The following is a 64,389-nucleotide window of genomic DNA, read 5'->3' as shown; positions in this document are numbered from 1 at the left end:
GGCATCTGTAGCCATACTTTTCTGGTTTCATTTTACTTCTGTTTAAAATCTAGAATACTACAAAAAGCATACCTACAGACAGTAGATCCAGGATTCTCCAGGTTAAAAATAGACATTGAAGGTGTTCTGGTTAAACTTCTTCGTTTAAACAATCACTGGGACTGGGAGAAGGGGAATGACCTTCCAGCAGCACCATTTTCCTGTTGCACACTGAAAATGTTTCAAAATATTTTCCAATATGGACTGTGTTACTGTCTTGTGGGGACACTGAGAGCAGAAGGAATCTGTAAGTGAAGTGAGGAGCTCAGAATTTCAAAGTGAAAAAGGGTGAAAACTAAAAGATAAAGGAAGTGAAACTAATTTTAAGCCCATTCCCTAATTTGTAATGCTCTAGTTACTGCGAGCAGATATGGAAATACAAAGCCTCTGATTCCCTCCAGCCCTGCCCAGGATGCAGGAGGCCAGGGGAGGAACACAGGGAGGTAGAACACGTGCCTTCTGATGAAAAGTCCAGATTTAGGGCACTCCAAGTGAATTAGACACAAGGAACTGTCCCAGGTAACTGCACCACCTCCATGCAACTGAAACATGGCACAGTTACTAATTAAACTTACACATTTATGGAATGCTTATGGCTTCCAGGACATGAGAAATCACAGCTGACATCATGCAAGCAAGAGGCAGGGCACTTCTGCTCAGCAGCTTCCCACATGTGGAGTCACAAGTCCCAGGAACACATTTTAGGAGAAGCAGACATTTTTATCTCTTCTCAGGTCCCATAGAGGACAGGGTGGGTGGTCTTTTCCTTGTGTCTCCTTGTGTCCCAGGACCACTGGCAGGGCTCATCCACACACCAGCTTCTCCCCAAGGAGCCCTCAGCCAGATATTTTCCATGGCAGGGTTTAAAAAAAATCCTATCCATCATGCTTAGCAGTGTCAGCCTGCTGCCAAAGTTTGTCAGCTATAGCCTGGAAGCATCCAACTTTTTTAGGTTGGAATCCAAGCCCTCCGCTCCATATGTAAAAGCTTTAGGGCAAACACAGTGTTTGCACTCGAAGTGCAAAATTTCTTGTGGGTGGTTTTCTCCCCGATGTAAAAAACTCTTAACAGGGTTTGAATTAGAATGCTTTCAACATGTTAATTTCATCATCTAGTGGTTTTGTTGTCACCGCTGACACTGCTGATGTTTCCCATCCTGGGCTGAGGCAGGAGCTGCCTTGCCAGTGACAAACCAGCCCTCCTGGGCTCCTACAAAACCTGGCAGATCCAGAACACAATCCCAGTCTGGGTCAATAACCAGAAGACCAACCAGCACTGAAATTCAGGGAAGAATTTGCCCTTCTGTTGCTCTGAAAGCCTTTGTCCTTGCTGTTAACCCTCACTGAGCTCACAGTAAACTGTGTGATGTTCTCCTGCCTCCAGCAGAGTCCTTGCCTGTTATATCTGGGGAAAGCAGCTGCTGGAGACAGCTGGAAAGAGAGTTTTATGATTATTACAGTAGCTACAACGTCGTCATCTGTGCTGTGGTAGCACCCGCAGTTCCTGTCACCAGCACAAGTTTTAATGTAGAAATGGGTCTGCAGGCAGCCAGGAGAACCCACCGCAGCCCAGCCCAGCCACGTTTCAAGAGAGAGGCAGCTGCAAGGGGCTGGCAATTCCCTGGAAGAGGAAGGAGACATTGCTGGGAGCTCATGGTTTGGTCACTGCCAGGATGCCACAGATGTGACAAAATGGAAAATTGAACTGTAAACTGCAAGCACCGAGATCCTTTTAGTGTCATGAGATGGATTTCTAATGGTGGCATTTAAAGAGTTTGTGTCTCGTAAGATGATGTTTCTAATTTCAGCGAACAAAAACGACTGCTCATCTGAGCCCTTCAGATGCACATCAGCCAGCAAGTAATTGAAGACAAAGTGTTCTTCTGTAATAAACCTTCATAATGAAGCACCAGAGAAAAATCCTAAAGTTCAACTCAATACATCACGCTAATCTGCAGAATGGGATTTTTCCTGCCACTAATCTTGTTAGAGCTGGGGCGCTGTGCAAATATATCTAAACACATAATTACTGAAGAGATATTAAACGGATCGATTTATTTCAATAAAAAATGCAAACTTTGAGGAGAATTCATTAATACTCAAAATCCAGCCAGGCAATAAATAACACTAATGAACTGAGAAAAAGGAATAGATGAACAAGTACTGACATGATGTCTTATGCTTATTGCTGTTAAAGAGGAGCTGACAATTACTCCATTTGAAATATAAATCCTGCAAGGGAAATGCTAGAAAGTGAGTGAAAGACTTGTCAAAAATATGCATGTACATATATACACACACATTTTAGGAAGGCATTAGGATGAAAACTAATTTAATTTCATCCTAAGGAGGCCATATTACCATTTTCATCACCCTTAAGCTGTGTTTACATTAGCAGACAGTGCTGTGCAACAGGAGCGTGAAGCAGCTGTTGCAGAGATGCTGCCAGCACAGCATCTCTAAACGCGTTGGGGGTTTGCTGCCAGCCAGCTCCAGGGTGGTCCTGCAGCCCGAGTGCCTCACAGAGAGCAGGGTACCCTGCCCACAGGGCTGCAGGATCTCCCTGGTCCATTTTGTCCCAAGGGAACTCCAGGGTGAACGCTCTGTAACGTGACTCAGATCACAGGGACCGTGGGTGTGGCAGCAAACAGCATTTTCCTCAAAAGCAACCTCCTGGCTGGCTCTAAAATGTTTCCTGCAGCAGAAGCACTCAGGGCACTCTAAAGGGCTCACCCTGGGACAAAAGAGCCAGAAACCTCAGTGCATCACCCACCCGCACAACCCAAACCACCCAGTGACAACCAGGGGTATCCAAAACAGCCCTTTCAGTCAGGGCTATGAGACCTTGTCGAGACAGAACCCAAAAACACGTTTTTCCTCGTGCTCGGGAGGTTCTGCGACTTGCCAGGAGGAAAAATCAAAACATTTGGTTTGGTATTTTGGAATTATAACAGGATATTCAAACAGCACACTTGGAGTCTTGGGGAGTCCCCACACTTGTGTCAGGGGCACAAGTCTGATGTGGACCAGCTGAGGGATCTGAGGTTGTTTGGCCAGAAGGCTCAGGGGGACATCATCACTCTCTACAGCTACCTTAAGGGAGGGTGTAGTGAGGTCAGGGATCGTGCTCTTTTCCAGGGGAAAAAGACAGGAAGAGAGGAAATGGTCTCAAGTTTGGCCAGGGGAGGCTTAGATCAGATAATATGAGGAATTTCCTCACTGCAAGGCTGGTCAGGCATTGGAAGAGGCTGCGTAGGGAACTGATGGAACAGCCAGCCTTGGAAGTGTCCAACAAGGTGTGGATGTGGTACCTGCAAGTTTTACTCAGTCCCACAATTGTTATTGGAAAGGAGGTGCTGCCACCTCTCCTGGTGGAAAATCCCCAGTATATTCACTCATTCCTGATCTCAAAGCTGCTCCTGTCCATTATTTGGGACAACAGACTTCAGCAGCCGAGGAGGAAGAAGGCTCAGATATCAAAGATGAGCCTGTTTTGTTAAATCACAGTCAAGTTATTAAAAATCACCATTTCCTTTCAGTAGTCTTATGTAGGAAAATGCTGGCAACGCACCCAAACCTCATCTAGATGAGCAACTCAGGCTTTTACTGGTTATAAAATAAGTGATTTATGGCAGCATGTACAACATTATGTTATTTCCCTTGCAATTTATGCTCTCAGAGGGCAGCAAAGAGGAATTACACACCCCTTGCCCGTTCCAGCAGATGCCTCTCTGCACAAACACCACTTTCACAAAAATCTCTGTTTTGTTCTAGCCCACATCTCTACAGAGTTTCTGTGAGGGCAATTACTACTGGCAACAAGCCAAATGAATGTTGTATTTTTGGCATTTCTTGAAAGATCTCCTGGAAAGATAGGAGGTTTCTTAGTTCTCTTTCTGCTGAGGGATCATCCCCTTCAAGCTTTCCTTTAGATCAAGGCAAGGGAGAACCCGGCAAATCCAGGGCTTTGCTGCCAGCAAGGAGCGGGATCAAGCAGCCTGCTGTGCACTGTCTCCTCGAGACTGCAGCTCCGGGCAAGTGATGAATCTGCCACCAGATGTCACCCAGAGGCCACTCCTGTCACCTGCTGAGACTCCAGCAAGCCCCTGGATTTCCTGCAGGCAGCAGGGATGGTCACAGCACCGTCATCACTTCCTGCAGTTACACCCACCTTTAACTCCACATTTCCACTTTGTACTCTGAAAAAGAAAAGAAACTTTCAAAGCCGCAGAAGTTTTCAGAACGCTTTGAAAACGGAAGTATTTTTCACGAGCTAAAAGTAAAATTCTATGGCTGCTGAGTTCTTTACTGGAGGCCTGCATTTCTCCTTTTACAGAATTTTATCACCTGGCAGAGTTTACCCATATCTAACTCTAAGGGGAAAAAGAACAAACTACTGAGACAGATAATTTCTTGCAAGAAAACAGCAAGCAATGCAGAAAGAAGCAGAAGCACCGTGTGACATGGGAACATCAAAGATTTCCTGTCATAATAAAGACAATTATAACAGGAAAAAACCCATCAGAATAAAAAATTATAAAGTCTAAACAGATGAAGACTATTGGACACCTTTTACAAATTCCTGAATACAATTAAAACCTTCATTTCATGGGGAGCATTCAAAGAAAGGACAGAGGGACGTCATTTCCACTGTTTAACATCCAGAAAGTTCCACATGCTTTGCTACAAATCAGAATTTGGGTTTTTATCAAAATATTTACCAGAGAGAGATCTCGAAGGCACAAATTTAGCATTGCAGCTTCAGTGGTAGTGACAGACATAAGTAACTGTTATTGAAAATATTTGTTGTGATAGGAAACGGGGAAATGGATGATAACAGTTTTGAAAAAATTTTACTTGATTTTTCATTTTAATTTTAATTTTTTCAATCTCCTAAATCCAACTAAAATGTCCAGTGCTTCCAAGGGTAAATCAACAATTAAATTACTTCAACTCTGAACAGCAGCATCTAAAAAGAGGGATGAAATCACTCCTGTAAATATTTCAGCTTTTTGAAAACTTGTCCAGCTCCATTTAAACAAGTCCAGAAACAATTTCAGCTCCATTTAAACAAGTCCTAACTTTTCCCTTAAAGTCAAAGTTAAGCTAAAAATTGCCCCACAGTTAATGTTTTTCTACTCTTCAACGACTCCGCCTGTGACAATGAATTGAAAATCGAATTTGGAACTCTCAGCAAGGATATTTTTTATAAACAACAGAAAAATGAGAAGCCACAACTCAGCTGTTTATTGAGAAAGAACATCCCAATACAGTGTCTGAACTTTTGCTTAGAAATCACTTGGAGGAGAAAGCAAGACTCAGACTGTTCCTAAAAATCAGTTCTGTGCATACCCGAAGCTTCTTGTTTCCTCTCACCCAGCCACACTTTACCATGACAAACGTGGGAACAGTTCCTTCAGTCCTGCGAAGTTATGGGGAATGTTTATGTTTCCAGAACTTTAAATAATGAAGCCAGAAAATTAAAACAAAACTCCAAAACAATCCAAACAGGATGCAGAAAAAGAAGACTTCACCTCTAATCCCCTATAAATAAATAGAGTAAAAAAAAAAATCAAGTTTTACACTGGCAATAATTTCAGTTGCTAAATAGTAATTTTCTTAGCATGACCTATCGTGGTACCACCCAGTGGTAACAAATGGACTTTCAGTGCCTGTAATAAAGCAGCTCAGAGTAAACAAAATACTTCTTCTGAGAAAACATACAAAAATCACAACTATTGTACTAAGAACTCTGTTGTAATTATACACAAAATAACTACCAGAGAATTTGGTTCATACAGTGTTGCTGCAAGTTTTTGAAATCGAGTTCTTGATCCAAGACAGCCAGGGCTAGAAATGGGAAACCACCTCAATCCTGTCTGCCTGGGGACACAGACAGAACAATCCGTGTGCATTCAGGACAAAGCTGGAACCATCAGAAAAAAGGACAGGAAGCAAAAAAAAAAAAAAAAAAAAAAAAGACTTCAGCCATGCCAAGTTCCCTGCACTGTCCCACTTTACCACGTTTACAACACCCACAGCAGCTGCCTCCATTCACAGCGCTTTGGTTTGGGTTTTCTATTGGTTTGCTTGGGACTCAGATGTCCATTTAGACACTTGGCTCTCCCAAATTTCAAAAGCCAGATGCAATGACTTCCTGCTACAGCTCAGGGAAGAGTTTCAGCTGGTGTCCTGAAGAGAATTTGCAGTCTGTGAACCCTTCATTACACACTGCTGCCAATCCATATTTAAATGCAACCATGAGTAACCCAACTCCACTCTAATGACAGTGCAAAACTTGAAGGAATACCCACGAAATATTTGTTAGCTCTTGGAAAGTGCCCACAAGCATCACCTGTGTTAACACCCTGCACCTCAGCTTGCCACCCAGCAAATCTTACTGAGAGAGGAGAAACTGCATGGCAGCAACAACCCAGCCCTCACCCAGCTGTGACAAAACGTTCAGAACTTCTGAGGTTCAAACACAGTCAGTTCATTCCCATCGTAGAACTCTCTCAGCTGGTTTGACTCGTATTTTATGGAAGGTTGTTCCATTTGCATCCCAGGCTCCAGAGCGTTCTGTCCCACTATTTTAAGGTTGACCAGCTTTATTTTCCAGGTGTTATTCCTCACAGGGCAGCTGATGAGCCCAAAGATTTGCTCAAAGACACCCAAACAAGCGTTGTCCCTGTGCACCGTGCCAGCCACTGCCACCAGCACCAATCCATGAGCGGAGATGGCACATTTCAGGCCACTGGAATGCAGATTGGGGTTGAAGAGGAGACATTCTTCTTTAACCAAGGACAGCAGGCGCAGGCTCACCATGTCTGCGCCCACGTACTGTTCCACGTTTTTTTCCACAGTGTTGTAACAGAACTTCAGCTTGGCATCCTCCCAAAAATGCTGTGGTCCCCACGTCTCTTCAGATTTTGCTCCCAAAGGGTGCTGAGAGTTCAGGAGTTCAAAGTACCACTGGCAGAATTCTCCCCCTAGACCACCAACATCATCTTGTGGTGGCCTCTGTCCGTTTCCAAGACTCTGCAGTCAAGCAAATTTTTTTTTCTTAGAACCGTTTAGCAAGATTATCACTTAGAAAAACACCAAATCATGCACATAATTATATTAAACCTTTTAAGTGCTCCGAGCCAGAGGGCCTGAAGAGAAGCACCAAAGTAAAATCTCGTTTATTTTTACAAACATGATTATCTAATGTAGAGAGCCAGGAAAGGATCCTTGAACTATACCTAGAAAGTGCTTCAGTGTCTTGGGCTTGGGCACTTTACAAACAAAGAGGAAAACCCCAGTTCTACTGAAAAAGGGCAGGGGAAGGATGTAAAGTACATTTTTTGGAACTAAATGTACGCTTACTTATTAGGATTTCTCAGTATTTATGACTTGACAGCAAGACTTTTTTAGAAGTAAATTAAATGCCAAGTTTCCTAACACCAAAGTCTAGTAAGTATTAAATTGTGTAATAAGCATTAAGTAATTAAGCGTGAAAAGTTTGGAGAATTCTGTACAGAAATGCTGTATTTGTTTCATCACAAGTTGAAATTAATTTCCAATTCTGCTACACAGGTTCAGGTTTCCCCATTTCTTCAATGAGAATTAAGAGAAAACAAATGCAAAGAAAGATGTAAGTAATAAAGAAACCAACTGACTTTCTTTTAAATTTACGTGTTTTAAGCACTTCGTTTATGTACCGTCAACCACAGAACTTTGCTAAGAGAAACCGTTTTTCTTTTCTGGAATTACGCACATGGAAAATCGTTTTGAAAACTATTCTCAGCCAAATCTGAAGTGACATCAGCTAATCCCTGAGTGAAAGCTCAGTGCAATAGGTTCTCAAGAGAGACACAGCTCTCACAGCCCAGGAGGTGGGGCTGCTGCCCATGCCGGTTTGAACTACAGCAATTAGAACCACAAATAAACCCCTTAAAGTTCATCACACCGCGAGGATTTGCTAAATGGCAAAGATTTTAACTTCAAAGTAACTTATTATTGCCAAAACACATTTCCTTACACTGTAGTAAGTGTTACAAATACCAAGGGAAAACAAATGGCACCGACCTGCCCACTGCTGGAAACTGCACATTTTATCAATATATAAACTCACTAAACTCACAAGGGCCTCTGCAGGATTTCTGTGCCACTCATACTGTTTTCAGCTGCCCCTGAACCCACAAAACTATCCGTGAATACCTTCTGTTTTAGCTTACAGGCCAATTTAAAAATTCAAAGCGTGGAGAAGACCCCCGACACATCAGAGGTTCAAATACTGCGGGGGAAAACAGAGCAGACACCTTCAGATGCTGCAATTTAAAAACCAACCGAACAAACCCAACTAAAACCAAGCAAGAGTTAAAAAGATTCGGGAGTTTCCTAGAGGTGCAGAGGCACTTTTGCCCCGGTGGAAGCAGCGCTGAGCTCCCAGAGGCTTTGCAGCAGCAGCACTGACCTGCGCAGGAGGTTTCCCGTGGCCCGGCTCCGCGGCCCGAGCCGGGGGCTGCCCGCTCCAGAGCTGCCTGGCCCGCTCGATGAGGACGTGCTTCTCCGAGGAAGGAGGCAGCGCGACCCCCTGCGCCGCCAGATACTTGAAGATGATTTCTCTGTAGACTTTCCTGCGCCTCAGGAGCTCTTCCACGTTCTGGCTGTACACCAGAATGGCCTGAATGGCCTCTGCAAAGGAAGAAAAGTGAAGAGTTAGCTTCTTTCACGATAAAAACCACGAGGCTAAGCCGTTTCTTAAACTCCTGACCTCCGAACACTGTACAAGACAAGGTGACAGGACACGAAGGGACTGAAAGTTTGTCTGTAAACTGAAATCTCATCGTATCAGACACAGGATACGACCAAAGGCTTGCAAATGTGCTTCCTGGACAAGAATTCTAGTGAAGTGTTTCAGCAACGCACAGCAGTTTGTGAAAGTGAGGTTCCACCTCCTTCCTGAAGCCTGCTGGAAATGGAATTAGATCTGTTTAATTTCTGCACCAATGCGATGACAACTCCCATGTTCACAAGAAAATGCGTCCTAGCACAACAACAGCGCACGGAATGGCAACAACAAACAACATTCAGCTACGAGGCTCCGCGGCAGAATGAGGAAACATGAAAAAATCACTTTCAAAGCAGTCGCAGCAGACAGTTCCCACCTGAACTGAGCCTAGGACTTAACACGGGACCTTAAAAAACCTCAAATCTAACCAGAAAAGCTAAAGTAAAACACAAAAATCCTTTCATGTAACCTACAAGCGCTGCAAAAAAGCAGGGGAAAAAAGGTAAGAAGGGAAAAAAAAACCAAAACACAGGCAAAGGAACTTTTAAAGAAACGTGTTGGGCAAGTCTTACAGATTTTAGTTACATCACAGGAAACATACTCAAGGGTTTAGGGAGTGTAAATATCACGGCAACAATCCCAGCGGCCTCAGGAAACTCACATAAAAAAATACAATCTCATGACACAAATCTAAACAAAGTGACAGGGGATGGTCACAACTGGAAATGTCCTGGAAAAAAAAAAAAAAAAAAAAAAAAAAAAAAAAAAAAAAAAAAAAAAAGGAAGTTCAATGCAGATTCGTATTTCACCCTTTCAAAAGCCGAAAGCAAACGTGACTGACGCCAACAGCGAGACACTCCAGAGCTTCCAATCCTTTTAACCCCTCAGGGCACGGCCGTGCTCGCAGCTCCCTGCAGGGGTCTGCGAGGGAAGGGATGCGCGCACAGCTGAACATCCGCTACCAGCCCGTCGCCACCGCCACTTCCCCGGCCTGAACAACCCCAAGCCCCGAGCGGCCAAGCCGCGGGAGAAGGAGAAGGAGAAGGAGAAGGAGAAGGAGAAGGAGAAGGAGAAGGAGAAGGAGAAGGCTCCCGGCGGCGACCCCCGCCCCGGCCGAGCCCTGCGAGCCCCGGCCCGGCCCTGCCCGCCGCCGGGCCCGGGGAGCGACGGCGGGGCTCGGGGCAGGCCCCGGGCCGCCGCTGCCCGCGCACCTTGGCGGCTCTCCGGGTGCACCAGGCGGTTGGTGACGGTGTCGGTGAGCGCCAGCAGCTCGTCGGTGTGCAGGAGCTCCAGCAGGTCCCGGCAGCCGGCCCGCTCCCGCTCGCTCAGCCCCGAGGCCGCCATGGCCGCCCCGCCGGGCGCGGCCGGTGCAGCGCCGGGCGCCGGCTGGAAAGAGCGGCCGGCACCGAGGTTCCGCACCGGGAAACGGCCGCGGGGCCCCGCGGGGACAGCTCCGGTGTATCCCTCATGGATTATACACTGGCAGAGTTCGTAACTGAGCGTGTCCTGCGCTGCCAGCCCGCCCGGAAATAGCGCTGAGCTCCGGGGAGATGCTGGAGAGCAGCGCCGTGGAAAGGATGCGTGGGTCCACGGCCAGAGGATGTGAGCCAGCAACGCCCGGGAGCCAGGGGTGGCATCCCTGTCCTGGGGGCTTCAGGGACATCATGGCCAGCCAGGGGTGATATCCCTGTCCTGGGGGCTTCAGGGACAGCCAGGGGTGACATCCCTGTCCTGGGGGCTTCAGGGACAGCCAGGGGTGACATCCCTGTCCTGGGGACATCATGGCCAGCCAGGGGTGACATCCCAGAAAGACTCAGATTCTGTAAGGACGCACGTCTGAATTACTGATGATGCTTTTGCACAAACAACTGAACTCATCGTTATGCTGGGCGCTGTTCAGAGCTGCCCTCGAGATGTGGTAAAGCTACAACAGGACGCTGATGGGAACAGAGAACACACCCCTTATCCCAGTATTTTAGATGACTGTTCCTTCCTTGAGATCTAAAAAAGTCCGTGCAGATGTCCCAGGTTGAGCAGAGGGAAAACCAACACACGTGCAGCTGAGTTAAGAGCTGTTCTCTTGAGCTGCAGCAGTGTGTTCCATACAAGCCAGAAACAGCTGGACAAAATTTGCCCATGAAGTTCAACATTCAGATAAAAATTCAGTCTGGAAGCATCTGGAAAGTTTTAACATTAGAATGCTTACTGTCTGCTATGCTAAACTTCCCCTCACGTGTACGCTGATTTAATATTCTTGATTAGTATCAACCATGCAAACTACAAATTAGACAATGCCTCTGAGAAATATAAATTATCTTTGCTCCATTTTGCCTATGTTTCGATAAACCTTTATTTAGATTTGCAGCCTTCAAGGAATAACAGCTATCCAAATCTTCCGGAATTCAGGGGGAAAAAAACCAAAACCAAACCAAAAAACCATCAGGATGCCATTTGGAAAATTAGATTGAGATGTCTGCTGTGCTTTCAACAAGATTATTTATAATTATTTATAATATATTAATATATTATTTTACTTTGCAAGTGCTACCCCTTTGGAGGTGATGGGGGTGGAAAGGGGATAATCTCAGAAGTAGGTTTCATTTTTTTTCTCTCTCTCTTTCTCATAACTCAGAATTCCCTTTAGAGTTTTTATTCAAACTTTTAATTGACTTGAGCATTGAGCAGGAACGGGCATTCCCAAAGGGGAAGAAACAGGGAAATTATTAGCCTATATAAACCAAAAGGTGAACAGCACTCTTGTAACAATAAATTGCTGGCGTAATTCAAGGAGTTACGACAAGAGCTTTAGTTGTATTTTCTCTCTCCTGTCCATCTGAGGAGGGGCAAAGAAGTTTATATTCGGTGTTAATATATTTAACAATGAATTTATTAAATGGCTTGTGTACACATTGCCATTTTGATAAATACTTCTGCTGGCAAAAGGTACCCGAGGCCTCTTACCCTTACACCCACATTTAACTTCCCCAGGCAAGGACCTTGTCAAAATTATTCAAAGTAGGAAATAAAGGTAAGTTTGAAGTTACACACAAAAAAAAAAAAAATCAACATCCAAAGTTTTCCAGAAGACAGTCAAAATGTGCAGTCAAACGACCCTAGGAATTTACAGGGCTATGAATAAGAAATCTAAATTACCCACTAATTTCAGATGGCAGTATCGAACTTTGTGAAGCAAAAGAAAAAATCAGCTGCACTGTCTTTCTGTCTGAACTTGAGAACCAACCAGAAGCAGAGAAACAGCTGGATTTGGATTTGGATTTGGATTTGGAGCCCTAGGAATTAACTGCTGCTCCCATGTTGAAGCTTGGTCTGCTCAAATCCAAATATCCACACACCTGGAACATCACGACCTGGCCTCTTCACACAGGTGCCACACAACCATCACGTACCAAACATTACACAGCAGCTCTGAACATCACAGCAGCATTTCCAGAGTGATTCTCCAAAAGACAAGATCAGTTTCTATCAACAACAAAGACAATGTTTTATTGAACAAATCTATGTACAGTACAAAAGGTTTTTAAAATGAAACACTACTGTAGATTTATTGCAGTTTGATGGCTCAGTTTTAATTTGTACTCTTATATAAAATGCAAAGTAAAATAATTTAACATTCAACAAGGAAGCACAAATTTCCTTTCTTGCTGAACCTGTAACAGCTTTTACAAATTAAGAGTCCCAAAATGCATACATTGCATTTAATCAGAAAGGTGTTATACAGTACCAAATAAATTAAGAAAATAGTAACACTACCACCCCCCTTTGGGTCTTTTGTCCATAGCACTGGTGTTAAACAATAAAAGAAATGAGTACAGCTGAACCTTCCATGTGATATTAAAATCACCAAGTTTAATGTTATAAATTATCCAAACTATACAATTCATATAATTTTAATGAATATGGCTAAATAACCAAAGTACCAGTGACCTTGCCCCACAGATATGACCACTTGCAACCTACTTTCAGTATTCCTTTTTTTTCTTTGTGAAAGGTGCCTACACCGAGCGGCAGATTTTTGAAATTAGAAACGACGTGACCTTCACAGAGAAACATGATAGGGTTAGAGGAGACACTCTTAAAGGAAAGTTCAAATCCAACGGGAGGAATGTTGTTAAATACAATTATGAGCACTGCATTGCACCAACTCGGATCCAACAAGGCTCCTAAGCTCATGTATAACTTCAGGCAGTTTAGGGCAGCTGGAGGCTTTCATTACACATGTGCTTCAGGATTTATTGAATCAAAGTGATGCATCCACCTTCAAGGATTTCCAATTATATCACACAATGCTGAATGTCTGGGGGGAAAAAAATCAGCCAGAAACCCTCCAGCTTTCAAGACTTGTAACCTGTTTTCAGCCTTAAAAGTTGCAGGCTTAGTATGGGGCAATACTCAAGAGAATAAAGAACCCTTAAAAAGCATGGAGAATTATTCCACACATGATCAGAATTATTCCACACATGATCCAACTATCTTTTTGCCTCTGATTAAAGCTGCTTAATTCTGCAACTATCTGAGAATACCAACAGGTATCAGAGAGTAGCTGAAAGAAAATGCAGTTGTCTTCTGAAGTGAAAATAATTATTTTAAAACGTTACCACCCACTTGCTACTTGAAGCCAATTTAACAGATTCCTGATAATTGTTAGGTGATGCTCATCTTCACCTACGTGAGAACTCATATTTCCTGTTCTCCAGAGTGTACACACTGAATACATGAGAGAAACAAATGGTGGTGTCCCAGAAAAGCATCTTTGAACAAAAAAATTACTTTAATGCAGGTACAAAAAATTATGGTCACAGTTTATGCATGTACACAGATGCATTTATCCATACACTTAAACCAAAGATAATACAAGGCTCAATCATGTTTTAAAAGCATCTTCAAACATATGGAGCTCCAGGGAAAAGGCAAAAAAAGCACCAAAGATTAAAAGGTACATTAAAAGGATTTTACACAAACATCTTTGTTGTATCTTTGTTGACTCAGTTTTCAGATACTTTAAAATGAACCTTTTTTGGTTTTTTCCCAAATATATTGAAGCAATGTCAAGCAAAGAAGGGGGAGCCTGGGAACATTCAACACAGTACCTGGGTCCTTAAAAATTAATTGGTATCTTGAAGGTAAAAAATCTGAAAGTGCATTTGTCTGATAAGGACCCAATTAACTTTATTTTTAAAACTTTTAAGGTATTTATACATGTAAATCTATATATAGTGTGTATATATGTATATATAATGAATGATGCAGTTAAATCAGGCTTTTTGCAATTGCAAAAAAAAAAAAAATTCTTTGGTGCCTCAAACATCATACTAATCTCTGGAAGTGGGCCATAACTGGGGTTCATGTAATGCACACATACCTGTGATCATAATTTTATAACCTTTTACATTAGTCCAACTCAAAGTTAAGGCAAAACTCTCCTAGAACTCAAGAGCATGATTTTGAATTTGCATTCTTTTTGCCCTGCAGGAAGGGGAAAGCGAGCGGAATCAATGCAAATACCTGTTCACTTCCACAGAGGGTTATTAGCAGAGACATTGCTGAATATTGAGTTGGTGATCCAGAACTACTTCACAGCCAATCTTACAGAGGAACCCTTGGGTTTGCGAGAGTGAGCCGCTGCTACAGCGAACAGGGGGTTTTATGCACCCCCTGATTTTTTACACATGAATTTTCACCCACCTGTTGATTTAAGCCCTGCACACACTGTGACGATCTCTTCAGTGACAGCTGAGCAGGAACAGTTGCTCTGGGCTGTGCTACATTTCTGGAATGACTCTGAACATCAGTTTTTACCTCTTTGCCTCCCCTGCCTGCAATCCCACTACAATTTTCATAGAACAGGATCCTAATTAAAAAAAAAATATTACGTGGCAAGACAGCGTGAGATAAATCAGAGGATAAATTAGCACAGTAATTGGACAATGTGCATGTTTGCCACACCTCTGCCTTAGGGTAGGAAGACCAACAATTACAGCGGCATCTTTTTGGTTTCAAAATCCTCTGTATTTCAGTTTTCCATATAGAATTGAAGGACTCCTATTTCCTGTCTTCACATCGTGGTTGTTTCTGTGAACAGTGAATTGTGAATAAAGTGCTTAACATTTAATTAACTCCTTCAGCAGCCTCTGGGAAAGGCTCTCCTTTCAAGGGATGCTACTAAATAGGACTGCAACGTGTCTTCAGGATTGAGGATCCCTGTTTTTCTCCTTCCTAGACAGTAAGTCTTGAGCTGGCCCACCATCATTCAGCAACATCACAGATGCGAAACAGGCTCTTCCTGACCTTTTTGTTCCCTCCAACCTGATGTGCTCTGCTTTTGTTTACCTGCTCAAGTTCTTGTCGGTCCTACCAACAGCAATTGTAATTACCTCTGTTATTGCAGAATATTAGTTTAACTCTGCTTTGAAACGCAAGCTTAACCCTCCCACCATTCTGGATTTGCTCCCATCAGCTGCTGCTAATAGCCACACAATCTACCACTTGTGCTGGTCTTCCCACACCTACAGCAGATGTTTCACAGGACACTTTTACCTCAGCCTTGCAAAGGGCTTCTCTTGCATGCATCTGATTTCCACTGTGTGCCAGCCTCACACCGTATCACAGCAACTCACTTTTTCCTGCTTGTTCTGTATTTCAAGTTTTTGGCTATTCCAGCATCCCATCTATCTCAAGATTTCCTTCCACGTTCCTCTTTGGATTCTGAGTAGAAGTTTATGAAACAAACTCCATGTTTTTGAGCAGGTAATGGACTCACACATTCAAACTTTGAGGGGAAAAAAAAAAAAAAAGAATGCATGGATTCTTTATGTATTTATCCACAAGGTAAGAACGTAACACTTCCTTGAATGATTCCTTCTCAGCTGTGTGGACAGACACTCACTAACCACACAAACTAAAGCAGCTTTCAGAACTGGTTGGTTGGATTTCCACAAGGCAATGAACACCTCTGCTTCCTCTGCCTGCTCACCTCGATGCCTCATTGTCCTTCAACTTTCGTGCTAGAAAAGCTGTGCCATTAAGCTTCAATCATACATTTGGAATGAACATGGCTTTTTTGGATAACTGGTACTTTGGGGGTTTTGTAGCAACTTTTCTGGACTCAAGACCTGCAGAGCTCCTATTACTCCTCTCTGTGAGTTTTGTCTAGAAAATGTGCTTTGTCTTTATCAAGGTCATGTTTTTCTATAGGAATTGGAGACTGCTTCATGATTAAGGCCAACTGGGAAACAAACTGATGCTGCTCCACGTAGTGTTTCCTTACACCACTCCTCATCTGATACTTCTCTCTACAACATTGAATCAGGCACCTGTAAAACACAAAAGATCAGAATGTAAATAATTCCTTCATCTAGCATACCCATGCTTACGTTTTCACCATATTCAGTTTCAAACATGCAAGGAAAGGACTGATTGATTGAATTGCCCCATTCTGTTTTGTCAGAAGTCTTTTCCATTAGTTTGCCTACAAATTCTCACCACCTCTTCCTTGTTCTGAACAGCATGCCCAGTTTCAATTTCCAATTTCACAGAGTACCGTGATTTAGTTAGTGTCTGTCTTATCTATTCCTGTTTTCAATACCCACTTTCTGATTGCTATTGACTGCCAAAGAAACCGAGAGGGAAGGACTGCAGGACTTACTTTCATCATCTGAATCGAATCCAAAGAGCGTCTGACACTTCTTTTGTGCAAGGTGAGCCTCAAGTGCTTCTGAATTACAGTAGATGGTCAAGCAGTTGCCACATCTAAATCTTTCTGATTTGCTACAGATTTTGTCTTGTTCAGAGTAAGCATCTACTTCCTCAGCCAAAAGTTTTCTCCGTTTTGGCATGCTAATGTAACGTTCATCAAGGTAGCTGGGAGGCAACGGTCTGACGTAGGGTTTCGTTAGGATGACACCGTATGAAGTAGTCTCTGTTGTCTGATTTGGTTTAGAAGGTACTTGCGAGGCCACGGGAGCATTATTTTGTGGGGCATCGTGACAATTCTGTAAAACTGGTAACACTGACCCGTTTTCTGTCCTTGTTTCATTTGCTACTCTGTCCAAAGGTATCTGGGCTGCCCTGGATGATGTCTGATCTGGGTCACTGTGCCCGTTGACCAGTTGGTCACTAACAACACTACAGTTTTCAGGATTTGGCTGTAACGCAGGTGTCTTTTGGTCTGTCAAACTTAAAACTGGAGCACTACCCTCAGATGAGCTTTCATTTCCATTGTGAATTACATTATTTGCTTTCTTCTCTACACTTTGAATGTATGTCTTTGGTTCTGCAGAATCCTTCCTTGACTTCCAGGTTGGAATTGGTAAATCGACAGTTTCTTTTTCGTTAACGGATTCATCGTTGTCTTGGTAACTACAGAGTTCTGAAGGATCATCTGAAGAATCTTTTTCACCTGCATCTTCTGAACATTCTGGGGTTTTATTTAAATAATGCTGAGCCTCGTGTTCATACAGCAAAGGGAGCTCCTCAAATAGCTCACAGCAGTTTGAGAAATTGCACTGAGCTTTGAACACACTGTGACTTTTTGTATGTTCTGCAAGCTCAGTCGACAGCTTAAACCTCTGATTACAATTAAAGTGTAAACAAAAGTAAACATTTGGATACACGTGCCTCTTCAGGTGGTCTACAAAATGTTGGGAATCAGCGAATTTCCTCTGGCAGAAGCGGCATTTTCCTTTATTCCATTTCATTATATGCTGCTGCACCTTCAGGTCGGTTGGATGAGTTTTTCTGGCGTGTTTGTTGAGGAATCTTATTTTTTTAAACACTCTAGCACAACCATTAGCAGGGCACTTAAAGGTTCCTTCCTCATCCAGAGCATCAACGTCTTTTTGAGGGCAAAACACTCCATTTACCTTATGCAGAACGGGTGACTCTTTAGTGGAGCTCTCATTGTCCTCAGGCAAACTCCCTGTACTTAAAGCATCAGGAACATTATTGAAACAGCTGTCACTACTGTTTTCAGTGGCATCATCCTGGTCACTTAGATGGTTTTTCACTACATCTAAAACCTGTTCTGCATTCTCAACCTCCTCTTGGACCTGATCAGAACTCGGAGCTACTGTAGCCTCTGGTTCGGTATCTTTGGAACCCTCAGAATTCCCATTTTCAAGAGTCACAGAAACACCAGAACATTGCACTTCCTGAAGAGCAGGAGCCTCCTGACCAGCCTCGAGAGCTGCAGCAAGATGCTGCCTTTCTATCTTCCTGACGTGATTCCGTAAGTGCTTCAGCATGAGTCCCTTCTGCCTGAACTTCCTGGTGCAAAGCACACAGGAGAAGCTGCCCTTTTTTTGGTGAGCTTGTGCGTGCTTCACTATGTGATCTCCGAGGAACTCCTTGTTGCAGATCACACAGCGGTGCCTTGGTTCAGTCTGATCCAACGTTTTGGACGCCTCAAGAGCTTGGTGGTTCTTTCTGGCATTCCCTTTGGAGCGGGCTCCGGAGCAGTTCCCAGGCTCAAGCTCCCCATTGCTGACATCCGTTAAACAGCCACGTTCCTCACCCAGAGCCCTGCACTCTGCCGTTTTCTCCGTGTTTGCAGGAGAGTTTTCCAGTGTACTTTCACTCAAGCCATCCAAGGCTTTATCCCCCAGTAGAGCTAAACAATTCTGCTTGATCATCAAGAAATTCCAGAACTCGGGGTCGAAAAACAATCCTTTCTTCAGGATGGGCAGCAGCTCGAACCGCACGCGGTTCTGAACAGAACTAGTGCACTCGTTGTACTCTTCATCTGCACATTTATACAAGTGTTCGACAGTGTAGTAAGACTCCAAGGTGCGCTCCAGGAAAAAGATGGAGAGGGCACAAATTCTGAGGATCTCCAGGTCATTTGGCAGAAAATGAGCGATTGCTTTATAAATAAGACTTTTCATGTTGGGATCTTCACGGAGGTCCAGCTGCAGGGCACATCCACATATCTCAACACAGATCTGAAGGCCATCTTCACCAACCTGCAGGAACGAAAGCACAGCGTGCATAAACAACACCCCAACATCCCACGTGTTTATATTCATCTACTGCAAAACAGGAGCTCGGAAAGCATCCTGCTACTGAACTTCATCCAAGGGCACGAACAGTTTTAAATATTGCTCAAACAAGGCGATAAACGCAGATTTAAAAATGGTTTGCACTGAAAGCTGTACAGCTACAAAGCTTCAGCTCTGCCCCATGCAGTTCTGTAGTTAAAGACAATTATTTGGGCATATAAACCAAAACTGCAAGAGATCATACCTGATCTATCAGTATCTTCTACCTGACCCTCCACTGCCTAGGCTGTTTCACACTGTAACTGGACACTTCCTCTATATTTTGGCCGTTCTAACTTTTTCAGCTTGAACTACATAAAAACCATGGTAATTGTGCTCACAGTTTTGAACAACCAGCAGGAGAACCATAACAACCCACGATCAAGAATTCTAAAAGGCTTCATTTTCCAAAACTGATGACCCATCCTTCCAATGAGCAGAATTCCTATTCCACACCTCAAGCTGGGGGCCCTGTCATGAACACGGAACTCAGAGGAATGATCAGAAATGCACTGCCCAACAGGCAGCAGATTAAAGTCAAAAGAAGTATGGGAAATTTAGAAATAATTAGTACCTCCTATTTTTGGGTTTTAACAAATACAGTCAAATGCTTCATAAGCAGGGGGTTGTTAAAAAACCAAAACTATTCAGATGCAAATAGAATTCTTAATATCACCAGAAGCATTTTAGAATGCTTACACTTGAACAGCAGCAAATTATTGCACTTAGATCTGACAAAATAATTTACAATTCACTTAGGGCGTAAAGTAAGAAGGAGCTCTGTTAAGTCAGGTCAATGATAAATAATATTTGTTGGGGAAGAACTCACAGGCCTGTGTGCAAAGCATTGCAAGTGACATCTTTTGCAGATGAGGCAGAACAAGACTGAGATGCGAAGCCTGAAATACAGCACAATTTTCTGAAGCAAAAGAATGTCTTCCCCTCTATTATTCTGCCTTTTTCTTTACGTTATATTAAGTAATTTTTTCCAGATTTGATTAGAATTGGTAAAAGGATTCAGAATTTAACAAGGATGAAGGGTACATAGAATTACATAGACCCTATTTCCTTAAGAGGTCAGGCTGAGAAAAAAACCCCAACCCAACCAATAAATCATTCACATATATTCCATGGACTTATTCCTCAAACTTGCTGCAGAAACAGAAAAACTCAGAATTCAGTTAAAAAAAAAAATAAATCTTAAAACCACACAAGCAACCATAACACTGAAGCCCATTCTGGAACCTGACAGAATTTTAAAGATAATATTGTGTCCTTCCCTAACCCCTCTTTTTAAAACTTTCCACCAATAGTGGTCATTACACAATATAAACATCACTTCTCTTTAACTGGTTACCAAAAGAATGGTGGATGAGGTAAAAAGAAACGGAACTTACTTCATCCTTAATGACTTTCATGAAAGGGAAAATTACTCTGACATTTGTAGCAATTCTTAGAAGCTGGTAGCACTGGTCCACAAATACTTGTTTTGATGGGTTTGATTTGAGCTGCAGTTTACTCCAAATGAAGATCAGGTCCCTATTAGGTAGAGAATAAAATATTCCAATTACATTGAGTTTTAGAACTCTCTCACTAAGCACAATTCATTACTAAACACAATTATTTGCATATTCTGCGACTAAAATCCTATTTGAGGGTGTAATACTGATCTAATTAACACCACAACCGCACACAACGGAAAATGCAACTTAATTACTTCGTTAAAGCATTCAGGGTCTCTCCTATCACCAGCCAATTAAATATTCAACAAAACATTCATGCATTCAGCTCAGTTTCAGAGAAGTGCTCAGTAAAATCAGATGCAACAGCACCTAGCCCTCGACACCACAGGCAATAAACATCTGCGTGCTCTTGGGATTAAGTCACTTCCAGAACAAGCATGAAGAGTCCTTCAGGAAAAGAAGCTTTTGAATGTGAAAAGTGGAAGCAGCATAGGAAGCTCCTGATGTGTCAGGAAATAGTGATGTCCTCCAGTTATGACAGCACGATTTTCCGCCTAGAGCAGTTACACCAAAGTTTCTGGCTCTACAGCTATCCTACATCTCCACGATCTGCAGCCAAATAACATTCCTGCCTGAGAAAAGGAAATGTAAGAACAGGTCAGTGCTAAACTCTGCACAAGTGATGTGTCAGCCTGTAAAATAGAGCTAACTGAAGTTTACAGCATTAAAGTTCAGTGCACTCTTAGGAAGGCAACTGGGCTAACTTCTAGTCACAAGAAGATTTGCCAGCACAAAGATCTCCCACAGGGGTAGCTCTAGTTAGAAATCCCACCACAACGTCACAATGAAAGCAGGACCCATTGCCTTCCATTTTCTGAAGGAAGATACTTTCCTACTGCAGCAGCCTCCTCCCTCAGAAAACAAACCTGGTGACTGGCAAAATATTTGCCTGATTTCCAGCGTCAGACAAACCTTTTGAGATAAAGCTTCTCTTTAGTGAGCTCAGAGCCTTAATGAAGGGAACTGACAGAACTGCCTATGAAAAAACCAACTCCACTTTTAAGTTCAGGACAGCTCTAGAATTCTGCTTGACGTCGAGACCTTGATTGTTTTCTTTCATTCAGAACCCAAGAGAACTAAAGTTGAAAGAAAGATCAAGCTTATGGGGAAAACTGAAAAGGGAGACCTATAAGCAGCTCTACACACAAAACAATTAGTCTTTCTGGTTTTCTAAAGATACAAACTGCTCACCTCTGCCTTTACCAGGCTGGAAACCTGAATTCTACATATTTGCAAACTTCATATGCATGTTTGAAATTAGTGTCTTCATGCACTAAACCATTCTTAGCAACTCAGCAGAAGTCTCAACCTGAAGTACAGAAGTAAGAACTGAGTATTTTTTGCTGTTATATGTTACAATTCAATAATCCATCTCATTCTCTGCTTTTCCTCACACCATTTCAGAGCGAGTCATTTCTATACTAATCCCAGAGAACGTGAGAAAAAGCAAATTATTCTCCTGAGAGATTAGTGGTTAAAGGGGCTTGCTGTGTGTTCAGACAAGTGCTAGGCTGGCACAAGGAAAGAGCTGAAAAAGGAGAGCAGAAAACTGGAAGCAGGAGGAAGAGCTGCACGGGTGAAGAACAAGGTGTTACCCACCATTTACCTGGACCCTGACATGAAACAGTATTTTAGTCTTTTAGTTTTATTTTTCTATGTCAATACAACGGCTTCTCCTTTTCAAGTCCGTTTCTGACTTTGTTGGGACAGATTAAATTGTTATTGGGAGATCACAGAACCTGGCACCTCTTTACCAGAGGCAACCACCCATTCCAGCCTCTTGGCTATCTCCAAAATACCAAAACCACACTGTGCCTCCACCAGCAACATGAAATGATGGTTAAACCCTCCCTAACTCAGGTGGATCTAAACCCTTTGCTACTCTGATTCAGTGGGGAACATGATTTGCCAAAAGACTGATCAAACCCGTGGTAAAAATTCTTTGACTTACTTAATTTACTGCCTAGGAAGCACCTGAAAACAGCCAAAATAGCATTCAAAAATCATCTGTCAGAGAAGGAAAGCCATCTGTGCCTGCTCCATCAAAATATTGTGTGTCTTCCTAAAGAGACAACACTTGGATAGAAAGTATTATGAATTGATTTCTTACCAGTACTTTGCACAAAAATATTTATAGTATGACCAAGCACAGCTTGCTGGATGATTTCATTTCAGAAAAATAATTTCTTCATCTGAATCTAGAATTTCTTCTTAACATGAGAGAAAATTTAGTTTTGTGACCAAGCTGCTTAAAATTAATCTTCCTCCAAGATGACAGCTAATGGTTTTAGCTTGAAGATTTCGTATAGGCTGTAGCAAATATCTGCTATTTACAGCTTTCTAATCTGTTTTCTTGCTTTATCTTTGCTGGTAATGTAAGCAGCTAGATCTCTGTTAGATCTGCAAGGCCCTCAGTTCCAGACAAGGTGAGATGATTAATACTGTGCTGGAGACATTAAAATCATCCCTGGGGAAAAAACAGACTCTGTAGGTTAATTTAACCTGGCTCCTACTTCTTCAAAAAGCTGGATCACAGTATAGTCATGCCTTCACAAGCTTTGCTGCAGCTTCCATGATCTATTAAGTATCACACAGAGTTCTGGCTGGGAACACAATTGTTAAGGCTCAGCATCTGTGAAGAATGAAACATCTGTTTGAGCCGCACAGACATAACTGCTCTGAATTCTCTTCCAAAGATCCTCAAGTTCTATATTCTGGATAAATTAAAATACTGAGAGATGCCAAGATTATTTCCCCGAAAACCAGGTATTAAACATACTCGAGCCTCTACAGGAATTTCACCTTTGACATCTGCTTTGCCAGAACACGGAGAACATAAAAAGAGATACACCTTGCTTTGAACAGCAATTTCAAAAATGGATGATGCAAAACTCAATGAGCAGCTGGGTAAGAGCAAGGTCAACATGTTACTACAGCAAAAGGAGTTTTAATTACAATATTAAAAATGCATCTCTTCCAAGTGTGAATGCCCCAAACAGAAAGCACTAATCCATAGAGGTTCCACCTGTACTTTCCTAGTAAGAAATTGGGAGGTGCAGCTTTTGGGCAGGAATCAGCAAAGATGGATTTAATTCCCACTGAGCTCACACAAATTCTACCTTTTCGGTTGAACTTCATCTTTCCTACAGGGACAGCCCTGTCCATCTTTTCCTGGACAGACTGGATGAAAAATGTCAGTAGCTATTGCCAACACATAAATGGATCTCATTATTATAATCCCCATGGTTTTGATTGAGCAATTACTCATCCAACAGTCCAGTAGTCAAGGAAAAATATTAATATCCAACCAAACATTATCGTATCTAACTTGCATTGATTTCTCAAGACAACAAAGCTCTGTGTTTTCCTGGAATCTTGGAACACAGAAATCCAAGGTAGCTTCTGAACTCAACACTAAAATTAGTTAGACAGATTGACTAATTTGATCTCTATCAAATCCTTGCTAGGATGTTTTGCTTTAATTACATAAACAAAGCATTTTTTAGCAAGGAATGCAGACGTTCCTTTAGGTACAGAAATTATACAGGCTCAACAGGATTATATTCCTCAGCCATCTTTCAGTCCTCCAAATGATGAAATTCGTTGACAACTCTCTAGAAAACACTTGTTAGCCCCAAAAACAAGTCCAGGTATCAAGATAACTGAATGTGTATGAAGACACCTGCAATGTTTTCTAGAGAACCCCATCTAGGTGACCCCTCTGTCCATGACACCCAAGTTCCCATAATTAACAGCACACTTCCAGCACCATACATTCTCTTTTTAGGCACATTGGTGACACACTGCAGTCACAGAGCAAAATATCTACTTGGCTAAAGCCTACAGACTGCATTTTGCTAACAATAAATGCTACATTTCTAGGTAAGGTATGTAAAGGTTCACTTTTCTGTAACTTTGAAACAGGAAATAAGAGTTATAAACCATTAGGCTACCCTGCATATATAGGATTGTGTGTAAAAGGGCAAACGGGCACAACAGAAGCACCAGGAACATTGAAAAATCATTTTTATCCGGTAGTTTTAAGTTAGGTGAGTTTCATTTTGGCAATAAGCATGTACTTTCTGCTCAGCTGCTTCCCCAGAAATAAAGTATTTACCATATACAATACATGTCCCCATTTTGGAGCTGTGGGACTAGGAAGGATTCACAAAGCTGTAAGGCTAAGGTAGTCTTCCCTTCTTTTTCAGTGTTGCAGATGATCTCAATTCCACTCTTGCAATCAGTCCTCAACAAGTGCTATACAATTAAAATAAAATCGATTTAGATCAATTTGCTGATATGAAATCAAAACCAATCAGACCTTGCACTACTAAAAAAACTTCAGGAATTGCTATTAACACAGGAAGGATGTCTTTGGGATGGCTTTAGTGTACATCTAGAAGTAAAGATTTTGGAGCTATTTCGAGCTCTTTCATATTTCTTAGAGTAACGACCATCAGAATGATAGTCTGAGAAATTAAAACACTACACAAAAGCTTTTTTGCTTGCTCTTGCCACCTTTTGGTGGCTTGTTCTTAGAATAAGGTTAAGAAAAGCACTGTTACATACTAAGTGCCATCAGTGATAAAACAGGGCCACATTCAGCTCAAGTGTCATTTTACATATTGGGGCATCATTAAAAAACTTAACAAAACTATATAACGTATGATTAACATCAATTAGGCTCAAATGCTTTTACTAAAACAGTCAATACATTGAAGTTACAAAATATTTAGGGAATATATCTACAATACTTGACCAAAAAACTGCATTTAGGTCAACAAGATCTGTAGGCGCTCCACATTCAACTTTTCCAAGTTTAAGCCAGCACTAAGTTTAGCAACACCAGCGGGGCTGCCTGATTTCATCACATTTGGTTCCACAAAATCAGGGTTCCACATGCTCCTCTTGACAACTCGTACACAGCAAGTATAAAGCACCACTTCATTTTCAAAAAAAAAAAAAAAAAGAAAGAAATGTATACTGACAAACAGTACCTCCTGGAATAGCTGATCCTCTAATGGTGACATATAAAGACAGGTGAAAAGAGCTTGATGGAAATACAGATCTTTACTGATATCTGGATGATTTATGCAAGATTTGATAAGAGCCATTGCCTCAGGGATGCGTTCACAGGCAATAAGGTATCTGGCACGGAGTTCAAAGAACAGTGGATTTTCAGAGCTTAAATATTTGTTAACTGCACAGAAAAGAAAGATTTAAAGGTAATTAGAATATGAAGTCCAAACAACAAATATATCTAAAAGTTATGTTGCTTTTAATAACAAATAATACTAAGGAAAAATAAAGGCTCTGCTAAAAAAAAAAAAGTCTAACAAATATTACATTAAATACCATAAGAAATCTGTCCTCCTGCTTGGAAACAAATTGTTATTTTTCTTAAACCTGTAATCTATTTCAGTATTTTGTTTCTAACAGGTTAACACAATGTGCTGCAAAGGATTGGTAATATTTGTATTACATAGAAGCAGATGTGAGCATTTTAAAGAAAGAAAATTCCCTCCTTTCTCAGCAGTGGAATCCATGTGACTGTCAGAAGTACAGGATTGTCACCACTTCCTAAGCTGTAATTATAAACATTTATAAAAAGCTCAAGATACTCATTATCCATTAAAATGTGAGACCTCAAAGTGGTGAAAAAAGTTACCTATAATACACATGCTACTGCCTTAAGCAGCTTTGAATGCCTTAGTTTTGCTTTCTAGGAAAACATATCTTCCTCTGAAAGTGCTACTGGGCACAACTCCTATCTAAACACCTTTAAATTCTGGCTCCTAATTTCTGGAAACTTGTTTTTCAGCTCTAAAAGATAATCTTAACACTAATATTTGAATGACATCATTTTGAGTGAGACACTGAAAATACTCAACACTGAAGTAACTGGAAATTCAGAAATACCTAGAAGACACGCTTGGCATCTTTATTATAAAAGATCACACAAATTGTAGTATTTCTTTGGATTAAGAGTTAAAACATCACTCAAGGCTACAACTGTAGTATTTTAGTGTTTCATGTTTTAAAGAAAGAATGAGATCGTCAATTTAAAGACAGTGAAAGCTGAAAGTTCATCTTTTAGAAGGAATCTGTATTAAATACAAGCAACTTAAAGTGATATTTAAGAAATGGTTACTAAAGACCACAATCTGAACAAAGATTTTTTTTTTCCCCAAAAATGAAGAGATTACTTGTACAGTAAGCTTTCAGTTAAAGCATTTATTTTAAGGATTGAAATAATTCCTTACACTCAAACCCAAAATTTCTCTAACATCTTTATTTTTAGGCAAGCTAGCAGTGTTCCATGCTAATGAACATTTAAGCAGCACTATTCAAGGTGTCAGGTTTCAATTTGATTTGTTAACAGATGCACTGTAAGGAAGAAATATCCCATTCCCACTGTCCATTAGCACTTTGGAGAACAAACTCAGAAAACAACAAGACTAAAAAGAAAGCCTAATGTGTCTCATGGTGGTGACGGAATGCAAGAAAAAGTCATTATAGGGATAAGTCCTTAGTGTAAAGGCCTCTCCTTTTCTGAATTACCACCCTTAGGATAATAAACCACACCCTCTGTTTTGTATGCAAGCGTTACCCAACAGATTACTGAAAAATAAGGCTGGAAATACTCACCTTTGTTAAGTGCTAATGGTAAGGAAATGCTGCCCATCTAACAAGTGGCTGTAACATCCTTTTCCCTTAAAGGAGGGAGAACTGCACTCCAAAGCACAGCTCAGCCTGTTCTACCATCCCCACTTGGGGTGGGGAACTCTCAGGTCCCTTCTGCTCCAGAAATGAGACTGACAGCCTCCCATCCCAGGGAAGGGCCTCTCCATACCCTACACCACTGCCAGCAGGAGCTCCCAAGGATGGGGCTTCCCACAGCCTGTTTTCAAATAGCTCCACTGATGCAGCTGGCAGGGCAGTGCTCCCTTCCCTGTCCTGCAATGTCCTATTTTCCCAGGGCAGCACACAGAGCTCTTCTAACCCCCCAGCCAAAGACAACTGCCAGCTGCAGCCGCGTTGGGCCAAGCCTGTGATCCACTGAGAAACAACATTTCCTCTCACTCAGGCAGTGATGCTTTGCTTTAGAGCAACAGACATCCACCACCACCTCAGAAACTCATTAACTGCATCTCTGTCATGCTCTCTTCTAGATGTTCACCTTTTTCTCCCTAGTCCACTACAAGCTGGTTGTTCCTACGTTTCAATCCTACTATTTTTCTTTCAACTCAATGACTGCTTTGTCTTACAGCCATCTCCAAACAGATTGTGGCATCTCAAAGGTGACTACAGCTCATGGAAAGACAGACATAGAGAGGTCTGTCTTGGCCTCAGCTTCTCCATGGAGTTAACGAATCCAGGACAGTATTATGTAGTTCACACAAACTGAGTTTTGCAAGGAACGGTTGGTGATTCAGCAATAACAGGCAGTTTTTCCTGTTTAGAATATCCCCCGAGGGAGCCACAGGGCCAAGTTTCAAAATACACACTAAACACTGCTAGCCTATAAGGCAGCACAGGATGTTTGCTTTGTGTAAGAGTTCACAAGAATCACAGTTTAGAGGAAGCGAGAGGACGAAAGAACTACGTTCAAAATATAGTCGTCTAAAATAAAATGTTTGTCAGCACAGATGAGACGTGGCAAGGGGGTATCAGAAGATAAAAGGAGAGAAAATCTCTCAGCAGAGGGGAAGGAGATGCAGCCTGAAACAAAAGGGACCAAAGTGCTCATCTAGTGACTACAGGTCTCACTCCTGCTCTGCCAGGTTAAAAACAAACATCCTCAAGCTGTTACCCATCATAGAGAGGATTCATGATGATCAAGAGAATCTTACAGCAATGGACTGAACTAATTCTTTGCTGGAGAGATGGAGATTGAGACTTAATTCCACATCATGATCACCAAAATCATGTGATGCAGAACAAAACAATGTTCATCTTGGTTTTCATTTCGTTTCTGTAGGTATTTGACCAGAACTTTATGAGATATCTAATAAAAATCATGGGTAAATCTGTTGCTCAAGCAGTTGCTTCACAAAAGAGAACAGCAAAGGCATAATCACATTAATTTGCTATTAATGTGAGCTGGACCCTGACATGAAACTGAGCTGTCCTGACTTCAGTGCTCTTCCTCTCCCTCAATAAACACACTGTCACAAACACAGTGATGAGTCTGCATCAGGCACTACACCATACTAACTAGAGAAGAACTGGCATTTTCCATCACTATCAAATCAAAATGACATTCAAGAGCTCCCCTGTGAACACTGTTGGTTAACATGTTAGTAAAAACTTTACTGCAGCTTGGGTATTTTTCCTCTCAGGACCTTTCATTAACATTCCAGTGATCCTGTTCCCATGCACTGCACCTTTCCCAGCTCCAGGAATTACATATCCATAAACAGAAAGCAGCTGTCACATGTAGCCATGGGCATCTTTGGAAACAGAACCAAGAAAAGCCACAAGACCGAGTATTTACAACTGAAGAGAATAATTAAATGAGTCAGAGTGCCAGGAGACAAATACACATCAGATCCTCTCCCATCATGTTATTTCAGGAGTCTAACCAAAGTCAAGTTGGCCTCCATGCTTTAAGTGTACACTTAGATTTGGGAAATCCACCCTAGGAATTTTATGAACTGCCCCATAGCTGCCTGTGTCTGACCAATCTGACCTCTACATTATAAAAGCAGACTTAAATTGGAAAAGAAATTCAGATTTCTTTCAAACAAAAAAAAAGGACCAGCACATTTGACTACAGAAAAATAGTTAAAACACTTTGCAATGCCAGCTGATAACACCTGACCTCATATATTTTAAAAAAGCATAACTGAACACATTTTTCAGTACTCTAGCAAATTATTGTGATAAATGAAGTACCTAATTCCTGTGACACGGGCTTTGCTTTAAGAATTGCTTGTAATACTGGATCCTCCCATGGTCCACCATCTCGAATGATTCGAGTCACTAGTTCCAGGTTCAGATTCCTGTATTTATTTAGGAGGTTCTGACATTCCTAAGTGCAAAAAGAGAAACAATTAGAAAGAATAAAAAGATATTGTCTAAAATTAGTTAGGCTATCCCAAAGTTACACAAACCAAGAAACCCATGCATGGCCGAGTAGTTCCTCAGTCAGTAATTTGAGCTGCAAAGTCTTTCCTTGACCATACAGAAAGCCATAAAGCAACAACTGATGTTATCTAAAAACAGCAGTACACAACTGCTGAAGGTCGAATTCGTGGCTTCTCCAGCCCTCAGAAAGAGCCTTCCATTTGTATAACAAGGCAAAACAAACTTGGATTGGAGATATTGCTGGCACACACTGAGACAAGTCCTCACCTCATGGCAGCCTGCACAGATTTAGACATGTTGAGCTGGATTTGTGCTTTCTGAGGGAAAAACTCAATTAAGCCATGAGTCACCAGCCCTCAAGCAATCATTTTTCTCCAGATTTCTACGTAACAGGAATTATGTTTGCCTGTAACATCATGGAATGCTTTGGCCAGCCATGATTTTCACATGTCAAGTTCCCTCTCATCCCCGCACCTTATTTGCTGTAGAATTGTCAACACCATGAATCAACAGTAAATTTTAGTAATGAGAAAGTTATCTAATATTGAAACAAAAGATGCAGCAGAAGGATGGCTTCCATCCACATACAATTACCTGCTTTTCACTGCCAGTTTCATTACACAACTGATGCAGAAACAGTACTGGCACGTTAATTTGTAGACGCAGCCATCAACAGGTATCAACATAAAAATAGCAAAGGAAGAGCTTTTTCTCAAACTGCGGTTCCATAAGCAGCATTAATAGAGACACAAGCCAGGTTTTTATCCTTCTCATCCTTTCTTTCCCTACAAAGTTTCCTCTCGTGGTGGCACAACCCCAAGAATCTGTCCAGGTATTAAAAAAACTCAAACCAAACCCCACACTTACCTGGCAAAACAAGTTTTTAATCCAGGGTCATTTACCTTATGCAGTCGTACATAGACATGTCCCAATCTACCCAAGAATAGAACAATTTAAACTCTCCATGTTTATGCTGACTTGAAGACTTCATTGTGATGAAGCTTCAAGTTGAAATCTACCGCTTAAAACCAGAGGGGAAACATGAGATTTCATATCATGAACTCAATGACATTAAGCTCTAAATAGACATCAACAAGCAGAGTTTCTTTCACTATCACGGCACGTTTCCTTCAGGTCACATATTCACAAAAACTGTCTTTACATCTACTAAAGTAAAATTAACAGTTTATATGAAAGTAGGCAACACTACCTGGATTGAACCTAAAATATCTTTCAAAGGATCTTCATAGAACTCATCCTTCCCGAAGAACAGCAGCAATTCAAAAAAACTCCTAAAAAACAGAAGCAGTGACACGTCAAACTAAAAACATTGACTCACAAAAATGAAACTACTTTAAGTCTCTTACTTTTCCCAGCGCTCAAACCAGAATTAGGAATTCTGTGAATTCTAGACTTGTGCCCATGTGGAATCACTCAGAGGTTTATGGTGGCAAACAATTCATGTTTTCAGGTGCTTTTTACAAACACACTTCATTTCATTTCAGCTGTCTTGCCACGACTGAAGTCTCTCTATGAAGATGTTGGTTTAAAGGTATTAACTATTTTATCTTTTCAAAAAAAACTTTTGAAGATTATTTAGCAAGGGACAGCTTTTGTGCAAATAGGCAAACAAAACTACATTCACCTTCTGTGTGGCATTCAAATTCAGACAACTTGAATTTTACCACCGCCAAGTTTTTAAGCAGATCAGGTCTCTGCCCAGCAAGATGAATTCACAAGTGTTACCCCAAAAAAGAGGTGGCAGAAATGGGTGAAGAAAGGACTAATACTTTCAAAAGCTGCTTAGATTCAAACTGATTTGTGGCCTCCATGGTTCTTATCATCTTAAAACACTGATCTAGCATTTTATTTATGTCCTGTTCCAGAAACAGAGAAGGCTGGTAAAAAGCAGTTTTCCAGATCTCCTTTCAATTCCGGTTTTCCTTTATAAAAACCTCCTTCCAGAAAATGCACTTGGGAGTCAATTCAATCAAAAACTTGGCAGGCAGAGGAGCTCGTGGACCTGCAGTGCAACTGTTACTGTTGTGCCTGAAGATTCTGAGAAATTTCATTTCTACCTGGAAGAAGTACCAGGCAGGCACTGCACTAATGAGCTGAAATTGCTGATTGAGAAAGTCAAGAGCAGCAGGCAAGAACTGAGCAGCTCTCAGAGGGACAGGCAGGACTTCAAAAAACTATTGTGCAAATGAAAGGCTTTTTTTTTTTTTTTTTTGCCTCAGGAACACTTTAAGGATTAGTATGCATTTTAAAATGTCTTAATACTCACAGACAAAATTTAGTTTTCTATAGGAATAATGGAAAAGCACCATAAAATTAGATTTCCAATAGATTATGCTGAAGCGTTGGGGTTTTTTTTCTAACCAATGATTAATTATGCCAAAAACAGGCTTAGAGAAATAGATACAAATTTATTATGTTCAGTGACAGAATTTCTCTCAAGGCTAGGTCTTTGAATCTCAATTCAAACATGCAATGGAAAAACAATCCCTACCCAAATAAGTACTTGGTTCTGAAAAAACATTATCTCATTTCACATTAAACAAAATTTTGCAGCAGACTTGACTCTCAGGAAAGGTCAGCCATGAGTCATCTGGCAAGCAACCAAACTGGAATTTAAATAATAAGACAAAACTAGTTAGAGCAAGTGATGCATGCATGCTTGCATTTAAATTTGCTTTGACTGATTTAAAAAGAGGAGGATCCTGCAAAAAAAAAATATCTAGAAATCAATAGTAAACAAGTGTAACCTGTGATTTTCTGCCTTTTCAATGCACCTGCTCACAGTCTAATAAAGGAAGCCATCAAAATATTTTTATTTCCTCATCACCGGTCTCCAGTTAAAATTCCTCCAGTCAGTTCCAACTCTGTTTATCTCAAAACTGTCTGCAGCACTGCATATCCACATTTATAGCCATCCAGAGTGATCACATCACTGCTTTGGCATCAGAAGATTGCCTAAAATCACCAGTGTGGCACCAATATAAAAAAAAACCCTGATATTAATGCAGATGCTGCTTCATTTGATAGGAACAGCAAGAAGATTATTAAGTATAAGGAATAAAGCAGTTGCTCCTGTTAACAGTTTACGGTCTGGTTACCAAGGAAATCTTACTCAAGGATGACAATACAGTCAGGCAGAGTTCTGCTCTCCAAGAACTAAGATCTAATATGCACTGAATTTTCAAAAGAGATTGGAGCCAGGTTGCCCAGGTAACTGCAGCTACTAAGCCCTGGGATCCCTTTATATCACACCACATGCAAAACTCTGCCAGCCAGGCAGAAGGATAAATAATCTGACACCCCAGAATGGAAGCAAATCTCATGGAGTAAACCCAGTCTCAAAAATCAAAACAGACGAGGGTGACAGGAACTCAGTGACCAATTTACTTCTCAATTACCAAAAAAATACCTGAACTTCCACCTTTTTACCTCCCAAACGTTGCTATTTAAAAGTACGTATGAACATGGTTTGAACTTGGAGGTTTTTTTCCTTAAAACTGGTTAAAAAATCCACAGCAACAGATGTCACCACGGTTTGATGAAACTTCGAAAATTGTGGCCTTATGATGCCAAAGAGAGTCCTCTGTCAGTTTCACACACACAAAAAAGGAAACGCCCACAGCGAAGCTTCATCGACATTTAAAGACGGCATTTATTTTTCTTTATGTACCTATTACCCTGACACTACCAGTCCTCGAGTGGGAAAATGACCAATGCATCAAGAAAATTGAAATTAGAGCAAAAATTTATGACACGACGCCCTGCAATTCTTGAAGCTGAATGTGACTTTGGGTCAGTTAACTGCAAGAGAAGTAATTCCCACAAGCGTTCTGATGACACAAACATAAAAATCCGTACAATTTCAAAGTCATTGACTTCTTTCTTAAGAAGTACTTAGCTTATTACATCACTAGAAGTACAGAAGTAACAATTTGAGATAATGATTTAAAATTATCTACTGGCAAAGGTTGGCCTTCAAATACCCCAAAATAAGGTTATGATGATCACTTATTTCTTAGATTATTCATTTTGCCAGACATCCCTTATGAGAAAACACCGCCGCAGCCAACTCAAATATTTAACGAAGGTACAAAAGGGATGAAACTAAAATAAATTCTTGGTTCTGTGTAGCTACACCACCTGTCAAACCCCTGTTGGGAGCTCTGAGGATCCGAAACCCCTTCTGCTGTGCTGCTGTAAAGGAAGGAATAACAAAAAACAAGAAGTACTCACAAAGCAAGGCTGCTGAGCACATACTGCACGTGCTCGCACTCGGCCGGGAAGGACACGCAGGCGGAGGTGAAGCAGCACAGCGCCGTCTGCAGCACCTGCAGCTGAGGCAAAGGGACCTGCCACCTCCCAGCATAGTCCTCCACAACCTAGGCAAAAACATGGAGACATGCATTATTACCCAAGGCATTCTCCTGGGGCAGAAAGAGGAAGCGGTGAACACTATACCTGCTGTAGCTCCCCTCCTTCTCCCTCAAGAGCGGAGTTTGTAACCTAAAAAATTTGACCGTTTTCTGGTTTATATCCGGATTTATATCACGAAAAGAGTATCACAAGGGACCTCCAGCTATTCTTTTCAGAGGATAAAACAGGAAATACTTTTTCTTATGCTGTACCACAGGAGATATTGCACTCTGCATTTAAACACCAGTTTTTATTTTGCAAGGGGATGCAAATTAGAGAGTCTGTAACTATACCCAGACGTTCGAGTCTAAAACCTTTCCAAGAGGGGAAAGAGTAACCTGCGCTCTTCCAGCCTTTATGTCAGCAGAGTCACAAACATTCCACTCCTCCTTATCTGATCTAATGAGTAAATTTGGCTTTATTTAGACATAGGATGGATCTAAGGCAACAGCAGCTGAGATGGATTCATACTTCACATGTCAGTTCTAAGTTTTCCAAACTCATTTTAATAATTTGTTTGAAAAACTGTTAGCTTAATGCAGCAAATATCTAGGTCAACTGAAGAAGAATTAGCAGACCTGCAGATAAATACTCTTCCTCTTAAGAAGACTAACCATTTTATAAGACAGTCCTGCCTCACAGATCTATCAAGAGTTCCCTGAAATAGTTTTAGCCAAGTCCCTTTTATAGAAAACCACAAAAGCCTTAGAAAAACAAAGTAGACAGAGAGAGAAAACATCCTTTAGAGGTGTGAGCCTCCAAAAGGTCAAACAAAGGTGGAAACAAAGCATCACCTCCCACCAGGATGTTTCACAATGCTTGCACCTCATGGCCACAGTACAGACATGTTCATAAATTATTTCAAGCAATAAAACAACATTTTGTGTCCTACTGGACAGCCCTCACCCGAACACAATGTAAGCTCGATGAGGAATTAATGTGGAGGGAACATCTCCTCCCCAAAGAATGCCATCAGCTCCTTCCTCTGCCACACAAACACCAGAGCCAGCAGAGGAAGGAACACAGCAGCAACACCACCTTGGCCCGGCAGCTGGTCTGCAACTCGGATGTACCAAAACAGCTTCCCGGCAACACTCCCCCCGCCCCAAACTGCTCAGGAAAAATAGGAATAGCAAACTTTTTCCTGAATGTAGATAACTTGAAGCCATGAATTCATCAGCTGCAGGAAAAGAGAAGTCTAACTGGTCAATTCTCAGAAGACTTGGAACAATCAGGAAAAGATGGGGATGTGGGGAGCGTGCGGACAACAAGCTAAACTAAGTATGAAATAAATTCCAAACCACACTTCACACACATTCTGTAGAGAAGGAGGGGCAGGGAATAATGTATGCTTCAAAGTCTGTTTCTAAGTAATCTCGTGGAATAACTTTTTCTGTAATAGAAACCAAGCTCTTTTTTTTTTGGTACAAAATACTCAAGACGCCATGATTTGAAACAGGACTGCAAAGCAGAACATAAGCAGAAGTTTATCAGCACATTTTGAACAGGCACACTAATTTCAATATAATGAAGTCAACAAAAAAAAAAAAAAAAAAAAGAGCGTAACATTGCCAAAGCACAGTGGCCTGCTCCTTGTCCAATTCACAGGAGAGAAAACCAGAAGGGGAGCAACCTTTTTTTATGTGACTTTCTGCAACAGTTGATTTCCAAGTCTCTGCTAAGGTGCAATTTTTAACATCCTTAAAGCATCACCCCCCAGTCTGTCTGTACCTGCCACTGCTCACAACCACGAAGGGACTGGGCCTTTTAGTTTCCCCTCTCTCCTTCAGAGCAGATAAAGGTACTGAAAGGAGGCTGGAGCACCTCCCTGACACCAAAACCCCCCATTCAGCTCCACCTCTCTGCCACACCAATACACTACTTCCCCTCCTTTAATAGGTTTAACAACTCAGAGGAAAACCAAGACTCAGATGCAAATTAGATTTGCAAACACACAGGACACAAACCCCAAATGTTTTATGCAGTGCTAGGGCAGAAGTTGCTGCAGCTTTTCCTATTCCTCCACACAACAACAAAAAAAAGAAACTACAAATCGCACCAATTTGAAAAGTTTACCATTATTAGGATTTCAAACAAAGTTACTCCCATAGCTTCTTGTGAGATTTAGCAATAAAGTCACCACAGGACTAAAACCACAATTCTGGGAGTTTTTCTCTTTACAGTTTTCAGACACAGACAGAGAGCTTCTTGGCAAATATAATGGTTGTCATTCATTATAATAAACACATGGAAGGGTTGTCACATGAGATGACAAACCCAAAAAGGGCAAGCTTAGAAAAACCCAAGGTTTCCTGAAAATTAAAATCCATAATTAAAAAAGCAACACCTACCACAGCTGCCTGATCAGCAGAAATGCCAGAGCAGCTCAGATACCAAAGTTCAGCTCTAGAGCTTGAGTAATACTATATCTACTCTTCCTGGGAACATCACGAGAAATGATCACAGCTTTTTAACTGCCTCTTGAACCTGTTCAGTGGATGAAGAGCATTTGGTTTTGTTTCTAAATACAAACAAGGATTTTACTATCCAAATAGAGAGTAGGAAAAGCCTTATGATTTTAGGGTAGTATGAAATATTCCTTAATATGCAAAAGTTTTAAATGGCTTTATACTAAAATATGCGAGCCGTGACTGCAATTCAGGAGTGAATATCACATAAAGGAGTAACCAACATAATCACACTTCTGGCAAAAGAAAACACATCACCCAGCAACAGCATGAGGCGTCCTATGAGACAAGTTTCTACCCTTAAGGCTAAATTCTTTGCCCCTACTCTTAACCACCAAAATCTCATCCATCACCTCAGCCTGCTTGAGGCAAGAACAATCCCCAAGACTGGGTGCCACATGCCCACCGCATTTAGCAAGCCAAAAAGTCATGGATGTTTATAGTCTGTCACTTGCACAGCAGTGAAAAATATACATTAATTCTAGAAGAGCAGTTTGGGCTGATCGGAGCCCTGTAGTAAGTGTTCCTATGTATGATTTATGGCTGAGAGATAAATCTATACACTGACAAGTAGAAATATTCCTCCTCATCTTTTGATTAGCACCTCAGCCCCCAAACGATGGTCAGCTAATGAAAGGAATTGTTTTGGTCACACTGCCAGTCTTGTGAACACAGCACGCTCACATCCACATCGCTGGTAACCAGTAAACACAATTTATTAGGTGTATCAGCGAAGATGTACAATTAATTCTTTTCCTCATCTGAACAAAAGGACCTAGCTCTTGGATTTTTGCACTACCTCCAGAACTAATCGCCTTCTCGAACTTGAACGAGCCCATGCAGCAAAGCTGTCAGACAGACAGAAGCATCACTCAGTGGAGATCCTCCCTTTAGGTATAAAAACCTTCAACTTCTTTCTAAGTTATAATCCTGATACATTTTTCCAAGGAGAAACCACGAGCTTGTTTTCATACAAAGCCTACACTTAATAAAAAGGCATCAAAACCTGGAGAAGAAGCAATACCAAGAAGTTTGCAAGCGTCAAAGAGGAAAGTTTCAGAGAAGTAAAAAGATGTTATTTTCAAGATCAAGAAAAGTCTGCAATGTGTTGCACAAATGCTTCTTTTGGAAAATGGTAACTCCTTAATCTCACTTGTAAAGCAGGGAGATCATTTCCCAGGGTACAGCTAAAAGGCCAGCGGGCACAAAAGCTGATGAGAACCACCCTGAGCATGTGAATAAGAAAAGATTTTATGATGTTAATGACAAGAGCATTGAAGGCTGGAAGCCTGGAGGAGTCAATCTTCAGATAAAGAGGTGGCAAATCAACTGCTATTGTCCCGAAGTGACAGAGGAGCCAAGTGCACTTCACCCATGGCAGCCCAGTTTTGCATGATAGACCCTTATCGGTTCTCCCATCGAGGGCCAGAGGAAGGAGTGACAACACCCAACCCAGGCCAAGGACACCCTTCTGCACACACAGGTAAATCCTCACCACACCTGGGGGCTCACCTCGGCAGTAAACACCGCGTGGTTTTGCCCCATCTATTTCACAAGGATTTCCTTCTAAACATGAATTCACTTGACTCTCAAGCAGCACAATACTAAACTACCAACAACAAGTAAACTGAACACACTGGCTTCCAGCAGTCCCGCAAGTAAAAACCACCACGACGGGTTAATTTTTAATTTTAAATTGTTTCAAGTGGCTGTGGTACTCTGGAATTTAATTACTGGAATGCATGATTGGCCCTCTGCAAGCTTTCATGTAACAAGCAGTATCAATATTCAAAAACATGAAAAAGTCAAATACGACTCACAACTCAAAATCTGAGCCATTACCAAGGAAAAAGCGTATTTGCCCAGGAAGGTACAAAACCCCCAAAACATCAACACCACAAACTATTACACGAGCAAACAGGTGGTGGAAAATGACAGATTCTGCCTTTGCAGAGAAATAAGCTTCAAGGATGTTGAAGAAATCACTTTTCACTCCTAGTATTATTCGTGTGAGCAAGACTTAAAATGGTGTTTGTAGATCAAATATGGATCCCAAAGGTCCAAAATTTGATAAAACAAAAGTCTGGCAGAACCCAAAGGTTTGGGGAGGTTTTCTTTGCAGTTGTTTTGGTTTTGTTTGTTTGTTTTTAGATATAAAAACAACTTAACCACTATTGATTCCAAGTCCAGGGTAAGAGACAAAAGCAAATATTTTCAAATTTAGGCACAACAGATGTGAAATGACATTAACCCCAAAGTCAGAAGAACAACCATCTAAAGTTGTACATTGTTTGACTTCCATCACCACAAAGCAAGACAAACAGTTGAGTCACACACCCCTCCCTGCCTTTTTTTTCTTTCGCCTGCTAAAATAAACCCAGGAAACACTATCTTCTCTGGTGCGTTACTATATTTTACTACTCAACCTTTTTATAAGCCCAAGAATTGTTTTTCCACTGATTAATGTAAGCAAAGGAGGTGATCCTTCTTTCAGGAGCGGGATCATCCTGGAAGGCTGTAAGCTGATGCCACAGGAAGAACAGATCAAGGAGCGTCTACCCCTCCCAGCATCACCTGGTCACTTGAGATGAACTCACCTGGTGTTTGTTCCAGCCAGTACCAACAACACAAAACAACACTGAGTACAGTTATGCAGGCCTGAGGACAGCTACAGAAATGCTGGAAGCAACTTGTAACGTTTTACTAGTATTTAAGGTTATGAGAAAATATCCCGAAAAAAGAAATTAATTTTTTTTCTCTAGTTAATAAAACTGTACCCACTTGCAGTGCAATGAAGGGAGCTACATCCATTTTCCAGCTCGCCATTAAAGTTTGCTTTTAAGCCAAGTAAAATTGGAACTCCATCCTTCCAATCACAAAAGTATTCCCCTTCACCCTCATACCAAAAAAAAGTCACCATCTGTTTTCACTGCCCTTCACCACTTGTATTTCAGTCTCACGGGAACCTCTCAATGGCTGCAGTTCCTCAGAAACCTCATGAAAAACAAAGAATTTCAAATTCTGCGCACAAACACCAGCTGAAACTCCTCCAAAGGTTTAGGCTGAGGGAGTTTCCTCTAGGTACCACCTTGCAAATGTCTTTAACTCACAAAGTAGTTACAGATGCGTTGCTCTTTTGCCTGCCAAAGCTGGGAACAGCAGATTTGCTCTCCCCAACGTCCAAGTGGGTTTGGAACTCCACGAGTAAGAAGAAAAGCCACATCAGCAAATTGTGGAAAGTAACACAGAAACAGCTGGTGAGATGCATAAGCTGGGCACTTGACTCATCTTCCAACTGTCTTTTTTCCCTTTTAGCCACAGAAAGCTTGATTTTTGCTTTGCCCATGTCATCCATCTCCTAAACATTCCAAGAAAGCGTTTTATTCCGTTTTGCCTTGAAGGATTCAGGCTGTAACAACCCTCTGTGACCACGAACACCTACAAGACACAGACCCCAAAATTACAAATGGCCTTCCAGATGCCACATTCCAACTGCATCTCATACCGCTGAACTGTGATTACCCACAAATTCATGGAAAACGCTCTCACAATCCTGACATCTTCTCTTTTTAAACTGGAACTTAATCCATCCAAAAGTGAAGTTGAGCTGCAATACTCCAGGCCTCAAGAGAACTGAGTCTGGCTGTTTACAGGAGTTTTTTTACCCTTCTAACATCATTCAAGGATGAAAGATGTGCACACCAAAGCATCTCAAGCTCTAAGCCACTCTCTCAAAGATCAGCAGGATTTTCTGTGCACAGAAAACAGATCTACAGACTGAAAAAGGCTTTATTTACACCTTGCTTCATCTCTCCTGTAGCTCTTACTCAAAGATGCTCACAGACTTCATCAGCTTAACTACAAATAATCTAAACATTATTTTCAGGTGACAGCAAGCTTCAGCACCATGTCTGAAGCACAGCCACGTGTTTTGACAGGTTGTTATTCTGAAAATAACAACGTTTCTTTTGGGGAGTCCAAACTCCCTGCACCATCGCTAAGCAACTGCTTCTACAACTGCTCTTCCGCTTCCAAGGCCAAACCAGGAGCACAGGAGGCAAACTGGGACGTTCAGAGGGGCCAAATGAGGATTAAGACAAGCAAAACTGTGTTCTCAGTGCAAAGTGGAGCGAGGTGGAAAGGCTCAGTCTGCACAGCAGCCAAATGCGTCCTTCAGGAGATCTGGATAGAAAAGCACAAACAGAAATTACGTGTACAATTACACAGTGTCGATCCCATGAGGGAAAGGGAGCTCACGTGGAGCACATACAACTTCATTTGTTATCAATCCCTAAGTGTCACACAGCTACAGGCTTTTCACACCAGCACACCCCTCAGGACCTTGTGTTTGTGTGGTTAAATCAGTAGAAAAACCCATTACTAAAAAACACGCTTAAACAAAACCCTGATTACCTTGAGAGAGCACATGACTGCTGTTCACACCAGGCCAAATTTACACAAAACAAGAAAAGAAAAGGAAAAAAAAAACAACCCTGGGGACAAACCGTTAACATATTAACTTTCTCTCATCAGGATTATTTAAACTGTGCATTGTTAAAAGGAAAGTTGAAGAGAAAAGGAGCAGAGCCCTTCACAAACTCAGGAAGCACTGGCTGCTTTTCTGGAGAGTTCATCAGCTCAAAGTCGGGGAGAGGGTTTGGCAACCTCCCAGCACAAAAAAAGCCCTGCAGCAGAAGTCAACACTAGATACATAACACATAAAATACTTGTGATGCAACTATTCCACAGGAAAATTCTCCTCCTTCTCTTGTCCTCTTCTGTTTCCTACTAATCCCTACCTTACCCTGGGATTGGCATTAGTACATGAAGTTACCACCTTGTCTGCGCTTCCTCAACACAATAAATTCAACATACAGCAAGCACAGAGAGACAAATTTCAGGTGAAACCCTCGGGGCTGAGCAAAAGTAAATGTTTTTCCAACCGGCCAACATAATCGAACAAGGCTGTCATTCCTTACAGTTGGAGAAAACACCAGACTTGCAAAAAACAGCTGCTTCTCCTTTTACCGGCTCTGCAATTTTTTGAGAGATCACGAAACAGAAAAAGATACGAAAGGATCAAGAGCCCCAGAAAGCAACCTACGGATTTAGTGAGCAGAATGCTCCCCGAGATTAATGCAAGCACCTAGAACAGCAAATGATATCTCAAACAGGATGTTTCGCTGAACGATGAAACAGGAACAAAGTGACAACATGGCAGCACGTTTCTTTAGGTGGCACAAGACAATTGCAGCGGCGAGGTAAGCCAAAAAGTTGATAAAATGAAGCAATTCTATATCAAATGACCTCTGGGCTGTGTTTGGGGAAGCGGCGAGTGGCGTGGCCGGAATACACCAAGGCAGCCAATGCTCCATCCACACCTGCCGACGAAAGCGACCACGAGAAGCAACCTGTTGGTGCTTGTTACTTTGCAAGGCTCGCCTGAAGCACGGGAACCCCGGGCCCGCATCAAGAAAACGCAGCTTTTCAAAGGACGAAACCCTAAAAATCATGAAACACCCCGGTCTAACCCGGTCAGCGAGACGAGAGCTGTTCCCGAGGCCCTCCTCGCCTCTCCGCCTCCCCCGGCCAGGCAGGCGAGGCCGCCGGGATGGTTCTGCCCGCGGCACCGGCAGCACCGCCCGTGTCCCCGCAGCCGCCCCCGGCTCTTCCTGCCCGCTCCCGCTCCGGGGGCCGCCTTCCCTTCCCCTCCCTTCCCGCCGGGAGCCTCCCTGCTCGCCCGGCCCCGCTCCCCCGGGCCGCGCCCCGCGCCCCGCTCCTCACGGCCCGGCCCGGCCCGGTTCCCTCCGCCGCTGCCGCCGGCGGCGCTCACCTGGCAGAAGCGGCGGCAGTAGTACTGGCTGCGGAGGAGAGCGGGCAGCCCGGCCGGGAGCCCCGGCGCCGCCAGCGCCTCCAGCTCCTCGCTGAGCCGCTCCGACTCCTGGTCGCTCTCGTCTTCCGCCATGGCGGCCCCGCCGCCCCGCGCGTACCGAGCGCCGCCGCCCCGCCCCGCCGCGCCGGAAGAGCCGCCCCCGCCGCGCCGCCGGGCGTCCGGCCACGCCCCCCCGTGCCGCGCTCCCATTGGTCCGCCCGCCCCGCTCATCAACGCGCCTCTCAGCCCCGGCTCCGCCCCTTCCCGGGAGCGCGCTGCGATTGGTGAAAAAGTCTCGTCGTTACTTCAGTCCCGCCTTTCCATTGGCTGCTCGCCCCGTCCGTTACGCCCTTCTCCGTCACCGCCTGCCCGAGCCCCCCGTCCGCCTCGCGCCACCGCCCGCCCTCTGATTGGCCGGCGCACGCCTCTATCAGCGCTCCCACGCCCGCTACCCGTTTTTAATTGGGCGCAAGCCACGCCCATCCCCTCGGCGAACCAATCAGCGAGTGACTTCCGGCGGCACGGGCGGGCCGGCGGGGTGGGCGTGGCCGTGCGGCTGCGGCGGAGCGGCGCGTCCGGCCCGGCCCGGCGGGGCCCAGCGCGGAGCGGCGGCGGCGGCGGAGCCCCGGGGCGGCCCCGGGCGCGGGCGGGCGGCGCGGCCGCTGCGGGTAACGGAGCCCGGCGCGGGGGGCGGAGCTGCGGGGCCTCCCGGGGAAACGGCCGCGCTGCGGGGCAGGGCCGCGGGGCCCGGGCTGCGGCCTGGGAGCCCGCCCGGGGCTCGGGGATCGCGGCTCGCTGTGCTCCGCACCCGGGCGGCTCCGGGTGCGCTGACAGCGGTCACAGCCGAGTCCCCGCGGCCGCCGCCTCGGTCCGTGTGCGCCGGGCAGCCCGAGGTGGGGCAGCCGCTCTCTGCGGGGAAATCACACCAAAACTCGGCATCCTCCCCCCCAAAAAAAACCGGCCTGCTAAAAATCCTCTGTTTTTCTGCTCTCAGAATCCCCAGAGATTGGCTGCAGTAGGACTGCAAACAACCGGTTTGATGGGGGTTTGGGTTTGGGGGGGTTTTTTCGCCTTTTAGAAGCCAAAGCAACAAGTTTGTGTTTGGGTTAGGATTTGTTATCTGCTTGATTTCGGGAAATGGTTCCTTAGGAAACTCGGGCATAAAGCAACAAAAAGAATGAAGGAGTTTACACTGATGCTGCACGAAGATTGTTTATCTTTGTAGCAGTCTAAGATTTACAGTTCTGCAAAGCCGCAGTGAGAGCACAAATTCACTAGGAAAGCAGCTGATACCAAGATCTTTGTTTCCTTTTCCTGCGGGAGCTTGTAATCTCTTCAGGTAGCAATGGCTCAAGAAAAAAAGACCACGCTGAAGGCAGAATTCTCTGTTCTTTTAGTTCCTTTAGGGTGGGCAAAAACCATTGTGGGCAGCAGAAACTGTATTCAACCATTTTTTTCAAAAATGTTGCAACAGCAAACTGGGTAACAAAAGAAAACAAGTACAGAGAAGTGCATCCGGAGGTGTCTGGATGCTTTGAAGAAACACTGTTGCCTTTTGGGTTTTGTTTTTTAAGGAAATGAGTAGTTAATGGGTAGACCTGAGCAGAGCTATTACTTGACTTCGACTTTAACAAGGAGCTCAACCCTCTTTAGCTGAGATTTGCAGTAGCTACTCCACCCGTCAACAACAAAAGGCCACAGGTCCTGTTGGATTTCAGAGCACTTGACCGGGTTATTGCCTGCTTTGGTGCCACGGTCTAGTTTAGAGTCATGTTAAACCTCCTTGAAAAATACAGTTTCTTATTCTGCATTGCAATTTATGCAATTCTGTCGTCCCGTTAGCAACAATTGCAGTGACAAAATTAATTTGCTCTAAGCTCCAAGTTCAGGTTCAGTCTCATAGCTGCGGTTTAAAAACCGGGGCTGTTTCCAAACAAGTGCTGGCAAAGCTTTGGTTTGGGGGTTGTTTCTTTGTTGGGGGTTACTGGCTTTAAAAAGTGACAGCAATGGTTTTCTTGCTTGCTGTGGACGAAATACACAGAAAAATACTTAGCGTAATGAAGCTGTCAAATCTGTTGAAAACGGTAAGAAGAAAGTACCCTTTGTCCTGAGGTGTAAAGGCTAAAAAAGGGTCTCCAAGAAAAGCAGGAAGTGTTTTCGTTGAAGTGATTACAGATTGGGTTTTGAGGGTTCTGCTGAGAAACTAGGAAGCGTTTTACTCTGAGCCGCAAGGAACTTCATTCTCCCCGTTTCTCCGGCCTTCCAGCTGGAGAGCCTTTCAACACCAGCGTCACGAATGTGTCCTGGGTGTAGCTCCTGCTGTTTTACCGGGGTATGAAAAAGCCGGGTGTTGAATTCCCACTGTTTTGTCCCCCCAGCTGTGCCGGGCGGGGCAGGATGGAGCGGTTCGCCGTGAAGTCGGCGCCGTCGCGGAACCGCTCCAAGACCGCTCTGTACGTGACGCCGCAGGACCGCGTCAGCGAGTTCGGCAGCGAGCTGCACGAGGACGGCGGGAAGCTCTTCTGCACCTCCTGCAACGTGGTGCTCAACCACGTGCGCAAGTCGGCCATCAACGACCACCTCAAGTCCAAAACGCACACCAAGAGGAAGGCCGAGTTCGAGGAGCAGAACGTCAGGAAGAAGCAGAGGACTCTGACTGCCTCCCTGCAGTGCAACAGCGCTGCCCAGACAGAGAAGAGCAGCGTGGTCCAGGACTTTGTGAAAATGTGCCTGGAAGCCAACATCCCCCTGGAGAAGGCCGACCACCCCTCCGTGCGAGCCTTCCTGTCCCGCCACGTCAAGAACGGCAGCTCCATCCCCAAGTCGGAGCAGCTGAGGAAAGCCTACCTGCCCGACGGCCACGACAACGAGAACCAGCTCCTCAACACCGAGGACCGCTGAGAGGAGAACTCTTTCCATCCCTGTTGTGAAGTTTTACATATTGATGGTGTGGTTTATTTTTATATTCATGCATATATAACAGTGTTACATATTGATTTTACAAGCTATTTTGTATTCTTGTAGAAATGACAATCTGCTCCTGAACTCCGTGGTGTGCCACGGATTGTTGCTGACCCTGCCGTGGACTTCAGAGCTACGCTGAGGTAGAGCTCGTGAGGAATGTAGGGAGCATCCCTGGCACACACCCGATCTCTGTTCAGCCCAGCTGTAACTGAGGCTGAGGAAAAGGCACTTGAATGGAGGACCACACTCCACAGTGCATCCGAGAAGACGGTGTGGTAGGGATTGCTGCTCGTGGCAGTGGATTGCTCTGTCCAGTATCCTGTCCCTGAGTGACCAAGAAGAGGTGCTGCACCTTTGACATGCAAGAAGCTCTAGGATGGTTAGTTAAAGTATCACTGCTCCGTTGCGGGAGGACTGTTGCAACTTTCTATTCAAGCTTGGTTTACGTTTTGAAACAGGAAATATTTTTCTTCTAGAACTCTCTCTCCTGCTGTTTGGTGCAACTGTGGATGTATTCATTATCCAGCTTAACCAGCCAGTCTCCTGTACTGACCTCTGAACTCCACTATTCTCATAAGGCTGGGAGTTCTGCAGGTTTGCCATATCTGCTTTTCTAAAATCACTGTTCCTTTGTCTTGGTTTCCTATGCCCCCTTCCATTTCAGTGCCAATATCTGAAAGCTGAGTAGACAAACCAGTAACTGAGCGTGGTTTGCAGTGCAGCTGCTGTCAGGTGAGACTTATGCCGGACCAAGTTCTTAGCAGAGAAGATTGATGCCTTTTTCCTACTAGCAGGACTAAGCTACATCTCATTTGGGGATGGCAGAGGCACTAAATTGAGGAGCTGGGAAGGCTTTTTCATTGTGCACGGGAAAAGAGGCTGCTCCATCTTTCCCTGAGGGTCCTTTACACCTCTGGCCTTGTCAGCAGCCTTGCAGTCAGGGGAGGTGAAGTGATCTAAACAGTTTTTGAAGCAGTTACTGCAAAGGCTCCTCAGTACTTGTAAACACAAGTAGGAAGGCACATACACTCTGACCTTGTACTGGAATTACTGACCTGGGCCGTATTTCTTACCCTGTGCCATGGCCACATCTATTGGAGTGGGAAATTGAAGAATTGAAGAATTAGTAACAAAATCCAATCTGTTACTAAGCTATTCCAAATGATGATGCCAAATAGTTCTCCTGACACGAGTATTCTGTAAAGGTTTTCCGTGAAATGAGGAAGGTACTGTGCAAAGGGCTGGGATATACAAGTGACCTCTGCCTGCTCTAGATCTCCTCTGGAGATGCTCTGGGCTCAGAGAGGTGCCAAGCATCTCCTGGGGGCACAGGAATCCTCCCTCTCCGTGGGTACAATGGCATAAGGATGCTTTAACTCCCGAGGGTGGAGCCAGTTGTCCAGCTTCCTTTCCCCAGCAGAGTTTCCCAGCAGGTTATTGACAGCAATACCAAGGAATTGCTGAAAAGAGACAAAATAACCAGATTATTTGGGGTTTGGAGCTATTTCCCCAGCTCTATCTAGAGCAGTCTCCTTTGCTGGGCTGAGAGGGACTTGCATCCTTAGTAACAACTGGTTTTTTGTGCAATTAGTCTGCAGAAGTGCACATGTGTTCCACGTCCTCCTATGAAACCTGCTGGAATAAATGGACAGAGCTAAAAAGCAGAAGGTTTCTTACCCATGTGCACCAGCCCACTGCTGGTCAAGGACTTCAGACAGAAATAACAGTAGCAACTTTTTAATCTAATCCTAGAGATCAAGATATGCCTTCCTAAATACCATTTTTTTATTGCACAAGCTTGGGTTTAGCTTAAAATCCTTAACTGCCTTGGGCTAGAACTGTTAAATAAATCTTCTGAAGCCAAGTGAAAGGTAAACTGCCAATAGCCTTTTCTGTCCTGACAAGAATTGAAAGTATTTTCTCATAGCTGCTGTTTCCTTGCAGTGAAACAACATCCTCGCTTTAATTTTTAATCTTTTTTGAAACCTCAGCAATGCTGTGTTAGGATTGATGCAAATGGAGAATAGTGGGATATAGAGAAAACAAAAGCAGCTGGAGAAACGGGAGAGTCAAAAAGGAGGAATTTGGGATAGTTCACTCAGTTTTCGCTAACATGGGATTTTCCAGGCTGCACCCCATAACAATTTTATTTGTGATTAGATGCTGGATGTCCTTCCCTTGACTGACAGACATTTTGAAATGCTTTGTGAGAATATTAAATAGGCTCCTGCATAACTGAAAAAAAAAGAAAAAAAAGAAAAAAAATCAAGTTGCTTTCAAAGTTACAGTTTAACATAAAAATCAAAAAATTGGCAAGTGTAATTAATTTAATTTGCAGGACACTGCAAATAATAGGTTAACAATAGGTTATTTTCATTTAAAAATAAAGCCACAATACTTCTCAAGCTTTTTGGAAATCAGGACATTGATCCATTGCAAGAAACATTAACAGTGGGGTAAAACTGTGAGAAATAAAGCACTTCCAGGTAATCTAGAAAGAATGAGTAAGTTTAGAATCATGAACATATGAACCCAAATCATTGAGACATTTTTAGAGAAAATACGAGTAAGTGGTTGCATTCTGTCATGCAACAGACTCCTGCAAACACTCAAATTCAGAACATAATTTTGCCACTGTGGCTCCGGTTGGATCAAACTTTCTTTTAATTGCTGTTGATCTCAAGGAAGATTTACAGCAGAAGTTTTCTAATCTATCTAAACCTAAGGAATAACTAAATCCTAGTTTTGAGGCTGTGATGGAGTTGTTTGAGCGGACACCACGGGGGGTTAATTTCTTGTGCAAGAACGTATTTCCTGCAAAGGAAAAAACTCTCAGAGGTAAAGGGAGGATGGTACCAATATCAGCTTTTCACTTGACATCTAAACGTAGGGACAAGCTCCAAGGGATACTTTCTGCCTGGTGGTTTTAGGAATATACCTGAACCCTAAATGTAATTAAAAAAAAAAAAAAAATTAAAAGAAGAAATATTTTCTTCTCTGACTAACATTTAAACTAATTTAGCCAAATTAGCTGAAATTACTCCCAAGTGTTTTTCTTGAAACAACGCTCGCAAAGAATAAAATACAAACAGGAGCATTCTGGGTTGTGTGACTCCTTACATGGACACACCACGATCGTTTCAGCCTGCCATGTTCTTGAGAAAACACGAGCAAGCTTCAAAATTTTTAATCATTTTGAAGCCTGTAATTTGGCAGCTCCCAGGGGAAGGTGAAGCATTCAGCGCAATGAAAGGGAAACGTGTTTTTCACCAGAGAGAGAAACTTGTTCTGCCAAGTATGGGATATTCTCATGATAGAAAAGCTGGTTTTACCCAGAGCCCCTTTTAGCAAATCTGCTGAACTGAGGAGTGAGATGCTCCCTGTTAGGTTTTGCAGCATGATGAGCTGGTTTTCAGGAAAAAAAAAAAAAAAAAAGAAAAAGCTGGAAGTTTGGCAAGGATAATCTCTATTTATATTTACATATAAAGAGAGGCAAGGCTCACTGTTGTTGCATTCACATTGTACTCACTGCTACTTTGTGTAAGTTGAGTGCTTGTTGTCTTTGTACGATTTTAAAGTCGTGTCTAACTTTCAAAATATTTTTATTTTAACGAAGCATCTCACTGTAATAGTGCTGTTAGAGTTTAGTCTCTTTTGGTCTACTGAAGATGCTTTATTTTTGTTTTGGTGGTAGGGATGTTTTGTTGATGGTGAGTGGCCACAGAAATGGTTTTATTTAAAAAAAAAAAAAAAAAGGTCATGAACTTATGATTAGATACTAGAGTGAGGCTGAAGATACCTGGGTCCTGCAGTGCCACAAGACTTGCTGTAGGAACAGTAAGACCAGAGTTAAGTGATTTAAGTTTTTATATTAAAACAATACTGAAGAGAAATACTTTACATTGTAAAGTTTTCACTTGGTAATGAAAAAACGGTCTCTTGAAAAAGAAAAATAAAGGTATTCCTTTTTTATAGAATTTATGCATGATCTCTTATTTTACCAGCCAGGTGGATTAAGGACATGTGGTAATTCTCATGGAGTGGTGTAATGTAAGACTGAAGAAAGGGATGGCGACAGGAAGGGAAAATTAAGGAGCTGCTGCTGTAGCTTAAGGTAACCTCAGATATTGAAGCAGTTGGTTGATTTATCTGTGCAATGGCACTGAAGCCTGTTTCAGGACTGGTTACACAAAACCTCTGCTTCCTGTCGGTTCCTGATTCTCTTCATGGTGACAGAAATTCCCTAATGATGCCTTCTGCTCCAAGTGAATACCAGGTGGAATGATTGCTGTGCATTTTGACACTGCAGTAAATGATTTGTAGTTGCGGGATCTTGCAGCTATCCAAGGCCTCAGATCCAAAAAGGGTCACAGTTTGATCCCTCTCCCTTGAGGAATTAAAATTGAGCAAATAACATCAACCCATCAAAAAATTATCATCAGGTGGGGGGTTGACGGTTTACACTTTTCTTTTCCTGAATTCTGACCTGTCTTGACATCTCAGGATGGATCAACGATAAATTCAGGCAACCTCTCAACTGATGAATTTATGAACCATCACTTCCTCATTTTCAGTCATTTCCAGGTCACGGCACATTAAGATCAAGTGCTTTTTGTTGTGAAATGGAAAAGCAGAATAGAAATAAACCTACCCTTTGTAAAATTTCCTTGTGTGGACAATTCCTGTATGAAACAGCACCTGCACACTTGCAAAATCAACGCATCTGTCAGGATTTGTGTGGAAGCTGATGCAGAACCAGGTGAAGCAAATATTTAAAGTTTAGTAATTAGGCCATGCAGAATTCTGACGGTGACATTTTACCTTTCTAACTGAATCAAGGCAGTTCAATCCACATCCAGGACGCAGCAGGATCAAGTACACACAACTTTCAGGCCACAGTGATACTGATAATTAGGTTTGACCTTTGTTATTTGCACAGGCTGGAGGGGAGACAATCCGTGGCAGTTCTTTTTTTAATTATTCCCACCACTTTTTTTAAAAGGTGTTTGGGATTTATGCCTCACGTGGTGGTGGAGGCCACCTCTTTCGCATCCAAAAGCACATCTCAGGTGGAAGCACGAAGTGCAGGATGAGAGCTGGAATACAGAGAGCTACCGCAGCTAAGTTGAAGATTCTGTTCGGTAGTTCTGTTCAGAGCTGGAAGGAGAGTATTCTGGGATTTTAGAGGCTCTCAGGAGGGGGTTGTATATTGGTTTGCCTCAAATGATTTTTTAATCTGTCCTCCGGTGTACAAAATAGCTCAAATTCAGCACTGGATTTCACTGCAGTAATTGACACCCTCTCACCTTAATTCTTCTATAATTAACTTTAAATTGCTTCCTCCCTCCCCTTATTTCTGAAGCCTGTCATTACCTCAAGACAAATCCACCAGCTACAATGCCCATGGCTGCTCTTAGGGAAGTGTTTTACAGACGGCAAAGCCCAGACTGCAGCTTTAACCAGCCCTGGACTAATTAACTGAGCCCCCTTGTGAGAGCACCCAAGCTCAGCCTACAGTTCAGAACCCGGCTCAAGACCTGTGCTTTGGTTTAACAAGGCTCAGCTCATCTCCTGAAACTGGAATTGCTGAGGGAAAAGTGGGGAGATGCAAAGAATCTCTCACGTTGTGAAGGACTCCCATCAAAATGAAGGAGCTGATCCCTCCCTTAACAGGGAATTACAGGAGTGGTGCAGCAGCAAATCCTGAGCTCTGCGATCACCAGAGACGGGCAAGGAGCTGATGGGACTTTGCTGTTTCTTTAAGGCACTAAAACCTCCTTCAGGCAGTGTTAAAAAGTAATTTTCAGCAGACTTCCTGGAGCCCACTCTGAGAAGACCACGTCTCACTCTGTGGTTTCCTGCAAACAGGAAGAAATGCAGCCCCGAAATAGAACGTTGGTCTTGTCAGAAGAGCTGAGGTGGGACAGAAAGAACACTGCATAGATTATGGTTGGGTTTTTCTGTTCACTTGCCTTCAGTGAACTATCAGCAGCCCTGACAAAGGGGGCTGAATCAGGTAAAGGAAGTTTCTATTAATAGCAATCCTCGGGTCTGAATTTCACCCCGTATTTTCGGAGCCTCTTCCTCCAAAATAATCGTATCAAACACAGAGAACTGCGCTAAAATTGAATTAGTTCTTTGAATTCAATTGCACTGAATGAGGGTTTTTAAATACTGACATATGTTAGGATTCAGCAAAGAAGTTACTGAAATCAGTGCCCATCTGGTGACATCTTTTTCTGCCATCTCCCTTTCCTAAATATACAGTTCTCGTTCCTTACTTTGACAAATACTTATTTTATATTTATTTAGCATTTACTATCCCTTGAAACGTGCTTTTAAAGCAAAACTAGACTCTTGCAGCGTCTCAAATCCATGGGCTGAGTTAAAAAACCAAAAAAATCTAAATTACCATTTGGAGGTCGCAAAGATCTCCTTTGTATCTTAAAGATTTCGTAAAAATAGAATGGCTCAAGATGGTAATTAAGTCTCAATGAGAGAAAGACTTCCCTGAATAACCAATTTTTCTCTCAGAGCTGGCTGTGGGTGCAGCCACTGAAGAACCACCAGGTGTTTTCAGTGCATAAAAACACAATTTGTGGTGGGAGTGTTTTGGTTCAAGTGGAGCCCTGCTGTCTGTGCACTTACACTCAAGGAGTTTTCTTCCATAAATATTTTCCCTTTAGGCTGGATTGGAATTTTTGTCAGGCTTTTTCAGTTCCTCACAAACATCACCAGGATTCTCCTGATCATCACGCACTCCATCCAAAACACAAGATTTTTGATAGGAAACAAGAAATCCAAACATAACATTTCAGAAAGTTGTTCCGTTCTTTTCTCCAAAATATTACTCTGGGGAAAAAAAAATCCTGGTAATTTAGACTTTGGTAAGCATTTCCATCATAAGCAGAGGTGACAATTGCCATATCCAAAATTCCTGTTTGCTTTCAATTTGGTTCTAACTTCATGGAGAAACGTTGCACGGGGAGAAGTTTTTGGGAAGGTTCAGCTAAGTGCTTCAATGTCTGAAAAATATTTAGGGGGAAAAAAAAATCTTAAAGACATGCTGAGAAAGGAACACACAAAATCCAAATTACTTGTCCTTATGAAGATGCTGAGAAGATGCAGCAGAAACAAGCATCCCTCACAGAGCAGATGGCTGTGTGAATAGTGAATTTTCTCAGCTTCTGAATTGACTGATGTTGAATTAGTCATGCAGAAGCACTGAGCAAGTTTAAGATCCTGCTTTGCATCCCTCCTCTCTGTTATCTTGCTTCTTGTAAAAACAAAGCTTCACTTGCAGGAGCATCTTTCAAAAAACCAAAATCCAGCAGCTTTGTACGTTGTTCTGTGAGGGGAGCCAGGAGCCAGAGAAGGGGAGATGTTTTGTAAACCCTCAGCATCACCTTCTCTTCCCAATGCCCAGACAACAAAGGTTTCTCCAGTCACGTTGATAAAAAGGATATTCCTGTACATTCTTCAGGTAATGCTGGCTCAGAGCATTCAGCGAGTTTACAAGATGTGGCCTCATAATTAAACCTGTCTGTAGCTATGAAACATTACAGGTGGAGAACAGAAACCAAAGCAGTGTTTAGTGCACCCTGGAGATAATGAGTCATTTTATTACCACAGCAGAGCCTCCTCATTTAATTGAAAAGGATGAAAATGATAATAACTGAGAAATATTCAGCAACTGGCTAGATAAGAACTGCAGCACCTGAGCACAAAGTACTTTTGAACCATGGCCAAAGGTTTTGGTAGCATTCAGCCCTTGAGATCTGAAAATCCTACAAGTTCTAGGTCCAGTCTGCAGTCAAATTATCCTTAATTTGACAGTGTATCTGTAATTATTTAACCTAACCACACCTAATTATCATCCCACTTTCACCTCTGAGTGGCCACAGTTTTTAGTAAGAAGCTCTGCTAATTTGGACTGACGTGAGGACCACACTGTGCCCAGTATCCTCCTGTGATAAAGCACTGCTAAAATGACACAAAATTACTACAACTATCAAATAATGCTTAGAGGAGCATTACACAAACAAAAGCCTTGCAAGTCAGTCTCTACAGAACCGTGATGGAAATATTTTTTTTAATGCACTTCCATCTTACCTCTTCTTAACTTGTTTGGTTACAATTTCTATTTGCAAAATTGCATTCCTCAAAAAATCCCAATGGCAATATAAATATGTAGAATTACTAAAGTAAAATTTTCCATCGTTCCTTGAGAAACCTTCTCTGAAGCTCGGGGAAGGTGTTCAATGAGCTGCAGACCTGTTGTGCTCATTCCAAGGGATTGAAGAAGTGGAGAATCCTCCTTATCTGCTGCTGGGACGTCTTCACATGTTGGAAGAGATGAGAAGTTCAGCCCCCTGAGTGGCAGAGCAGCAAAGCATTTGACAGGTAAGTGAGAACAAGTGAAACAGCTCCCAACTCTGCCTTCACGTTCTGCATTGTATCAAGGGCCACTGTAGTTCCATCTGCGCACTCATCCAAACTTCCTCCAGATGCTTTTGTGGTGAACTCTGAGCATCGGTGTATTTTAACCAGGCTCCTTCGTCTTCTCTGAAGGTCAGAGGGACGTGGAAGACTCTGGTCCTTAACCATGGCCAAAGTGATCCGTGCTGAGGACGCTGATCCTGGGAGAGGAAAGAACTTTTTAAGCCAACAGAAGGATATTTTAATACTGCTGCTTGTAAACTTGCAGTTTGTCGGGAATGTTGAGGGTGTAAAATGATCCTGGCTCTGACCAATGACAAAACTGAAGACTACAAATCAAAAGTGGTACCTGTGCATGGCTTGTGGGGTGTGTGGCACTGGTTATGTCAGAGGATATTAGATCATTGTGAGCCTGTTGATATTTTGTTCCCTAGTTCAGTTTTTGGGTTCACTTCTTTTTTGATGTTTGGCTTGGATGAGCAAGTTCCTGCCATTAACAGAGGGCAGACTGCATTCACTTCAGTGTTTACCAGCTGACAACTATCTGTTCAATTTTCTTCACGCCTCCTACCTGGGGGTGAAGAGAAGTTATCAAGACTTCCTAAATCTGAGGATTGTCAGCATCTCTTGTCCTGCTTGCCTGGAAAGTACTTGTGTGCCTTTTAAGCCACTTTTCTTCAGTGTTTCCAGAATTTCATCTGTAATGGAAAGTACAGTGTTTACAAATGAGTTGAAATTGGTTACAGAAGATAGTTCTGAGGTATCTGTCAAGCTGTAAAGCAAAGTTTATAAACACTGTCCTCCTACTGTTTCAGACAGGAATTTTTATGCAAAATAATCTCCCACCAAGCACAAATAAAGCTCACAGTTTACAAACTGAAGTTCAGTATGTTGCTAGAATTCCGTATGAAGCTAAACTGTAGGAGAGAGTGAAATTTGCAGCACCTTCTCACAAAAGCTGCCTAATAAATCAGGTGTGAAGAATAATCTTGACATTACATGATCATTTGTGCCCATTAAGCATTAGATCAGGAGGAACAAGTCCAAATCTCCTCTCTGCACCTGTTAAATGAAAGTCATCACATTTCCCACTAAGCCTTTTAGGTTAACACCACCATTCTCTTCCACCAGAAAGAATTGGCCTGGCATCATTAATTAATTCAGACTTAATTACTCCACCTCTCAGACTTGGAACTGAATTCTTGCAGAGCTGCTGGGGTCCCACACTTTCACTTCCCAAACTAGCTTGGGGAGTTCTTAGTTTTGATAAATTTCCTTGCATTTTTGGTCTAGCTGGGATCAACATTTTGATTTATACCCTGTTAAACCTGGTTTGGCACATTTGAATGTGCAAGGGCAGTGATCACCTGGATTGTTTTCTTTAATTGTGACCAAGTAGAATAATCCTCCTGGTGAAAGCAGGTCTGGTACCAATGGGAAAACTCTGTCCATTACTTCTCTGCCCTGTTTGCCCCCAGCCCAGGATGCCTCTATTCCACGGCTTTTCACCTGGGAAGAAGGAAAGCAAAGATTGTCACAATGCAGAATGGCAGAATTGTCACCACAACAGACAGGAGACAATACTGTGTATTTCAAAAATGTTCCTACCTCTTCAGAAGGTGTTACCACATATGGTGGGTTAAACAGCAGCAGATCAACCTTCCCATTTAATCTTGGGGATAATCCTTTGACCTGTAGGTGAAGTTGGTGATTGTGTGGGGTTTCTTTTTGGGAACACGGAGAATGCAAATGTCGTGTAAAAATACAGTTACACAGTGCAGTTGTTCAGCCATTTTAAATCCCATTTATTGTGGCCTGCCTACATCATCTTTATCAACATATAAAAAGGTTAAAGAAATGAGAAAAATTAGCTTTTCTCCATGTCAAGTTTTGTGAGAAACTAAAGGTAACAAGAGACACAAGTTCTAATTAAATTGGAAAAGGTTGAGAACCAAGAACTGCATAACTTTAGACAAAGGGCTATGATAATGTCAGGCCAGCATAGAATTCTCTGTCCAGCACTTTCCAAACTATATCTACAGATTTTTTTTTAATTAATACAATGAATTTTTAGAGCTTAATTTTGAATTTTAGAGCTTGAGTAGTTGGTTAGGGTTTTTTTGGCAGGGGGTGATGTCCAGGGGTCCCTTCCAACCCAAACTATTGTGTGACTCCATGATCTCCTTTCTGGAGATTAAAAAATTACACAAACTATGAAGGGGACACTACTGAAACCTCTCTCTTACCAAGTCAGTAATGACAGGCTGCAGGTGAACATTGTTGAGCAGAGCTGTCTCCTGGGTACAGTAAGCTGCCATGGGGTTGATATCTGTGCATCTAAAAGGGAAATTTTACGAAGTGTAAGTTATAGGCTACTGTACCTGGAAGCTTAACCCTAAGAACCACCAGTTAGTTTATAGAATCACAGAATATTCTGAGTTAAAAAGGACCCACAGAGATTAAACTCAGCAAACACAAGTGCAGGCTTAGCAATTTGTCTGAGAAATGGGAAAATGGGTTTCTGGTTACAGCACTATTCATTTGTTACAGAACCTGAAGTAAATTACTCAGGCTGCACCATAAGCTCAGAAATGCTCAACAGGCTCTCTTTGCTTTGATTTATGTATCTGTAGAATTGAGAAAAGAATAGGTTTTTAAAATGTGAAAATGAGAAGTACGTATGAGAGGGCTAAGCATCCTGAGCTACGCATTCTTTCTTATTGTTTACCAAAAAATAAAGGTTATTGTAACAGTTTAGGTGCCGTTATACTTACATGTACAGTGCACTGGGTCCAAGGATGGACGAAGCCACAAATGTTGAAACCACACCAGATCCAGATCCTATTTCGAGGCAGATCTCGACTCTAGAGAGAGAACAAACACTCTGGATGCCTTTTGTTTGTCACAGACACGGAATTGCTGAAGACAGCGTTATGGAACATGCTGTCCTCCCAAACACGTTGAAGTACAGAATTAGAGAATATCCTGAGCTGGAAGGGACTCACGAGGATCATCCAGATCAAGCCCTGGCCCTGCACAGCCACCCCAACAATCCCCAGTCCCACCCCGTGCATCCCCGGCAGCGTTATCCAAAGCCTTCCTGAGCTCCGTCGGGCTGGTGCCGTGACCATTCCCCGCGGAGCCTTTTCCAGCGCCACTGGGAGAAGAACCTTTTCCTGATATCCACCCTGACCCTCCCCGACACAGCTTCAGGCCGTTCCCTCCGGTCACAAGAGAGCAGGATCAGCGCTGGCCCCTCCGCTTTCTCTCCTGAGAGAGCCGCACACAGCGACGAGCTTTCCTGCCGTCCAGGCTAAAGAAGCCAAGCGCTCCCCTCCCCTCCCGGCACGGCTTCCCCCGCAGCCCCTTCCCCATCCCCGCCGCCCCTCTGGACGCTGCTTTAACACCGCCGCGGCAGCAAAACATCCCCCCTGAGCTCACCCCTCCCGCCCGGCCGTACCGAGCCTCCCGCAGCCTGCCCGCGTCCCGCTCCAGCGCATCCAGCAGCAGGAAGGTGTCCTCGGCCGGCTCGTACACGGCCCCAAAGGCGCCCCGCGGGCCCAGCCGCCCGTAGCGCGGCGTGGGCAGCGCCATCCCGGCCCGCATCCGGGGGAAGGGGAGGGACGAGGGCAGCAGCGGGGCGGGATTCTCTGAGCGTCTCTCGGTGACGCTGCGATGTGCTCGGTCCGTAATTCCCGCGGGCGCGGTGCGGTGCGGTGCGGTGTCAGTCGGACCCGGCCCGCCGCCGGTGTGTCACAGCCCGGCGCCGCCGCCGCCGCTCCGGCTCCCGGTTGCCGCGTCGGCTCCGCAGACTGCCTTCGCATCACGGAAACGACCGCAGGGAGTCAGCACAAACCCGAAGGGAAGCGGTGCTGAGGAAGTTTCTGAAACGCACGGGAGGAAACACTTATATTGATACCCAAAAAACCCTCTATTTTCTAATAATAAAAAAAGGACTATATTTGTGTGATTCTTAGCCAGCTTCCTTATGTACCTTATGTGAACTTCAGAGGCACGGAAACACAGATGGGTTTGGGTTGGAAGGGACCTTAAAGCTCATCTCATTCCATCCCCGCATGGGCAGGGACACATTGCGCTATCCCAGGTTGCTCCAAGCCCCAGTGCCCAGCCTGGCCTTGGACACTTCAGGGATGCAGGGCCAGCCACAGCTTCTCTGGAAAAACTGTGCCAGGGCCTCAGCACCCTCAGTCAGTAGAAGAATTTCTTCCTAATATTTACTCTGAACTTACTCTATCCATTTGAAGCCATTCCTCACTGTTCTGTCCCTCCAGCTCCTTGTAAATAGTCTCTCTCCATCTCCCTCGCAGGCTCCCTTTGAGTACTGGAAAGCTGCAATTAGATCATCCTGAAGCCTTTTCTTTCCAGGCTGAACAATCCCAATTCTTTCAGCCTTCCAGCAGAGCTGCTCTATCCCTCTGATCATCCTGGTGCCTCATGCGAACCCTCTCCACCAGCTCCAGCTCCTTCCTGTGCTGGGATCCCAGAGCTGGAGGCTGTACTCTAACAGAAATGAGGTTCTGCAAAATTAAGAATTGAGGAAAAAATTCAGGCCGCTGATCGGATTAATAATTTTCTCTACTCAACGAAACCCAAAGACATTCTGATCGAAAGCAGAAGAAAGAGCTGAGCAGATTCTAATCCCCATTAAATGCCTGCGTTGCATTATTAATGCCCTGAACACTCAGATTCTGAGTGAGGTGACTGTCTAGGTCAGTGAAGGAAAAAGGTGATGTTAACAAAGTCAGTGCAATCAGATATCCAGAGATTAATATTCACAGATCCAAAGGTGAGGGTTTGAGTCAAGGATTGTTCTTGTCCTGTCATGGAAATGAAACCACCAAGCTTTATCTTGAAATAGGCTTCTTGCTCCGCTATCTCAAAAAAGCAATTCTAGAAACTCAGAAGTTCAGAAAATTTCAGTTTCCACAGTAAATTTATTCATGGACCTGATCTTATACTAATAATACCATTTAATTTAAAATGTTACTTTCTCTTCAGGAGACAATACCAGCTTTTTTTTTTTTTTTTCTCCAAAGGAAATGTAGTAGATGCTCTTTCATTTCATCTTCATTCCCAAAGATTTGCCACTGTGCCAGAGAAACAGGTACTTGTAAAACATATTAAGCTTGCATAAAATTCCATTCCTTTGGCCAAATGAAGTCATGTTAAGAGACAGAATTTTGCACTGTGCCCATATTAGGAAAATTAATCCTTTGGATATATTTTTTTAATCTCTCCAGGTGGTCAAGCTTTGGAGTGCAGCAGGAGAAATGACTTCACCTCCTTCAGCTGTACTGGTTATTATTTTTGGCTGTTTCATATTTCATGAAATCTGGTTAATTATTATTGGGGGGTTTTTTTAATACTTCTAAGTCCTTGTGGGTGAATTTTGTAAAACATTTACTTTTACTGCTTATATAACTACCTACCTAAAATGTTTTTCTTGGTAGATAACTGTACTGTTTTTGCCAAAACAGATTCTGTTTCAATTTTGGGAAATTGTTGGAAAGCTGATATTCCCATTTTTCAGCGGTGCCTGTGCCATGTTATTAAACTGGGCTTTATGCAGATGAAAAATTGATCTTGACAGGAATCATAACCATTTGTTTACTCTAAGCTGTATGGCTTCATCCCATCTGGAATTCAGTGCCATGCCTCTCACACAGAATCCTTAACCCATGATTTCCTGTCAGCCCTCAAAGGCTTCCTCTGTAAAATTCTCCAACATTTCACCGATGCATTTCCTGGAAGAGACCTAGGCCTGTGCTGGACCTGGGAATTCTCCTGTTTTGCCGCATTGGAGGAAGTAGAGCCACCAGGATAACTGCAAAGACGGAATTGCTAAGAGAAGGCTGGAAGAAGCCTCATAAGTTCTTTCTTCAACTGAGCAAGTATCTTCCTAAAAGTAGATCATTTTCCTGCCATCAGTATTTCTAATTAAAAGATAACACTTCAGTGCTCTAATAATTAGAAACCTTGTAGATCCTGGCGTAAATACTGAGGAGATAGTTTTTGTGCTCACTCTTCTGGCAAGCATGTAAACTTTAGCAATTCTCTTCACAGTTTCTCTTGGTGTATTTGTGGGAAAAGAGAAGTTCTCATCAGCCCTTGTTCTGCTTGACTAAATAAAACATGCTCTTGAAAGTTTCCTGTCACATTATTTTCATTTCTCTTACCACACTTCTAGACTTTCTGCGTATGGATTCGAGTCTGACTTCACCCTGAATGTGACTGACACAAAATATTACAGACAATGCCTTACTGGTGCTTTGGAGAATTTACAAGCTTCATTACCTCTTGTGGAACTTCCATGGCACATGCCAGGCTCGTGGCTGCACTTGCTTTGCAGAAATTCTTTTTGCCCTTTTGTGATCAGCTGGTTTTCCTCAAGAATTTTCAAATAACTGGAGATAAAGTGAGAATTCTGTAGCACTTTTTTGGTTTTAATGGTTCCCTTTTGGCATGCCTATTGCTCACATTCCGATCATTTCATTTTAAATTGATGCCTCCCGATTTCCTGTTGTCATCACAGTGATGCCAAGGATCCTGATAAAAAGACTAAGCCCAGTCAGCCCCGGGATTGAAATTTCAGGAGTCACCAGTAGTGACTGAATCTGTCACTATTCCTTTTCAGTATAGTAGATGTCTAACTTGTATTCAATTTCTTGTTCCCTTCATGCTCCTGCTGCCAATTCCAGCTTAGTTCATACTTTTTCCACATGACATCACATCTCAAGATGCACGGGAGATGAAGCAGATGGATTTTTGGTGTTTAAAAACGGAGACAGACACTGCAGTAATGTAGCAAGGTGTCCTGCCTCTGCCACATGGCCGAAATCTACACTCAGCTGTTATTTCTAATTGTTATCCCAGGTCAGTGGTACAGAGATCCTGCTGTTTTCCTTCTTGTCCTCTTGAACACATGTCCAAACGTTTTTGCTCTAGTATTTCATGTTTTCAATAGAAATACTGAATCATAAAATGGTTTGGGTTAGAGTGCAATTTAAAGATCATCTCATTCCAACGTCCTGCCACGGGCAGGGTCACCTTCCACTAACCCAGCTTACCGCAAGCCCTGTCCAACCTGGCCTTGAACACTTTAAATTTTAATCATTCTAATTTTGCATTTTATTTTCTAGCTTCCAAAATACTGCTTTTTTAGTGATCAGTCTTTTACCCTATTTCTTTTTGACACTATCTCCTGCTTGAGATGGTTATTTAAACAATAAGCTTTGAAGATTATTCCTGCTCTCATTCATTCCCTTGCTTCCCTCTCTTACCTCAATCAAATGTTTTCATCCCCTTCTGACTTTGGCATCCCTGAATAAAACGCTCATCACTTAACTAAGGCCAAATTAGTCTCATCTTTTTACTGCCTTCCTGGCTATCAAGTGAAGAGCTACTGCTGCTGTTGATGTGAAAACCACTTGGATGTAATGGATGAATTTCTAGTCTCTGGATAATTCACTTCTTTTTCCAAGTGTCCCATTGAACCTTTCTAATCGTACACCTGAGCTCCCTGACCTACCAAACGGCAAACCTTGGGGTTTATCCTCCAGTAGAGCTCCCCATTCTCCACAGATACTGTCAGATGCGTCAGAACTGGGTTTAAACACAGTTCTCTTGTATTTCTAAGGCGAATAGCTCAAATCTCTTTTCACCTCCTTGCCTCCCTCCTGACTGATGAAAATCCTTGCCCTCACATCATTTCATGGCTGTGGGATTTTTAGACCTGCTGAGGAAAGGTCCAGGGGTGACACATTAGAGAGCAGAAATGCTGGATGCTCGTTGACAGCCCACCCTGAAAAGGTCCTGGAGAGCGTGTTAAGCTTCAAAAAACCAATTGCAAGCTCTTGAAGGAATTATTACATCACTCCAACACTGAAATGCAGCTGCCTCAGGGGAAAGGCAGGGCATTTTTAATAGTGCAGAGAAGTATTTCAGCACTTCAGAAGAGAAAGTGAATGATGCCATAATCAACTGAGCAGAAAGGGAATGTTTAATGAGTGGTCATATATAGTTGTTTTAACTGGGTTGAGGCCAGAAACCTGGGAAAAACCTGCTGCTAATGGCAAAAATGGAATTGGGGTTTTTTAAGTCACCAATGACCAAGTCCTTTGGTTTTCATTTGCATTTTAAACTGCAGCACCTGAGGCATCAGAGTTGTAGCGGAGCTTTCTTTTGTAACTGGTCACCAACATTTCCTCATTCAGTGAGCAGGAGTGATGTCTGATTTCCCCAGGAACTCACAAGAAATTAAGTTCCATACAGGCCTGTACAGAGAAGCAGCAACACCAGCGTCAGTTGGTTATTGAAATTGGTCAGTGCTAGAGAGAACAATAATTAATAGTAATTTTGTCTCCTTATAGGTATCTGAGTGGGTTTAAATGCACCACACCAGGCCTTTACCTATTTCAGTTTATAATTTTATTGACTTAATCAGAGTTGTAGCTACTCTAGTGTTCATAAACAGAAGATACAAAACCTAGAAAACACAGCTATAATTGTCCTTATACGTTTCAGCGCAAATTTATTGTCATCCCTCAGAAAATGAATCAGCATCATGGAAAATCAGGGAAAATCTGTTTGAGATACCACAGGCGCACCCTAGGTTAGAAGGAGAGGAAATAAAATTGGAAATATGATTGTACTATTATATACATTGATGTTGAGATATATAAGCATGCATACATTTATAATGGCAATTTAAAAAATGGTATCTTATGTAATACATCTTACCTGATGATGTATATATGTATTTTTATGTCATCATTTTTGTGTCCTGGTTTTGTAAAGAAGCTCATAAATGGGTGATGGAAAGCTGTTGAAGCCAGGAAAAGATTCAGACTTTCTGGAGAATAGATTAGGATGGGAGACAAGGGAAGAATAAAATGTGATTGGAGCTTTTAAAATAGTGGATGTTAGAAACTACGTGGTATGAAAGGAAGAAATTGAAACGGTGAGGGAATTTTCAGGAACTCAGAAAATTAAAGAAAGATTTTCCCTGAGTTTATTTTAGTATGAAGACCTAATAAAGAGATATTAAAAAGTGTTATTGCTTCAAAACAGCCCTTTGAGATGTTCTTCATAATGAAATTCTGAAATCATACATTGTTCAGTCAAAAGCAGAATAGCAAAATTTGGCCCATAGTGAGGGATTTTATGGCAGTACAAGACAGGAGCAAACTGCCACCAACACAACCTGAGTGCAAGGGACTGTGAATGAAAGGCCACGTTTTCTATGGCTTTCCATAACTTTATATCAAGACTTTAATTACTTTTCTTTGCTTTTTTAATAGAAAAGTAAAAGAAAAAGGCACAAAAACGCATGACTGAAAGAAGAAACTGAATATATTGCGGGAAAGAACCTGAAGATTAGCATATTCCTGGCTGAGTTAGCCTGATCTACAATCAGAATGTGAGATTTGTCAAACTTTTTTCTTTTTGGCTTGTAACATTTTCATTGGACTACGCCCAAACCGAGTCTTTGTCCAGTAACAACAACCTCCTTAAGCTGACTGTTTTTCACGCTCACACCTGCTAATATATTTTAAAGGAAATACTAAAAATATGTTACAAGTAGAGACATAACATATATCAGGAAGAATGAATGAGGTGATTTAGAATGAAAACTTTCAAGGTGCCTGGTTGGTGAGCCACGCTCCGAAGCGCTGCAGGTTGACCTCAGCTGGATCCAGGAAGATTGCTGTGATGGATCCTTGTCACTCCTTCTCCCTCACTTTGATCTCAAGTTTGCAAGAAAAGTTGGGAAACATTTTGTGATGTGGTGGTGAGTTGAGACGAAGCTCTGGAGATCTGCATCTGCTGCATGTGAACTTGGAGGGCTGAGCCCAAAGGTTTTTGTCCCTTCCAGCAGCAAATGCCCACCAAGGGGTATTTAAATTACAAAGGCTGAGAAGCTGAGGAGCACCTCACAGGGAGGAATTTCCTAGCAAGAAGAAACACAGAACAAACCACGAGGACAAGAAAAATGCTCTTTGCTTTAGAAAGATCTCAACGCCTCTCATGTGTTGTAAGAGGAATTGCGTTTTTCCCCCTTTTGCTGAGTCCGTAAAGGTTTTCATCAGCTGTCACCTGTGTCAGTGGTACTTTGGAATATGCCAAAAGATCTGGGGGATATTTGAGTTCCTTGGCACTTTTGGTGCCTAAACACAAGGGCTGCCAGCATCTAGGGGGTTTTGGGGACTTATTTCAGGGAAAGGAGCACTAAGGTGGAGTACTGCTTCCAAAGGGAGCAAACCTGTACTATCCTCACTGTGCAAACAACCTTTTGAAACATCACTTTGAAATGTCATACCCGGAACAGATATTCAGCCAAACAAATATTTAGAGAGAGATGTAAGTTAGCCCTAGGAGTTAGAGTCTGGGGAAGGAATATAAACCTGTAAATGGATACACAAATAAGGTCACTCTTTAATAGGTCCACAGCAACTGCGCATGGAAGAAAAATGTTATAAATCCTTTCTGATGGTCCATGTGTTAAAGAAAGCAAAACCAATCAATTACTGGGAGATGGGCTGGGGGTCTGATTAGTTAATGTAATTCTCCCAAGTCAAACTAATTTTTTTAAAATATGCTAGATGTCACCATGAAACCTATCAAATAAAAATTCCTACAGCCATGGGGTTTTTTCATTGCCAGCTTAAAATAACAATACTGACCTTGGCATGAAATAGTTTCTTGAGATTAAT

General features: G+C 42.7%; 4 protein-coding genes across 5 annotated transcripts; 1 reads left to right on the top strand and 3 right to left on the bottom strand.

The window, feature by feature from the left end:
- Positions 1–5,262: 5,262 nt before the first annotated feature.
- CUNH3orf38 (chromosome unknown C3orf38 homolog) lies at positions 5,263–10,164 on the bottom strand. Its single transcript, XM_066207731.1, has 3 exons — positions 10,026–10,164; positions 8,497–8,717; positions 5,263–7,076 (listed from the first exon to the last, which is right to left on the bottom strand). The coding sequence occupies exons 1-3, from the start codon at positions 10,156–10,158 to the stop codon at positions 6,501–6,503; spliced, it is 930 nt and encodes a 309-aa protein (XP_066063828.1). The 5' UTR covers positions 10,159–10,164; the 3' UTR covers positions 5,263–6,500.
- A 1,491-nt stretch (positions 10,165–11,655) lies between these two features.
- On the bottom strand, positions 11,656–42,353 carry ZNF654 (zinc finger protein 654). Its single transcript, XM_066207720.1, has 9 exons — positions 42,215–42,353; positions 33,734–33,879; positions 30,690–30,771; positions 29,288–29,423; positions 25,387–25,589; positions 24,507–24,646; positions 20,264–20,405; positions 16,478–18,791; positions 11,656–16,145 (listed from the first exon to the last, which is right to left on the bottom strand). The coding sequence occupies exons 1-9, from the start codon at positions 42,344–42,346 to the stop codon at positions 16,138–16,140; spliced, it is 3,303 nt and encodes a 1,100-aa protein (XP_066063817.1). The 5' UTR covers positions 42,347–42,353; the 3' UTR covers positions 11,656–16,137.
- Positions 42,354–43,782: 1,429 nt separating this feature from the next.
- On the top strand, positions 43,783–49,110 carry CGGBP1 (CGG triplet repeat binding protein 1). The gene is made up of 2 exons (XM_066207707.1): positions 43,783–45,200; positions 45,278–49,110. Exon 1 carries the CDS (start codon positions 44,588–44,590, stop codon positions 45,152–45,154), a length of 567 nt encoding a protein of 188 aa, XP_066063804.1. The 5' UTR covers positions 43,783–44,587; the 3' UTR covers positions 45,155–45,200; positions 45,278–49,110.
- On the bottom strand, positions 48,964–57,277 carry N6AMT1 (N-6 adenine-specific DNA methyltransferase 1). 2 transcript variants are annotated; one of them, XM_066207694.1, is made up of 7 exons: positions 57,117–57,277; positions 56,431–56,520; positions 55,903–55,993; positions 55,265–55,348; positions 55,024–55,165; positions 54,228–54,354; positions 48,964–53,856 (listed from the first exon to the last, which is right to left on the bottom strand). In XM_066207694.1, exons 1-6 carry the CDS (start codon positions 57,260–57,262, stop codon positions 54,248–54,250), a joined length of 660 nt encoding a protein of 219 aa, XP_066063791.1. In that variant the 5' UTR covers positions 57,263–57,277; the 3' UTR covers positions 48,964–53,856; positions 54,228–54,247. The 2 variants fall into 2 exon arrangements, with proteins under 2 accessions (XP_066063791.1, XP_066063782.1); XM_066207685.1 differs by lacking the exon at positions 48,964–53,856 and adding an exon at positions 53,928–54,143 and having other exon boundaries at positions 57,117–57,262.
- Between the last annotated feature and the right edge of the window lie 7,112 nt (positions 57,278–64,389).

This window comes from Chamaea fasciata, unplaced genomic scaffold (assembly GCF_029207755.1).
Source record: "Chamaea fasciata isolate MVZ Bird 193981 ecotype frontalis unplaced genomic scaffold, bChaFas1.0.hap1 SCAF_2, whole genome shotgun sequence".
In the NCBI taxonomy this organism is placed as follows: Eukaryota; Metazoa; Chordata; class Aves; order Passeriformes; family Sylviidae; genus Chamaea; species Chamaea fasciata.
This window is presented reverse-complemented; position numbering and strand designations above follow the sequence as displayed.

Excerpts from the sequence above, each read along its gene's own strand:
- CUNH3orf38 (XM_066207731.1), bottom strand. The coding sequence starts at position 10,158 with ATGGCGGCCTCGGGGCTGAGCGAGCGGGAGCGGGCCGGCTGCCGGGAC. Across the intron at positions 8,718-10,025 it reads GCACCCGGAGAGCCGCCAAG|AGGCCATTCAGGCCATTCTG; the intron begins GTGCGCGGGCAG and ends CTTCCTTTGCAG. Across the intron at positions 7,077-8,496 it reads ACGGGAAACCTCCTGCGCAG|AGTCTTGGAAACGGACAGAG; the intron begins GTCAGTGCTGCT and ends GCTTGACTGCAG.
- ZNF654 (XM_066207720.1), bottom strand. The coding sequence starts at position 42,346 with ATGGCGGAAGACGAGAGCGACCAGGAGTCGGAGCGGCTCAGCGAGGAG. Across the intron at positions 29,424-30,689 it reads ATATTTTAGGTTCAATCCAG|GAATGTCAGAACCTCCTAAA; the intron begins GTAGTGTTGCCT and ends TTTTGCACTTAG. Across the intron at positions 24,647-25,386 it reads AGGATCAGCTATTCCAGGAG|CACTTGTTGAGGACTGATTG; the intron begins GTACTGTTTGTC and ends TTAATTGTATAG.
- CGGBP1 (XM_066207707.1), top strand. The coding sequence starts at position 44,588 with ATGAAAAAGCCGGGTGTTGAATTCCCACTGTTTTGTCCCCCCAGCTGT.
- N6AMT1 (XM_066207694.1), bottom strand. The coding sequence starts at position 57,262 with ATGCGGGCCGGGATGGCGCTGCCCACGCCGCGCTACGGGCGGCTGGGC. Across the intron at positions 55,349-55,902 it reads AGCCTGTCATTACTGACTTG|GTCAAAGGATTATCCCCAAG; the intron begins GTAAGAGAGAGG and ends CTTCACCTACAG. Across the intron at positions 55,166-55,264 it reads TGGTAACACCTTCTGAAGAG|GTGAAAAGCCGTGGAATAGA; the intron begins GTAGGAACATTT and ends CCTTCTTCCCAG.